The 72089-nt window shown below is 39.9% G+C and overlaps 1 protein-coding gene and 1 long non-coding RNA gene across 3 annotated transcripts; one reads left to right on the top strand and one right to left on the bottom strand.

The window, feature by feature from the left end:
- Positions 1–32492: 32492 nt before the first annotated feature.
- On the top strand, positions 32493–54713 carry LOC129784587 (uncharacterized). Of its 2 annotated transcripts, none has more exons than XR_008747477.1 (5): positions 32493–32846; positions 33350–33394; positions 35443–35504; positions 38128–38200; positions 49770–54713. It is a non-coding gene; the product is annotated as an uncharacterized LOC129784587 (long non-coding RNA). The 2 variants fall into 2 exon arrangements; XR_008747478.1 differs by lacking the exon at positions 49770–54713 and adding an exon at positions 39589–39704.
- EMP2 (epithelial membrane protein 2) lies at positions 41238–64415 on the bottom strand. Its single transcript, XM_055805999.1, has 5 exons — positions 64166–64415; positions 48368–48479; positions 46104–46197; positions 44597–44743; positions 41238–44009 (listed from the first exon to the last, which is right to left on the bottom strand). Exons 2-5 carry the CDS (start codon positions 48443–48445, stop codon positions 43825–43827), a joined length of 504 nt encoding a protein of 167 aa, XP_055661974.1. The 5' UTR covers positions 48446–48479; positions 64166–64415; the 3' UTR covers positions 41238–43824.
- Between the last annotated feature and the right edge of the window lie 7674 nt (positions 64416–72089).

Genomic DNA, 72089 nt, shown 5'->3' with positions numbered 1-72089 from the left:
TATTTTATTTTTATTTTACAGATTTGCCTTCTGGTAATTGCACTGAAATTACTACTAAACTGCTACTTACCCTTCAAGTATGCATGTTTATTGTACTAAATGCTTCTTGTTTTGCTTTTTTTGAATCTGTTAAAGTTAGAAAATGTCATGCTGGAAAAAATTTGGAGTTACTCTGGCCAATTCATTCATTCCTTCCCAATAAAAACCCATAGGAGCCATCCTCTAGGGTAAGAAGATGGATAATTTCTGGTGGACCTGCCAACGGCAACTGTGGCCTTCTGTTGTGGACACAAGCAAGCTGGTAATGCAACCTGCTCTCTCAGGAGTCATTAGGATTTCATCATTTATTCAGTTCCAACCAAGTCACTCATGTCTTTGTGAAATGTATGAACATTAAGTAAAAGAGCACCTGAAATCTCTGAGCACAGGCAATTGGAGGAGAGGAAGAGATTTCTGCCACTGAACACAGATGCGATTAAAGAGGCTGTTTCAGCTATGCAGGTCCCACAGTTGCATTGTCCAAAAGCAAAAGCCAAGAGGCAATATTCTTTCACAATGCAGAAAAAGAGCCAGCACTATCTGCCAAGAACCCTTTCTATGTTTTTTTTATTTCTTTTATTCCAACCACTTGCACCTTTTTTGCAGATCTGGATGAAATAACTCCTTCCTCTCAAGATTTGTAACTTTATAACCCATGAGTGCAGCTTCTTCAGATAGTTTCTCTCCCACTTGAACATTGACTTTTTGATATGTTTACCTTAGATGCATTTCTTTCAAACTCCCTACCATCACTTTCCTCTATTTGTTTTCATTATGAGCTAATCAAAATTCCATTCCCCTTCCAGTTTGTTTTCCTCTCCTAGGTATTCTCAGTATCTACCTACCCCTCTTACTTCATAACAGAGAGAACATATCCAAAATTTCTCAACAGGCTGCTCTTCTAGAAAATAAATGTTTCCATAGGGAGAACCAGAACCAATTAAAAACCAAGAAAACAACAAAACACCACAAATTTCCAGTCAGAACTAGAAACTGGCCCAGAAAAGAAAACGGTTTACTGGTACTGGCCTGGAATACAAAACCCCTGACTCAAAGTCTCCATTTATGTAATGCTGAAGAAGAGACTGGCTCCCAGTTTAAAAGCTTTGGAAGAAGTTGATTTATCTCTATGCAGAACAAGAAAAATTAAGTAACAAGGTTGGAAACCAACTTATGCAAAACAAGAAAAGCTTCTTGTCTTGCTATAACTGTCATTCAAAAAGAAATGAGAAAAGGAGGACCTGGGCATGGAGAATAATCAAAATCCACATTCTTCACAACCAGAATAGTCATGAAGAATGACTCACATGAATATCCCTATAATCCCACTCTTGCCTGCTTTGTTCTCCTACTGTTCTATGCACTGTGTCTATTCATTCTATGTATTTTAAGGATTTTCCCAGGTAGAAACCTATTTTCTAGCACACATCTATAACATTAATACACAAATATAAGTGTATATATTAAACACACTGCAGACTACAATTTCCATGTTTGCTTCCCAACTCTAGCATTTTGCATCAGAAGCAGCCCTCAGATAAATCTGTCACATATTGCTGTCATCACTTGAGCTGCCAGCCCAATTTCATGCAAAATTAAATTACATGCAACTAAACCCTTTAAAGACTAACTAAGTTTAAAAATAGCCAGCACACATTCATTCACACCACCAACAATGACATTAGATAAATAAACTCAGATTCACAGACTAATGCTCTTCAACAAGCTAGGAATCCTGGCCAAATCTGGATCTGAGATCAATGGTAATACCCTATATTGTAAAACACAAGCTTGATTTTTCTGTTTAATTGTTTGAAAAAAGACCAAAATATTTTACTTTCAACAGTTTCTTGTAAGAAATGAAAAAAATTACTCTTACAAAAAAAAAATCATCTTGTCTCTCCACATTAATTATTATATTGAAAATTTAAATGCTCAGATTTTCAGAACTCTAGCCATGAATGTCAAGGTTAGAAGTCAGTTCAGATAACTGTGAGTGCTTTAAACGTTCCTGATCAGGTACTGGTTCCATAGCACTGTAGAAACATTTATTTACCACTAAAACAGTTATGAATCAGCTATAGTAAACCATTTTAATTAACACTTATTCATCACTACAAGGTAGATAAAGCATTTTCAAGTGTTTATTTTCCAGCTCTGTATAAGCTCATTTTTAATTATTTCTTTAGCTTTTCTATAATTCATTTGAAAGGTAATTTCCAACCTATATTCAATATCCTGTCCTTATGGTCATAGCTGAAATAATGTTTTAAAATAAAAGATGGATAGTGACCCTCATTGAATGATGGTGATAAGCTTTAGAGTTGTGCATGATTCATATCACAGACCACACTCCAGCTGAATTTACATTGCTTCCTTGAGATGCTAGGGACACATGTAGTAAACTGCCACTGACTAATGGGCAGTTTCTCTATTTTATTTGCAGGACAAGTAATAAAGCGAAGTGAATTAATTTGCATTGCCCAAGGATTTTAGTCCCTAAGTAATTCTCCCTCTCACTTGGCTACAGTTACCTATATAGTGAGGTACCAATAAAGAAAGCTCAATGAAAAAGGTTAATGAATTTTATACAGCTTCCACAGTCAAGCTGTTCTGCACTAACCAATAAAGCAAGGCACACCTGAGCACACATCTCAGCCCCATACCCATCCAGAAAAAATTATGGTAGGAACTGTACTTAGCAGAGTTTTTATTTTTTTGTTACGTACAATTTGAGGCAGTAGAACTCAACACCTCAGATCAGAGCTTCTTCTAATTCAACATAAATTTCACTTGAAGAAGTAACGCTTGAAACATGACTCCTTTACATTTCTATACACCCTTTCTAGGAAACACAAATTGTATTTTCACTAGATCAGATTGTATGTATTTTCCAGCCCATACCTTACTTGGCTCATTATTAGATTTGTGATTGGTTTGGGGGTTTTTTTTGGCCTGGGGTGGGGGTTAGATGTGGTTTGGGTTTGAGTTTTGACCTTCACCTATTCCAATATGGGGAACAGTGAAGATATCTACCACTGTATATTCAAGACTTAACAAAGTTTGAACTCACAACCAGTTAAGAACTCTGATAGTCAAGAGACCCTGATTATATACCCATGCAAAGTCAAAGGAATTAAGTAATATTCATATTTGTGGCTAGGCTCTCAAATTTGAGGGCTGATCTAAGTTTAGTCATTTGTCTCATTCTACTGTGCATTATTTTTTCCACATGCTTCATTCTGTTGCAAGTTACAGCTTAGCTATTTTCAACATTTAAGTATTAATTATAAATCGGCATTCTTCCAAATGTTGTAACAAGACCTTGAAGAAGCATGTCAGAAATGACTGCCTTATCTAAAGCATTCATGAGATTTATACAAGACGTAAAAGGAATGGAACCCTGTATACCAGAGTTAATCAGATGCTCTATATTAGTATGAAAAGGACATAATTTAGGATGCATTAAGAAAAATATTTAATGAATTGCTCTGAAATTCAGTTGTTTTTACTAAAGGGTCAAAATTGACACTTTTCACAAACCTCTTCCTCTTGTCCCTGTGCCCACAAACGCACAGTTTCAAGGAACTGTTTAGGGTCTTGTGTAAATAACATAAAAGCAGCTCTCTTATGCGGGAAAAAAGGTGCACTGCACAGACTTTGGAGATTAGATTTCCTTTACTTGGATAGGGTAAATTTCCCTGGCACTTTGTGTCTTTTAAAAAAAGTGGAAGAATGCCTAAAAAACCCAGATGCTTCAAAGTAAGCGTCCAACAGCTGATGCTGCATAGTGCAGCCAGAGTTAGAAAGCCTCAGTGGTGTCCACATGACATGCTACAGCAACTTCAGGAATCTGGTATACCGAATCCTCAACAAAACATCACAGGTTGTGCAACAGTAAATTCTCAATGCTTATTTAATCTCAAAAGCACTTCTATTAAAATGGTTCACTCCACAACAACTGCCAATAACATTTACATCTTTATAGCAAAATCAGAACTCAGGCAAAGGACAGAGCCCGGGGGGTGGGGTGGGGCATGGGAAACAGCCAAAAGCTGAACCCTCAATGCCTTCAACAATTTACAAGTGTAAAAAAAGACACTGGAGATTGATGTCTGAATGCTTTGAACCGCTCTTCTCAGAAAAGAAGATAGATGGAAGATTTCATTGATAAATCAAATAATCCCTATTGCTCCCATGCTCTGAAGTATATCATAGCGACCAACCCCATATGAAGTACACTCAAGTCCAAGGAGCCACTGGTTCCTCTAGAACTATGGAAACATGAACTTGTGATTCCTGATACATGACAATTCTCTATTCACACCACAAAACTTTAGCCTAACCTCCCATCACTTTAAATCTGAGCAGCAAGTTAATCTATAAATGAACTGCTTTATGTTAATTCTGAGGCATTAAGATGAGTCAAGGAGGTTGGCAGGCAGCCAGTTTCTCACTGGCCCATAAGCACAACTGGAATTTTAATATATACTTCACTCAAGTGACCCAATCCTCAACAGCACATTTACTAATCACAGCTTTAAATCCTATAAAGAAGTTTATCTTTTATAATAATAGCTGATTACAAACACCAAGCTGTAGTATTGAACATTTCTGGGAGACTGCCTCACTACTAGTTTTTCAGACAGTATCTGCATTTCATCATAAACATTAAAGCATTGTTTGCCTCTTACAGCATATTAAGAAAGCATATAATCAACTTTGTATCAAAAGCACAGTCAAGATCTTCAAAAGTGGTTAGTATTTTTGTAATGAGATGTGAAAAATAAAATATTCAGGATTTTTCCCAAAACTGAGATCCCTTTTAGTGCATCTCCAAACAGGCTCTAAAGAAATGAAAGACACTGAACAATCACAATTGTTTTTCAAAAAGCTCATAGCACACCCAGATTAAGTGAGCAGAGAGATCAGAACAGAGATGTCAAGAAAACCAAAAGCATGAACAAGATCATGTAAAAATTATTTATGGACTGTGTCTTACCTGTAAAGGAAAAGGTTCTTTTATTGTCTCCTGTATTTCACGTTAGAGAACGTAACTATCCTTGCACACTCCATACTGAGTCTCAGTTCTGGGGTTTTTTTCCCTGTTATTGACATATGCACCAAAACTGAAATCAACCTTTCTTTAAATCTAGGTGCTTTCTCTTCAACCACCCCCAGTCAGGTAGAGAAAAACACTCCACCAGAGCAGTCAGCCAGAAAACAGCAGCTGGGAAGATGAAGCCTACATCTCTTACTTGCTATGGGAGCACCTCTGTACCAAGCTGTAGGCTGGTCTTATCTCAAAACAACATTCAGAAAGATTCTGTAGGCCTGTAGCAAAAACAACACACTATTGCCATTGCTAGTTATGGGTCACAGGCTTTGCATTAACTCATCCTTGCAAACCTCAGGAACTGTCAGACTTTGAACCTGTCTTGCTCTGAATGGAGATAAAACAGGAGGTGGCTATTGCTCACCTTGTCTTAATTTCAGCTTAGCCTTGTGCAATCGTATGTTGTAAGATTTACTGTTACAGTAATTGTGAGATATTTCTGCGATTAATGTAGCACAATAACAAGTAGTTATTCTGTGTAGAATAAACCATTTATGACTAGAATAAAACTGTAGTGTAGAGTAGTTCAGGCACAGGATGACAAAGGGCTTGAAAGTACAAGAACAGGAAAGTAAGAGGGATCTCAGCTATGTGCGACTTGTGAATAGTTGATTAATGGTTATTAAATGTATGCAAATTTGGAAACTGGATAAACCCAGATATAATAGAGAACAAAGAATATGCATCCAATATACATAGGTATACAGTATTATTTTACATTTGGGAAATTCAGCTGTAAGGTGGAATTCCAGACACCCGAATAAACAGTAAGTTGTAAGCATGCACTAGGAAGCAATAGCCCCAAGTGGGCTCCAGAAGAAAAAAACGTCAACATCAGGGCCTTCCTTGTGAAAATTTGCCAGGCTCTAACCCCCTCCCCATTCCCTGCTGAAGAAAGCTGCGACTGTTGACTTTAGGGCACAGAAGGGTAGGACATGGGTGGATAGAATACCAGAGGAAAAAGAGGGGTAGATACCAGAGTGAATGTGAACAAAAATTTTCACTGTATTATGACTGAGAGCTTTTCTACAACAGTACTCTTTCTTCCCCTGAAATAATTATTACTATACTAATAATAACTCTTTGATTAGACTGTTAAGACTTTAATTAGGATAACAATAAACTCCTGGCTTTGCCTCTGCATATGAAGTGTTTCTTCAGCCCACAAGCTGCAGTGCAACTATTCATGCAGAGGGAGAGTACACCAGAAAGAACAATTTCAAAAAGGGAAATCCTGAGTGCCAGGTCCTATATTAAAGCCTGCTCATAAATTTCAAAATAAGTAGTCATCAATAAAAAAAGAGATAACTTTGTTAACAGTTGTATTGCTGATAATGTTTTAATTTAAAGGTTTTTCTGCATATGAATTAGGTATCAAAAAGTGGTTGAGATTACATATAAAAAGTTGTGGTTTTATTACTTAAGAACAAGTACTAGACTGCTTATTACCACGAAAATTAAACTGACTTAACACTTAGTTATCTCTAAATGAAAAAAAGAAATCTGATCCCAGCTGTGCAGTCCAGAAGTGAAGACACTTTATAAAAAAACAAAGTTAATTTACTTCCCTAGCCTATATATGTCTATAAAGTATATATTCCCTGGCCTATACATGTCTATAAAGTACTCGCTTTGGAGATACACTTACATATTTCTTGATTTTCTTATTCACCCAAAAAGTTATCAGAAAACCAGGGACTTAATGATATCTGAAAAGTGGATGATGATTAGAAACACTATCATTGAAACAATACATGGGGCTTTTGTGGAAATACCTAGCAAAATTGTTTCGTCTTCTGTCTTTGAGTAAGCATTCCTACTGTTTGAGATATAATAGTTAAGCAATCAGTATATATATATGAGTTTGTGCTGACATGAGCATTTATACTACCAAAAATACAAGAATGATGAGCAACATTTTTGTATTTACCTTATACTGTGTAAGTATCAATAACAAACACTACCTGAATAACATAGAGATTAGTCAAAATAGTTTTCAGGTTGGTGTGTTTTTTTAGGTTTGGGGGGGGGGTTTTTGCACACTGATAAAGTTACTGGGCTTCTGTTTGCACAGGCACATCCATTTTCTCTACAAGTAAATTCTGTTCAAGCATCTCACAGTTTCTGTTTATCCAGTTACTCAGCTACTTAAATACCGCTTCAGGTCAAATAACACTGCACATAGAAAGTAGCTTCAAAATGATTGCCAGAGGTTAAGATACATGAAGATGTGCAGAGTATGGGCAGTAGGACAGTATAACACATACACAGTAAGATCAGCATTTTCATTAGCTCCGCAGCAATGCAGACATGGCTTGAAAGCAGCATACATGGGCACTACATAGTGCTTCTGTATATATTTCAATAATAGAACCATTAACAAAATAAGATATCCATGTATGTAAGGAGACCAACTTAGGAAAGGCAATTATGTTTGGAAAATTTTGAACAGTAATACTGAAAACTATATTTGCTGATATATGCCTTCCTTTATGCATGCACATCTGTGGTAGACTTCTGTTGTGGTCTTTCTCCCTCTTAAGAGTATTCCCTTTCCAGAGCAAGACCTAGTCACCCATAGAACACTGGGTCCGTAAGTTCTGGCTACCAAAAGGTTGGGACCCACTTACGAGCGTAATCCTGTGAAGACTTCAGTTTTGCTGCATTTTAAAAACCGCTTCTGAAATTAAGGTGTTTTAAAGTACAACTTTCACACACAAAAAATATGTTTTTTATTGGTTTGGATTAAAGTAGGATGAAGGCACAATTCCAGTAGTTTCACTACTACAGACATGAACCTTCAATTTACCTGATATTTGTTTCCTATGTACCCCTAGCATGCCCAAAGTTGAAGCTTCAGTGCATCTTATGCATGAGGGGCATCTTGTGTACAATGTAGTCTTTCAATTTCTGCAGAAAAACAAGGTCTCTTTTTAAAATCTCACAAGACCATATCAGAGAAAAACAGGAAAGAAAACTATACAGATTTAACTAAAACAGTAACCACTGCCAAATGCAAGAAGGATATAGTTCTTAGAAGCTGCTGGCAGAGTCAAGACACTCCCTACCCCAAAATCACCGAGATTTAAAAATTCAGATAGAAGAACTGGATGGCCATAGCAGGTATCCTAGTATTCAGGACTCTGGTTTAAATAGCGTTAAGAAAATGATTATAAAGAAAAATAATTTTCACTGAATTTGCCCCTACCAAAAAAACCAATAAAAATTTTAAAAATACCTATATATGATGCTAAATAATTGACTCTATTTTAAGTTCTCTTTTCAGCATAAAGTCATTGAATAGTCAGTAACAACTGAACTCCTGCTCTACTCATCCTCTACTCACATCACTAAAACCTCACTTCAGACCAATTCAATCACATCTACTAGTTAATACATTCTTAGCTGTGAAATGAAAGGGAGAGAAAGGACTGAAAACATACAAAACCCTAATGATTTCCTTAATTCCCTTGTCACCATATGAAGCAGTGAAATGCAGCACAAAGATACCCTCCTTACCACACTCCTTGCCCAGCTGCAGTTCTAAAATTGCTATATTACCTTTTGATCAGAGATTTCTAGAGTATCTTGGGATTCTGCAAAATCCAAAGGCATCCTGAACCTCCCCAGACACTGCAATCCACAGAACAAAACATGGTTGGATGGTCTACAGTGGGAACCCTGCAGTTCAGAATTCCTGATCAGAGACAGTAGAGAACCCTTACCCTACCTACTCTGTTTACAAACTACAAGTGTTCTGCAATGATTCTTTTTCTGGAAACCTTACTATCCAAGACTTGATCAAAACAAAGTAAGGAAGAGGGGGAAGCCACAGGAGGGTAGAAAAAAGTTATATAAAGAAAGTTCAAATTAATTTAATCTAGTTTGTTATGGGGTTTTTATTTTCAACTCTGAATTGTACTAGAATTTAAATATCACTGTTAATGAATGTCCTAAGTAGTGGAGATTCCAGTAGTCAGTGTACACGATGTTTCCTTATCTCAAAAATGAATCCTTATATTTATTTCTGTTGACTGAATTTTTTGAGCACCTGCCACAATCCTGGTTCACAACTTCACTGCCTGCAGGCAGGACGCTGTTCAAGCAAGATACAGACCCAATTATACTTCAGGAAATCTTATCCCTTATAATACTTTATTAAGTCCAGAGACAGATTCTGAATTAAAAGAACAAATGTTATTAGTACAATAAGTACAGAAGGATTTTCTTGTTACAGTGCTACTGCAGTGTAGATCATAAACACCTAAGGTACAGCAATAGTAGGCAAGCATTAATCCACTGTCATGATGCTATGAGATAATTTGACTAGAAACAGAGGGGGAAAAAAAATCACCTGAAGCCTTAAGAACATTATGACACATCCCATAGCTCTGTAACCATTCTACAGAGAAAAGCATTTTTTTGCCTAGAACAATAAGTTCTAGGCATAAGTGTATGTAACTAAGGATCTGAAAGTAGGATGAGAAGGCAATCACCTTTAATTTCCCCTGACACAGATTAATACTCAAACCTGGTGAAAGACACAGCAAACAAGTGCAAATACAGCCCAAAGATGAACGACGAACTGCACAGTGCTGTCTTACACGACACAGGAGCTGCCACACAACCTGAGGTATTGATAAAGGAAGGAGCACTCTGCCCTCTTTGCCCACAGCCATTAAACCCAAATTTAGCACAGGCTGAAATATTTTGACAGAAGAGTGCCATGCTAATCTTATATGTTGTATATTACAGAGGGATTCATAAATCTTTGCTTGAGACAACTGCATTATTCATATAAAGAACTAAATTACTCTGTGCTGTCTCGTATATTCATGGAAAGGAGGGCTGGGACAAATCCATACTAATGGAATTTTATTAACCCTTTTTATTTTAACTGTCATCATAAAGGAAGTCAACCTGTCTAGCACACCCAAAATCTTCAATGTCTGCAAATACATTTCATCTATTAAACTACTAAGATGCAGCAATAAAGAATCTGTTAAACTTTATAATTTGCAGCTAACAGAGTAACTGCTAAGTTTCACTTGAACCTCTGGAAACCACTGCACACTCTCCAAAAGCTACAGCCATTAAGCATGAGAGGCAAACTGTATTTTTAGTAACATGACAACTTACACACAATGTTCTTCTACAACCAAAGCTCTGGAAACAAGAATGATAAGTAAAAAAGGGAGAGTAATAAAAGAAAACTCTATTAATAGGAAAAAAGACCAGGAAGGACAATACTGAAAAATGATTAACAAACACAGGAAGATATGGACCAAAAAACCAACAAAACAAACAAACAAAAAACAAGAAAAAAAACCAAACCACAACCAAAACATGGCTGCTAAAACCTGGGGGGAAAGGACAGAATTAGAGGACAATATCCACGTATCAGTGCCAGAAGCTGGGGCTTCCATCTTTTTGAGGGGGCTGCTGTTTCTCACTTCCTGTTCCCCCTGAATTCCAAGCTTCACAATACAGAGGAACTGCAAGCCACCATTCCTTACAAAGAAGATGCTGCCCAGTAGCTGATCAGCAATGTAACATCCCACAGCTGGCCAAGGCAGCAGCTCTTGGCTCATATTGATTTCAGGAATAAGCAAAAACAATTAAATGCCTACTTTGAAGATAAAACTAGTTTTGCTCACTGCCTTTGAAGTTGCCAGCCTCCATACTTTTGGATTCTCACTCCAAGTAACACCACACCAATCTTGATTAAGACTTTTTTAGAAATTAGGAAAACTGTAATTAGTCAACAAAAGCAAGCCATCCAGATATTCTTTGCAACAGCAGATCATATAAGGACTCTGGAGACTGATGATTAAACTAACCTCATCAGAACCAAAAGCAAATGGTCCCAGCTCCTCTTGTTTCTGGTCCCAAGACTCTGCTGTATTGATACAACTCCCTACCCCAGGAAAAATATTTCACTTCTTGACTGTGTGGCTCATTTAGCTGAATTGGCTCAGCGAAGGGTCTGACAGCACAGTGCTGGAGAAGAGCAAGGAACTGCATACCTGGAAGAGGTGGTGAATAGAGGGGGAATATCCTTTTGTCAGAGACATTGAGATTTTAGATCAGCTGTTGTGATAACGGAATACTTTACCCTTTGAGATCTACAAGAAAATTACAAACGTGAATTATTCCACTGCTCTGTGGAGAACAGTCACAGTATAAAGGTGACATGATTAAATGAGGGAAGAAAAGAACGTTGAAAATATTATTGAGATATCTATTTCACTATTATATACTTTCAATAATTCATGATCAAGTTAATTTAAATATTTTAGAGATGTTATAATAAGCTAACTGTTCAGTGGCAAGTCACTACATCCCTGCAATCAAGTAGCTTTTATTTATCAGCAGATGATATGTAATGAACTAACACTACAAGTTTTTAAGCTACATTATCAATGCTATGACATTTCAGTAAAATTGGGACCTGGTTTTCAGTCTTTCCTATGCTGCCTCTCATGTGAAGACACATGGTAGGTTTGTGGTTTGTTTTTTTTTTTACAGTAATCTCAGTGTGGTTATGTCTCCATTGCAACTGACCAAAGACCTAGTTTCCAAAATGTCTTCAATCCTTCAAACCACATGGATCTTCTTTAGGATCTGTTTATTCTAGAGAGCAACTGTGCTTTCTAGATGAGACACAAGCCTTTCAGTTCAGGCTTTTATCTTAAAGAAGTCATCCACTGCTATTTCCCAAGCCAGAAGCTCCAAGTTTTAAATGGCTGTCAGATATCACTGCCAGAGGAAGCAAGTCAATGACTGAAAGACTAGAAAACACAGAGGAAACAACTACAGCAGTAAATCAAAGATATGAAAACTTGAGAAAATCATGAAAAGGTCAGAAGAAGTTCTTCAGCCTGGAGTATAGTCCTAGGCTTCCCCAAGGAAGTCAGCTATAAAAACCTAAGACAGACCATGAGATTCAAATTCCCACCATGACCATGTAAGCCAAAACAACTTGAAGACTCGCTAGGACCTTGAAAGCTAGTGCCTTCACCCTAGTCTGCCAACATTCTCATAAACCAACATGTTCAAGCAAGTCACTGGGCAGGTGGGTTTGACGAACAGTGTCAAGTCCTTGCCTTAATAAAGCTGCCACATCCCAGTGGTTTTTTCTTACTTCTACTGCATGAAGATAGCATACCTAGCCTCCAATTGAAGGTGGGAAAAAAACCCCAAACTTCATAATTTAAAAGATTTTTAATGATTATACGAGGACTAGATGGAAAAGGTATAGTTACTTTGAAATTTATGCACCTGAGTAGCATGTGTCTTTATCACAGCTTAATTGCAAAATGAAGGCAAACATACTCTCTCTCATTTGCTTCTATCACAACACTAACAGATGTTGCAAGAAGACAAGACAAATGAACAAAACATATGGAAAAGCTTGGAAGCTGGTCCCTAGAAGAATGACAGATCTGTAGAGACAAGTATACCTTGGAGTATGCCAGCATCCACTACTGGTGTAACAACAGCTCCCAGGGCTTCCATTTGGGAAGATGTAAGAAAAGTGAGATAAGTGCACTTACACAGATGAGGAAAATAACTTTTCATATTATAGGCTAGGAGTGCCCAAATAGAACATGAAGAAGACAAAATTGTACAGAAAGAATAAAAGTGTTTTTTTTTTTCAAATTGACATAATAGCATCATGAGGTATCTGTACCATTTTTCATTAGTATCCTCCATAATCATTCAGTCTTAGCACAGTGCAGTTCATTACTGCATTTCAAGAAAGGACACATGGCCAACAAAAACAGCACAATGAACTCTCAGTTATTTTTATACTGAGATCTCAAGTTTGTGATCCAGACAGCACTGATTTTAAGGTGCAGTTAATTCTGGCTGTGCAAAAATGCAGTTCCAAAGTCCACCTTCCATAAAGTTTTGATTCCTGACATTGAAAGCAAACATGCGTATTTGCCGGAATAGGTCAGAAAAGGTATTTTTATTTGTCTCTCATAAGTACAAGACAATGAAAATATGTTTGCAGTATCTTGTAATGCAGGAACCCAGTATAATGCCTTTTGTTCAGGAAAATGTGGCCTATTAATCTGATTTTAGATGTCACGAAGATGTTACTCACTTCACAAGAAAATACTGGGCTTTAGGGATTACACGAATTTTGTTTGTGCCATCCTATGTGCATTTAATATAAAATAGGCTGAACAGTTATAATTTGTATGAAATTTTGCCTAACTTGTTTCCTTCCTCAAGTACATATACTTGAGCTGTAACTTTTTCAAATTTGGGAGTCCCTGGATGAAGGAAATATGGGGATTTTTTCCCCTAAGATAAAGGTAATTGTCAAATACTATGCTTAATTAATGAACGGTCTCTTTTTTTTCTTTTTTTTTTTTGAATAGCAGTGGAATCCAGAGTCACTCTGCATTTAAAAGTACAGTGTAATTTTACTGTAATAACTGCTGATGTTTTAGTTAGTTCTGACTGCTATCTGCAGCTAGCATGGGGAAAAATAAGCATATTAATACAACAGTTAGAGAGTATATCCAAGTTTTCACAAGAGAACTGTTACTGCCTGAAGTACATTTCCTGTAAGAAGTTCATATTTTAGCATGGTAATGGCATACTTAATATTCATGACAAGAAGGATAACAAATATCAAGTCATTAAAGACTTTAATGTGCCAAACCAGATAACATGTACCACCGAACAACTGAAGAATATGCTGGAGAGCTCCATGAATTATTTATATTCACTTTTAAATTGTTCTTGAAAAAGCTGGGGAAGCTCCAGATTATTTCCAGAAGGAAAGTGGAGGAAAGTTTAGTGTTGTGTTTTTATGAAAGACAATAAATGGGGCTTTCTAGGAAACCATAGGTCATTTGGCCTGGAAGTGCTGCTAAAACAAGTCATGAAATTATGGAAGGTAATCAAGAAACACAAAAATAAAAGTATTAAGCAAACTTATGCCACTTAGCACATTCAAGAAAGGTGACTTAATATGACCATGACCTTTCTGATGCAATAAGTTTTCAAAAGTTTTGAAATAAATATCCATACACTACAAACCTATGTAGGCCATTTAATTATTAAAAGTAAGTATTTTCACTTTCTAATCTGGGTAATCAATATAGTTTTTTCAATTAGCTCTCCCCTAGATCTCTTTGCACTATTCCAGACCTGTATTAAGAATTTAGACAAAAAAGTTAGGAGTTGATAGGTAACAGTTAAATTGTCAGCACTGCCACCACCTCTTAACTCAGGTCCCTTTCATTTCCCATCTCTCAGCTGACTGTATGACACTTACTGCTTGTTAAAAACTGTCCTGGTTTTGGCTGGAACAGAGTTAATTTTCTTCATAGTAGCTGGTACAATGCTGGGGTTTGGATTTAGTACAAGAATAATGTTGATAACACACTGATGGTTTTAGTTGTTGCTAAGTAGTGTTGATACTAACTCAAGGACTTTTCAGCTTCTCAGGCCCTGCCAGCGAGGAGGCTGTGGGGGGGCACAAGAAGCCGGGAGGGGACACAGCCAGGACAGCTGACCCCAGCTGACCAAAGGGATATCCCGTACCGTACGATGTCGTGCCCAGCATATAAAGCTGGGGGAAGGAGAAGGGAAAGGGGGGACATTTGGAGTGATGGCACTTGTCTCCAAGTAACTGTCACATGCGATGGAGCCCCGATTTCCTGGAGCTGGCTGAACACCTGCCAGCGGATGGGAAGTGGTGAATGAATTCCTTGCTTTGCTTTGCTTGCATGCACAGCTTTTGCTCTGCCTATTAAACTGCCTTTACCTCAACCCACATGTTTTTTCACTTTTACTCTTCCAATTCTCTCCCCTACCTCAACAGGAGGGAGTAAGCAAATGGCTGTGTGGGGCTTTGCTGCTGACTGGAGTTAAGCCACAACAAGCAAAACCATTATGTAAAGATCTGTACTGGGCTACAATTCAAGTTCTACTTCTCTACTTATCATTTAAAGTTTACTTTATTTTTCCAACTTCCTCTCCACAAGAGGTAGGGAGGAAAAAACAACAACGTTTTCTTATCAAAGATTCACATTAAACTGAACTGGACTTTTGCAGTTAGTGTAATTTGTTACAGTTAAGAACTGCTGGATATTTCCTTTTTAGTAATACTTTCAAAGTCTTCTAATTTTAGAACAAGACTATATTCCCAAATAAATCTTCATATTCATATATCTGTTAGCTCTTTATCTGGAAAGTCTATTTTTACAGTTTGGGTAAATTCACAATTATTAGTCATAATCAAGCATCTACTTTTGCTCTGACATATAGATGCTGGCAGCCATATAGACTCTTCCTACCAACACTATATACTGAAGTGCTAAAAAATACAAGCCATAAGTGGAAGCGGTCAGTCTCATTTCAGTCTCATCCACACTTGTGCAGTTCATGTGGTAGTGCTCAGAATCAATGGCTGATCGACCTCTCTACTACTATACCAAACTCTTCACTTCATAACAGTTAAAAGCAGAAGTGTGTGTCATACCCTCTCTTAGAGATGTGGACTTGAGGGGAAGAAGGGTTCTCAGATTTTCTGCATGAAAGGTTTTTATTTTCCACTGGTTCTTTATTGCCCTATGCTGTTGGGAAGCAAGTTCTTTCCTAGCTCTTAGGAATAATTTACTTAGTTCTGTGGCGTTTTAAGTCTTTTGGACAATGACAAACTTTAGCATAATGTACCTCTGAGAAACTCTTAAGGATAATTTTGAAAAAAGTCTCTCATGATACTAGGCTATTTTATATATCCTTTTGAGTGTCCTTTTAAAATAAAAGCTACAAAAATTATAACTTCTGTACAAAACTATTCCTTTATCATTTTATCCCTTTCCTCCCACACAAGAAAATACCTCAATCCTTTTAATTTCAGCACAAGAATTGGGAAAAGTAAGATGCAAAGGTGCATCTGAGTTATTGTATTTCTTCCAGGATGCTGAATGCTGTCTTCAGTCCTGACACAGAGAGTACTTACTAGTACTTCCAATCTTTGGGCAATTCTGCTAGTTCATTCTTCACTGTTAAGATCACCTTTTGCTGCAAATATTGTTTCAGAACTAGCACTCCCGATAGAAGAGATTAAATTTATTTTATTTGTTGCAGGGTGGCATTTCTTTTGAGCAGTTTCTCAGTAAAATGACTGCATTTACTCCCTGCTCCCAGCCTTTGAACAAAAATCTTGTAACCAGCCCATGCAGCAATTGCACCACCTGATGGAGCTATTAGTGGAATCTCAATTATCCTGCAGATTTTTCCCAACAGCAGGTCAGAACTTACGTCCAGTTATTAGCCGAGCTAAACATGGTTTCAGATCATTTTTGAGCTAAACTCAATTTAAGAATGGAAGTGTACATACAGAATAGCATGTATTAGATATGGCTTATATTCTTCATGTCCTGCTTGTCATTACAGCTGGTAATCAATTAACATGAATTTTAAGCACAGCACATATGCTCTGCCACATGAAAAGATGCAGTATGGAAGCTCTCTGTATTAAGGCATACACAATACAAGACAAAACAAGACAATACCATGATCTGCATTTAAAAAGCAGAAATCAAGAACACACATTTAATATCCTATTTATGAATAAGTTCATGTGATTTTAAGCCAATTTTTCCAGATCTATGTTTCATCAAACTGTTCATCTGCTCTTCCCTGGTGCAAACCAAGTCTGTTTCTGATATCAAACACAAAGAACAAAAAGCCATATAACTGAAGTCACAGCAGACAAGCACTCCTGGCTAGCTGTATTGTTCTGTTAAAAAAAAAGCATTAACATTCTGAAGTACTATGGACCCAGAAGTATCTTGCTTATCTATTTCCTCAGTAAATTAAGCAAAATTAAATTAGATCCTTGGATTGTAACCTCACCACAAACTAAGAATTAAATCAACTATCCAATGTTAGCAGTATGGCGAGCGATCTCCTGAATCTGAAACAACTTATACCAAAAACCAAAATCTAGGAGGGGGCAGGATAAAAATTGCTATTTTCTGACAAAAGCAAAGAACTTAATCCAAAGGTGACTGTACCACAGCCAGCATTAGTCACACAGAATGGTCAGGAGTGCACAGGACCTCTAGAGAACATCCAGTCCAACCCCCTCCTAGAGCAGTTTCTCCTACATCAGGTTGCACGGTCACATCCAGGCAGGTTTTAAATGTTTCCAGAGGAGACTCCACAGCCTCTCTGGGCAGCCTGTGCCAGGGCTCTGTCACACCCAAAATAAAGCAGCTTTGCCTTGTATTCAGAAGGAACTTCTTGTTTCTCAGTTTGTGCCTGTCACCCCTTGTCCTGTCACTGGGGTAAAAGAGCCTGGTCCCATGCTCCTGACAATCACCCTTAAGATATTTCTAACATTGATAAGAACCCCTCTCAGTCTTCTCTTCTCCAGGCTAACACATTACAGGACAGCCACATTTGCAAGATTCAGTTAAAATAAAATGTATTTACATCAGAAACTTCAGTTATTTTACCTAAGTCATTTAGGATCCTTCCATAACTAGCTGTTATCAGTTGCCATTCAGATTCACTGCCAGACACCACAATTGTCAAAGACTGGGAGCAAGTATCCAATTCTTTCCTTCTGCCTAAATCTGTTTGTTCTGTAGGCAACCTGCAAGTGCTTTTCTGGATGAAAAATTATTGAATATGACCTTGAGTACTACATATTTTTAATACTGATTTGTAAAATGTTGAGAACTACCTGTGACTACTGTTGTAAAATTAATTTTCTTGCTTCAGGATGTTTTTTTTCCAGCATAGGTGAACTACAGTAGCATTCAGGAACCACATTCAACTTTATTTAAAATGTTCTTTCCATCAAATTCATGTACTGAGAATTGACCTTGTTATTGTTTCTATTTTTCCCTATAGAGAAGGGCAGACCACTATAAACGTGTCAGAATTCTGGAATGAACTGCTGGTGCTGGAGCCTCCGAGGACCAGCTTAACTTCATAAAAATTACTTTAAATCCTGAATTTAGGACCTAGGTTTGAAGGTCAGAGCTGGAATTTTAACTACAAAAACTCTGGGATTTGGTCCCTGAAGCTACAGAGAGTGGTAACCCTGACTCATTAATTGATAGTCCACACCTACATTTTTAATTATGCTTATTTTTTCTTAATATCATTCTTCCTCTTTCACATTTTGTGACTGGTTGAACTGGCTGGAAACTGAAAAAACATCTGCTTTCTTACTAATGAAAATTCAGAACTTACTGGCACTTTTTTAAAACCTTGCAATCACTAAACCACTTGGCTAGAAGGATCATATAAAGGAAAAAAAACTCCCATTGCTATTTTTAAAGACCTCTCTAAAAAACTGAGCAAACAAACAAATAAAAAAATAGTTTGGCTAATGAAGATCAAAAAACCACTTATAGCAGGAAAGGAGCCAAGACAATGTGCATGACTGGTAAACAAATTTCTCTATAGAAACCCTCTAAGAACATGTTCAACAGGACTTACCATTTTTAGATAAACAGAGAAGCTGAGACATTCTAAGCCTGTTAAATGTCACCTCTTCTCCAGAAGATGGAGCATCATGCTAAAATACGAAGTGAACTTCAGAAAGTATAGCATTATCCCGTAGATTTGCCTGTTCCACTTCTGCAGAAGTGAACATGGCCTAAGGGGCAAACACACCACCTCAGTGTGCTGGGAGAAAAGTCGAGGGCCTGGCAGTGCTCATGCTGGTCTGAGCCTGCTGTCACACCTTGTCCTCCCGGTCAGCTTCTGACACTGTGGAATGGCAGAGTTCTGGGCCAAACTTCCTTCTTCTCTGGGTCTTCCCTGAGCTGCCCCAGCAACTGCTGCCTAGACACAGGGATATGATCACTCTAGAGGGTAATGAAGCATCTCCAGTGAGAACTCCGACTACTCTTATCATCTCTGCAGAGCTGCTGTGGGCAGATTCAGAACCTAATGGTCTCATCAGGCTTCAAAACTCATTTGGAGCTGAGCTTCTGGTTTTCTTTACTTTGAAAGGAATCTAATTTATACATGCAAACTACCTCAAGAACTGAACCAACACGAACTAAATTGAAATAATCAGGGTATTCCCTTCAAAATTGCACTACTGCTCTGAACTTAATTGCTAATGCGGACACAAGCCAAAGCCTAAGTCAAAGAAGGTACACTGAGGAGACACAAGTACTCTCACCTCCCTCCAGAGGACAGAGAAGAGGAAATGACTGCATAACAGAGTAAGATGAGAAGGCAATGCAACTCAACTGGTATGTGCTTATAAAACTTCTAATTTAAAACAAAATCTTCAAAACAGCCACTCAAACAATGTATTCAATGTAATACAGTGAATTACACAAGTTTATCATGCATTGGGCACAACACAAATGTAATACTAGTATACAAGCTTGTATACTTAGTATACTTAGAAAGAAACAAGTTCCGAAAGCAGCAACTTGAATATTCTTCCCTGTTCTATTTAAATTTGTAAATCAAAATAGCAAGTAAGTTTTAGTTCAGTCTGGAGGGAAAAAAACAACATAGGCTGTGCCGTGCAAAACAAATTTTAGCAAGATGAAGTTTATTTTGCAAGACTAGTAGTAATATTAAAAACTGGCAGGTGTTCAAAGCCCAGACTTTGATTTCCTAGTTAGCCTATCATATACCTAAATTGAACAAGTCCCAATACTGGCTTGTCATCTTAGCAGGCAGAGTTACTCTTCCACTGCTTGCAAATCCTTTCTAAAGACATTTTCTTCTTAGGTAGAGTTAAAACAGCTCTATTTGGTCTATTCCAGTGTTCATTCCCCGTTTGCTAAAAATGCCAACCTCTCAGCTTCCCTTCACATAGAAAAGTTGTAAATCACATCAAGAATTATTAGGCTGAATTGGTTTAGGTTTCATGGATACAGCTTTTTTGTTTTTATTTGTAGATTCCAGCAATGTTAATCACATAGCAGTTTTTGAACAAAGCACATTTACTTCTAACAAAAGTTATATGCCGAAAAAAAAATCAAGTACACCTATATGGTCTTAGTCCACAGAAACACACTTTGGTATATGAGCCTGAAAAGGCTCAAGACCATATGTAAAAATGCTGATATTAACTGTTTGCTGTATAATCCTAGTAAGAAACAAGTCATTGCATGAAAAGAACAAGACTATTTAATTGTTTTACTTATTTTATATTGAGCCTGAATGTAAAACCTAGTGTCTAAATTCTAACAACTTGATGAAGAAGGAAGGGAATATAGGAACACAAAGAAACTGTGGGATGGGTACTAAATATATTCTAAGCTAAAATCCAGACAGCCTGAAAATAATTTCTCTTATTATCTGGAGATATCATGCCATCCCAGATATACGTCATTCTCTAATCATTTGCTCATCCAGCTGCCTGATAACCTATTTGTCTAAGGAACTTCTAGACCTTTACTATACCTAACAGAGGAGAAACAATGCACTTTTTTTGTAGTTATTTTTATTTTATAACTATTTTTTTATACAAGAATAGCCAAGCTAAAGTCACATGGGTTTCTCTGTATGTGGGGATTTTGTTTAATAGTCACTGAGGAAAAATATGTGATATTTTATGCTCTAAACGCAGTTCCCTGGGAAATAAGAATTGCCCTGTAATATTGTAGTTGGAACAATGACAGAGCAACTAAAGAAACTGGAAACATAATAAATCATTTTGATTAATGAAAATCATGCATGTTATAGACCTTTCAGAGAAAAATAAAAATAAACCCCAACCTCCTCTGTACTTCTAACTGTGAATTTGTGACTAAACCCAGTAAGACAAAAGATTGTAACTTAACAAAGGTCATCCATCATTCCTCTGTGCTGTTACTTTTCACCTAAGGATAAAAGAAAAAAAAAACCTGAAACACCACCTCTGAATGCAAAATATTACACTCTTAAGTGTCCAAACAGCCTTTCACCCCAGCTGTATTCGTCAACGCTACTTACAGCAGACTGCATTTGAGAATCTCAAATCATACCCAGTGCTCGGTACTGGGGCCAGCCCTGTTTAATATCTTTATCAACTATCTCAACAAGGAGATCAAGTGCCCCCTTAGTCAGTCTGCAGATGACCCCCAGCTGGGGGGTGTTGATCTGCTAGAGGCAGGAGGCTCTGCAGGGGGTCTGGGCAGGCCGGGCCGAGCGGCCGAGGCCACTGAGTGAGGTTCAACAGGGCTCAGTGCCGGGCCCTGCCCGTGGGTCACACCAGCCCCGGCAGCGCCACAGGCTGGGGCAGGGGGCTGGGAAGGTGCCCGGTGGGAAAGGGCCTGGGGGGGCTGCTCAGCAGCCGGCTGGGCGTGAGCCCCCAGTGTGCCCAGGTGGCCAAGGCGGCCGGCAGCACCCTGGCTGGTAGCCGGAACAGCGTGGCCAGCAGGGCCGGGGCAGTGCCCGTCCCCCTGCGCTGGGCACTGGTGAGGCTGCACCTCGGACCCTGGGGTCAGTGTCGGGCCCCTCACGGCAGGAGGGACGCAGAGGGGCTGGAGCGTGTCCAGAGCCGGGCAGGGGGCTGGGGAAGGGGCTGCGGCACCAGGCTGATGGGGGGCGGCTGGGGGAACTGGGGGGGTTGGCCTGGAGAGGAGGGAGCTCGGGGGGACGTTATTGCTCCCTACAGCTGCCTGGCAGGGGTTGTAGGTGGGGGGTCGGTCTCTTCTCCCAGATAAGAATGAGACCACAAAAGGAAACAGCCTCACGCTGCACCAGGGGAGGTTTAGATTGGGTATTGGGGAAAATTTCTCCATGGAAAGGGCGGTGAAGCATTGGAACAGGCTTCCCGGGGAGGTGGCAGAGTCACTATCCCTGGAGGTGTTTAAAAAACACATAGATGCGGTGCTTAGTGACATGGTTTAGAATGGACTTGGCAGTGCTGGGTTAACAGTTGGACTTGATGATCTCAAAGGTCTTTTCCAACCTAAAAGGTTCTATGAGTCTATGATTTTCCTTCCAAAAAAGCTTCACAAGTTGCTTGTGAGCTAATGAAATGCTATGAATAGTTATGAATGAAAGACAAATATGTCTCCAGGCTTACGTAGTCTCTAAATTAGCATTCATTGATAAGTTTATATACATAAATATATATATGAAAATATGCATAAAATTAATGTTGCTATTGAAAATTAATTACATCATTTTAGAAAATGAAACATTCTTCAGATTTTAAAACAGCAACAGAATCTTAACCCTTAACATTCAAAAGACAGCATCAAGTGACACGTTCTTCTGAAACTTAACCCCTTCCCCTCCTTCTCCCTGCAAAAAGATATAAGAGCAGATACTAGCTTGTAAAAGTACGTTTCTCAAAGTTCTGCTTCTCATAGAGTTCTAAGGAAAATGAGCCAGACCTCCTGAGCTTGGTTCTCCCAATTCCTCTCCAATACTGTCAACATAAAATCATTCAAACTAAAAGTGACAATACACCAACATCAAAATAGCTTGATGCTAGCAGAAACTCCTCTAAATTTAGTCATGCTTTTCCTCATCTTTGGAACCAGAATGACCAGGATGAACAACTTTAACAAACCAACACTTAGGTTTGCAACGTGAATTCCAGTGTGTTCAGTTCTTGTTTGGCTGCACAACTGAAGATTATCATGATCAAAAAGAAATCTACCATCCACCATAAAAAGATTAAGTATCAATTAGAGTGAAAATGATGTTTTTCTAGATCTTTTCTATTTCTGGGTGAGCCTCTTGTCTTTAAGCAGCATTTTAGAGGTTGGAGCTAATGCTTTTACTTACTCTCAACTCCTCACACACAGTTATACAAAGGGGCATCCTCTGAAGCCTGAACAAAATCAGGGCAGAATCTTTTCTTATACGTAGGTAAAAACAATAGTACCCTTTGTTAATGCAGGTTTGAACACGGCCATCATCCCTGTTTTTTATGAAGGCTGACTGCACAGAGGACACCATCTGAAAAACTGCCATAGGGGTAAAAAATGCACTCAAAATATTCTGCTTTCCAAATCAATTATGGGACTAACAGATTAGTTTTATGCTTTAATGCACTACCACACCATTAATAAAATATGTCAGTATTCACGGTTTTAGACTATGTTATGCAAGTAACAAATAAACTAAAACTAGGTATCTCAGGAGCCGGTTTTCTTACTCCAATATCAAATGCTTCAATGTAAGCAATAAATCATAAAATATTCACTGGGTTTAACACAGCAACAAAAATTCTTATAATAATTGCTAGATATCCTTTAGCTATTAGTCACCATTATTACCCTAATTTATTAAATTTAATACCTATTATATTGCAGAAATCAGTGATACAGTAACATTTAACCCTCATTTCATCTATTGATAATGCTAAAATTCTAACTTTAAGAGTGGAAGCTAAAATGATTGTTATAAAAAAAAGCAGCAGAGGATGATATGTGATAGCCTGATCAGATTAGTCTGGTTACTTTTAGAAAAGACAGCCCAAAGGAAAGGCTGAAGAAGCAGCCCTTGCTCCACCTCAAATGTTTGTTGTCATTGACAGGAAAACTAAAATTGAACTTCATTGTTATAAGAAAAACAAACTGATGGGGTTTATATTGAATGGACAAGGACTAATATAGGGAAGAGACCCCTGCTTTTCTATTTCTTCAGAGCTGGCCTACAATATTAATCATACTTCCTTCAGTCACTAAATTTTATCTCAGGAAAAAACTAAGAACCCTGAGCTCTAGATTCCTTTCACAGATGGTCTTTCTGTTCAGTACCAGGAGGTCCCTGATTTTTCCTGTCTTCTAAATGGGAAAAGCTTGATGCTATACCCTGAGGAACACCCAACTGGCATACAACAGCACTGCTGCTGAAAAAAACAGTTCAGTATGACCTGTTATCCATGGAAACAAACAAATACCAACAATACTAGGAGGAAACAAATGGGTTTATATATTTAAACATTGACAAAGCAACCTTCAGACTTTAAAATTCAGCTTTTATGAAAAAAAAATGTTTATATTTTCATATTTTAAAATACATTTCATAGTATTTTTCGCTTGTTGAACACATCTTCGTGTAATGAAGGTAGGAGCGCGTTGCAGAGATGTGTTCTCTTACCTTGGTATTTCACACAGCAGAATTTCCCACACCTGGAACCAGCTTAAGACAGCTGGACCTTTGCCACAGCAATTCACCTTCTCCCGAGAGAAGCACCCTGAGTCTGACATCCCAGAGTTTGCACTCACTCAAGCAGACAACAAGGGGCTACAGTCTGTGAAAACTTCCAGGAGTTTCTCTTCCCTGAAGCCAATCAGCACATTCTTTCAGCCTGCACCCGTGGGGACTTCCAAGTATCTTCCAAGACGCTGAACAAATCCTTCCCAAAACTCCCTCCTCTGCACCCCTTTTAACATGGTCTGGCTTGCAATTTCTCAAGAGGTGGAAGCAAAAATCAGAGAGGCATGAAACTACTTGAGCTGGAAGGAACCTCTGTTCAAGTAGGAACTCCCACTCAAAGTGGGTCCAGCAAAATCAGGTTTTTCAGGGCTGTGTCAAACAAACCCATTTTCCTCAGCCTCTCCTTGTACATCATATGCACCAGCCCCATAATCATCTTGGCAGCCCTTTGCAGGACTCCATTATGTCAATCTCTTTCTTGCACTGGGAAGCCCAAACTGGGCGTAGTACTCCAGATGCAGCACAAAGTGCAAAAGAGAAGACAGGAATCACTACCGTCCATCCACTGGCTATGTTCTTGCTAACACAGCCCAACATGTGATAAACCTTCTTTGCTGTATGGGCACACTGCTGACTTGTGTTCAACTTACCCAGCATGACCCCAATTTCTGCAAAATTTCTAAGCCTAGGAAGTCAGCATATCTTTGCACGACTCTGGACTCCTCCTCACTGTGATAAACATATTGAATAGTAGGTGAAGTCCAAACCTTGAAAGCTGATGTGTACTGCCACTTAAAAGAACAGCAAATACATCAAAGCTAATATGAAGTATCTCTGCATATTAAGGGAAAGGCTGAAGCAATGAGAAGATCAGGCAGTCTTAATTTACCAGGTAAGGGGTGGAGTAAGTGTCTTAAAAACAAGACTCTCCTGCATACAAGGAAAGAGGTGTATTTACCACAGTGAGCTGCACAGGACAAACGTTAGGCCTGTCTTGGTCACAGGAGTTTGTTCATGGGGTAGGATTTGCCAATTTGCTGTGCTGGAATAAAGAAATGCCCAACTTGAACTGAAAATCAGTATACAAAAATTGCATATATTCATTTCTATGGAGCAATAAACATTATTTCAGAAAGGAAGCATAGAAAGTATATAAAAAATGTATTTTGATTTGTCATAGACAGCAAGAAAAACACACTCCTTCGTGTCCACTTCACTTTCCAGTAATCTCATTTCTAGTAAGACAATGACCAGGGAAGGAAATCACTCCCACCGCTGCAGTTTGTCATGAGCGATATCCCCCAGCTCCTCCGTAGTGCCGAGTGCCTCGGAGAGCTCCCCTCACGGCGGGAGCCGGCCCGGCCGCCGCTGCCCCCCCCGGCCGGCGGAGCGCGGGCTGCCCGCTGGGGACGGGCCCCGGGGCACACGCACCCCGCCGGTCACTCGCACCCCGCCGCCCCCCCCCGCACGCACCTCGCTGGCCAGGACCGGCCGCCAACAGGTGCCAGGAGGCGCCACTTCGCTCCCGGTTTGGGACGCGGTGGAGCAGGCGTTCACCTTCCGGTGAATCATTAAAATGCACCGCCATCTCAATAATCAGTTCTTACAGGTAAGAAGTGGCGTCTGCGGCTACATGACGCCCGGATTCGTCACCAGCGGCTGCCGGGGTGCCGGGCGCACCGCCGGACCGCGGCGGGGGCGGGAGCGGCTCCTCGCGCGGCCCCTCAGGGCGGGCGCCCCTCGTGCTGCAGCGGCCGCGCGGCGCCGGTTTGGCGCCTCAGGGCTGCGCGCGGGGCGCCCCCTCCCCCCCGCAGCAGGGCAGGCGCGGGACGGGCGCGGGACGGGCGCGGGACGGGCGCGGGCGGGCGCGGGCGGGCGCGGGGCGGGCGGGCTCCTCGCCGCTTCCCCTCCTGCTGCCCGCGGACGGCGCCTGGCACCGGCCGTTCCCCCGCCGGCGGCTGCCGGGGCGGCGCGGGGCTGGGCGGCAGCTCGAGGCGGCGCCGTTTGTCCGACGGGTGAGGGGCTGCGGCGGCCCCAGCGGGCTTCATCGGGCCGCCAGGGCCGGGGTAGCGGGGCAGAGCGAGCCTGCGTTCTCCTCGCACCCCCGGGGGCCGGCGCTGTCCCCAGCACCGCGGGGCAGCGCTTGCGGGGCAGCGCTGGCAGCCGGCTCCGGGCTTGGCCCTCCCTCCCCCGACCTGCCTCTCTGCCGCCCTCCCCCCGCCTTGCCTCCCGCTCGGCCCGGGCAGGGGGAAGGGGCAGCCAGCCGCGGCGCCTGGGCCCAGGAGGGATTTTGGCAGCTGCCGGGTCCTGCCGAGACGCTGGGGCAGGGCGCCGAGGCCAGTGAGAGATGGCGAGCACAAGCAGGGCAAAGGACCATGGTTTGCCACTTGATGGTGAGCTATGACCCATGCTGTCAAAAAAGATTATGGCATGGGTTCTAATTTAGACCAGTTTTTTATACATATATTTATATATTTTTTTTTAATTTATATAAGCTTTTGTGAATACCCAGAAGTCTGTAACAAATGCCCAAAGTGGATGTGGTCACATTGGCATGAGGGCCCGTAGCTATTTCTGCATGGAAGGTGAATAATGTTCCAGTATGTAAGTGTTCTGTCATTTTCATAAACAAATACACCACCTGTAACTGAAATAGGTGTCTTTAGACGTGAATTTCAGATGCAAGTTGAGGTGACGAGTCTCTTCTCTGGCCACTGGAAACACGGTGAAATTGGTGACAGCAGCGTGGGGGAAAAGTTGTCAAAGGGAAAACCATGCAATCCACTTAGTTTGATTTTCTTTATCAGCAGCTATGGTACTTGCATCATAGGCTGAACAAGCAATCTAAGATGATTTTAGTAAAATCATTACCAATGATTTTAGTAAAATCTTGCTGGCTGTATAGCAGAAAGAAAACAAAGGAAGGAGCACAGGGGGAGCAAGACTAGGGAGTTTGCTGAAATGCTATGACCTTGGTTGCAGTTGTAGAAAAAGTGTGTTAACGTGATTGGTTTGGCTTATCTGTCTTCCATTTCCCAAACCCTGATTTACTTTGCATTGTTCGTACCATACTCATAAGGGTTTCTTCACAGGCCTGTTCTAAACAGTATCAATATAGACTGTATGGAACAGGACTTAAGCATGTAGAACAGAATCACAGAAGAATTCATATTGGAATGGCCTCAGGGGGTCATCTAGTCCAAAATCCTCCTCACAAACTCCTTGGTATGGGACATGCAAGCCTTCTGACACATTGACTCCATGTTGCCATCTCTGCAAGATCGTAAGTGAACTGATCTTCCCCAAAAAATGTACTGCATGGTGTCTGGAAAAGAGCTCAATCAACTTGTTTAGCAGTGTAGGTGTAAGATTCCTCCTTGACTGCGAAGCATTACCTCATTAAAATCCCTAGAGAATAATTGCCTCAATGTCTTTTTTCATTTTTTTAAAAAAAGGGGTAGGAGGAGAGACGTTTCATTTGCTGGTAGTAAGGAACAGTGTTTCTAAAAGAATGATGGTTCTGACATGTCTCTGAGGCCAGCTTCTCAGCTGATAAGGCTTAAAGAATCCTTAAGCCCAGGAAGGGGTTTTCTGTGATATGTCAAAAAGCTCTTAGGTAAAAGGGGAATGAGAGGCACTGGCCCAGAATCGGGTAGGATAAGCCTTCAGGCACATCTCAATGTTATTTCAGCAGAAAAAGCATTGTCTTCTTTTATTTGCTCGTCTCAAAGTAGAGAGCTTTGTTGTCTCAAGTAGACAACAAAGTGTTGTCACTGGAAAAAAAAAAAAAGTGGGTAAAATAGCTCTCAACAAGTATCTTTAATATAAAGTTTAGTAGTGAGAAAATTAATAGCAGCAATCTGATCTTGTTTCTGTCCCTCCCTTCTCTCTCCATGCTTTTGCCTGACTTTTTGGTTTCTGTTTCATTTTGCACAAAATAATGTCCTAACACTACTTGAAGATCAAACTGCTGCAGAATATTTAAGGAGGAACATCATTGATTTGAATGATACAGCTCCTTTTTCCACGGGTCTCAGCTGTAATTATTTATACTGTAATGTAGAAAGAAGTCTGAAAGATTGATGGTGGGTGTTATGACGTTTTTTTCCCTTTTTCCTCAGGGGGCACTCCGAGGAAGAGGGTAAGCTCAGCAAGGAAAGAAAACAGCCCGTGTAAATCTATTAAGATTTCTGATGAAACCAAGAAACGGAGTATTTGCACAATGTCAAAAAACGAAGACAGTCTTTTGGGAAAGGTAATGTGCAATAATTTGACTGTTCGAATTGTTGTTTTGCATGTGTTTTAAAAGAGATGGGACCACCCTGTTTATAACAAGGTATATTTGTGGGGAGGACTGATGATTTAGATTAGCAACCTTGGTAACTCTCTGAGGAGAATACAAATGGGTACTTGGAGGGGAGAAAATACTGATGTTATCTTGAATGCATTTTCTACTTATCCAAAATTTAAAATATTTTGATTGCTATGTAAGACAAAATGTACAAATGAATGCATCCATTTCTTGCATGTTTTAAGTGAAGTAACATTTGCTTTGTGAATGGGTCTGACTACAACTTTTTGAAAGTCTGTCAGCCTGCAAGTGTGCTCCTGCATTTGATAATTTGCTTTAGACAATATGGACTTACATTCCTTCCAGTAGACAGAAACAGGACAAATTACTCAGAGGGATAATGATTTCTTTCTCCATTTGTGGAGAACATCTGAAAATTCTCCTTTAATTCCTTTCCACTTTAAGCAAATATTTCTATATCAGCCGCTCTGTTTGAGACCTAGATTAAGGAGCATAGTGTCTAAAATGGATTGGAGAACTCTGAACCCTTTATGCAGATTCAGTTAAGGGAAAAACTGCCACTTATATTCAGTTGGTCCTGAACAAATTTCTAAGGCAAAGAACTAACATTTAAACACTGATCAGCTGTCTTGAAATTGCTGTAATACTCCCACTGTGTTCAGTGGAAAGCATGATTTTATTATTTTCTGGGGATCTCTGTGAACTGTATTGTCACATGGAAAAAAAAAAATGTGACTTAAAGTCCAATAGTTCAACTATGTTATACTGGTTAGAGCATTGTTATGACTGCTGTATGTCACTGAAGCGTTTGAATTCCAGCACTTTTTTCCGTGCAAATGAAATTGAACGTTCAGTCTGGTGAGTTTCAGCATGTTATCCCTGTGATTCCAGCAATCTGTCTGTGATGACACCGAGGTACTTCTGGGTAGAAAGGTGGGAGGAAAGTACTGAGGGGCTGTGGACACAGAACTTAGGTAATGTTTGGTGCTAGTAGAAAAGGGTAAGAGGCCAGATGGGTGAAAAATTAGAAGTTCTGGCAATCAGCAGGATTCGAAAGAAATATTTGTGCACACACAGACACACACATGAGAATGCAGGTGCTACAGAATTCATTGATTTCATGTCAGAAGTCTTTGGGAGAAGGGGAATTTGAGAGATACTTAGCCCATTTGACAGCTGCTTCTGCTAGTACAAAGATTCCTCCTGTCTGCATTGGAACTGGAAAGACTGACAAATGTAGGAGGATATCTGAAGGAGGGAAAAGAGGGAGAAAGAACAGCTGTATAGGAAAACTATAGTTAGTTCTCAACTTATGGCTGCAGTAAATGAGCATCAAGAGTGAAAGATCTGATCCTATGAATGTCATCAGCATAAGTATTTTTCATATTTAGCAGTATTGTAACACATCAGTATCTGTTATTCATCAATATATGTCTTTGACAGAGACATTTCTCTTTAAAACCGGGCCCCAAGACAATACTTTGTTTAAGGCAGTAAGATTGAAAGTATTTTAAAAGCCTCAACATTTTAGCAATTATTAGGTGTAATAGGAAATAAATATTTTAATTAAGAGACCTAAAGAACCTAAACACTTTCTTTGCACCTTTTTTTTTTTTTCTTTTGAAGATGGAACTATTGTATTGTTGCAGAAAAGCAGGAGCAATTCAGTAAAATCCTTGAATGAAAGGCCCGAGTTTGGCAATTTTATCACAGAGGCAGAAAATAAGTACTTCATGTAGAGAGTACTGATCAGGAATTTGTATGTTTTTAAATGGAAAGTTTTTTACTCCTAGGAAATCCATTACTTGATTATAAAATCTTAATTTTCCTGACATTAAGATGCACTCTCGGTCCTGCTTATATAGACATTTTTCCCTTGTTGTTGGTATCCAGACCTGTTCTGATGTGTAAAATCAACAAGTAATTTTAATATAAGTAATTTAAAATATTTATAATTTATTTAAAATTTAATTATTCATGTTTATATAGTCATTAAGAATAGTTTTATTTCTCCGGATAACAAGCTTCACTTGCTCATGAGTATTCTGCTTGAAAGCAGAGATCTTGCTTCTCAGCAATTTTTGATCATCAGTCCTGTAGCCAGTAAAATCCTAAATTTTGTATGTAGAGAAATCTTAAACATTTTTTAAAAGTTTAAAGCTATATCAGTGCACTGCAAGTGATTAATATAAACATATTAATTTTACCTCTTTAAATTTTAGAAGGTAGGTATGTTTTGACATGTCCTTTATGCAAAGTGAGTTAAGTCCAATGGAGAGTACCAAGGTACAATATTCAATGTTTTTTACCTGCCAGAAATGCCATATAAACAATGGAAAGGAAATGGCTCTACTCTCCTGAGACACAGATAAATTTTAAATTGAGCAGTATTTGTATAGTCATTTTTAGATTTTTTTAATTTGAAACACAGCTTTTCTTTATTATAGATCAAACTTATGATTGGTGAGCGGATGGATATTTTAAATAATTACTTCTTTAATGAAAAACTGGAAAGTTTAAATAGAAGAGTGGAACAAGTACAATGCAAAAACAAACATGAAGAAATAGCAAAAACATTCTTAGTAAGTTTCTTTGCCTGTGAATATTTTGCATGTGTATCACATCTGACTATTATGCTACATTAGAGAAAGATCCCAAAAATATGTAATCTTTTCATCTTGTGTAACATAAAGATAAGTTAATAATTCTGATTTTTAGCCTTTGTTGATTGCAATTGTTTCACTGTCTACTTTTCATATGATAATAATTTATAACTTATTTATTTCAGGTGAACTCTGTTTCTTAACCTATGCTGTGTTTCTTTTCTGTTGCAGAAGAAAGTATCAAAACTTGATAGACGTATTAATGCTCTGACAGCATTTCAGGAGAAAATGTTCTCCAAAAAGGCTGTTCATCAGGTATGATACAGATGCTTATGCTAATATAGGCACTAATGCCTAGTTGTAAAGTAATAGATAACTGTGGATGTTTATACTGAAACCTGGTGACTGTGAAAGCTATGTTGCTGTTGCTTGCATTAACAGAAAAAAAGTCTATGAAGAGCTCTTAAGTTGGCTGATCTTTTGAGAATTAGTTTATTTTCAGTTTTAGAATACAATGAAGTTCTTTTCAGTCATCATTATTGAATAAACTCACAACAGAGCTTAGACACTATATGTGTTGACAACTTTTGCTTTGATCCTATCCTACTGGAGAGCCACTGGAATTTCTCTAGTGAAGGGTCACACCTCTTCATTACAGAGTTAAAGCTTCTTACAGCATACTTACTTTTTCAAGTTATCTTTCATCAGCCATTTAGCTGTAGTCCACCAGTTGCATTAAGGGCCATGAAATGCAAGTTGAGAACCAATTCTCTCGTCAATGAAAGTTAAAATGAACATGTTAGGAACATAGCTATTAATATATGAGGATTTTTCATGTGAGGTATTGATATATTATTAATAAAACGATAAGATTGCAAAATGTCGTCTTTTTTTTTTTTTAAGGATATATGATTCTTATGAAGAACATGAATATTTCATGTCCTTAGCATGATTGTATTTTTTGTGCTGAAATTCTTTTAGCTAATTTTATGAGAGAAGTTCCGTGAACTGTCAGCCTCCTGTTTCATGTGGACAGTATATTTAATTAAAAAAAACCTCACTTACTTTTACAGAAATAAGCTTGTTTAAAATAAGTCTTTGGAATCTAAGTCTTTTTCACATCTAAAAATATAAAAGAATTGCATGTAACAAACATAAAATCTTGTCTTTTTGTTAAAGGCTATCATATGTTTTACAGCATTAGTTTCATATCTTCATCTTTTCTCAAAAATTTTTCCCAAAAACAAAGCAAAAAAAGGATAAGGTCAAGTAAGATGCTTATAAGCCTCAAAATTTAAGTAAGTGTTTGGGGTTTTTAAAAACAAGTTGAGCTTCAAGGAAAAAAAAATGCTTTGGTGTTACTGTGTATTTAACGTGATTTTTCTTCTGTTGTGTTTAAGTACACCTTGATTACTTTAGCACTTTTTGCAAATATGACTAGGCTTTTACTGTAGGTTTTATGACAATGTAATATTTGTTTCCTCCTTTGTCAGACAGTGCTTCCAAGTGCAGACCATCAAAATACAGTAGTAAACCAGTTTGGACCCTCTGCTTTCTGTCCTGATATCATAAATATACCAAGCTCCTCAAATACACTTCTGCTATCACCTTACTCTGGTTTCACTTTAGCACATGTCTTAGACTATACAGGGTATGTATCTATAGAGTTGAATAGCAGAATCTAGTTAATGTCCTTATATTGCTTTAAAGCATTTATGAGAAAATTTACTTTTCCTCTCAACTTTTTTATTGGCTGTTAAATTTTAATAGTTGGATTTAAACAATGTTATCATTAGGTGTCCACTGCGGTTGCAGTATCTCCAGCTTACCCATTGCGGTCGAAGCCAGGTGATCAGCCCAAAGTGCTTCGTGGGCTGTTTGGGCACTGATTTCTTACTGAATGACAGGAAATGCAGTGGAAAGGTTGGAGATCAGGTGTCCACCTTTTCTTCTTCCTCTCTGTTATCCAATGGGATTTTTCTGCACCAGCTAGTAAGAAGATAATAACTTACTTTGGCCTCTTTATAGACAAAACCAAAATAACTGGGTTTATAACAAAAATGTTATTTCTTGTGCATAGGCTCATTTTTATTTCCTTAAACAGATACTTCATGTACTGCCTTCTTTTCCTTATATTTTCCACTTATTCTCTAGTGCCAGGAGAGATCTGATCAGACCCTTGGTTACTGCTGTGATCTCGTAAGTAAACAGCTGCAAGATGATGTAAAACAAAGACATCATTAATACTGTAAAAAAATGAAAGACAGGTTACCACAGAACTTCTTTCCTGAGGAAATTTTGTAAGCAAGCAGGAATCAGTTCTACTCTGATTTTTCTGTGTCTGAATTTTACTACCATTTATCAAATATTTTTTGTCCCAAATCAGAAATGCAAAAAAAGAATTTAAAGTGCACAGTCAAGGTCAGTACTGAAAAAAATACTGTGCAAGCTGCAGGAATCCTTGTTTAGGTGGAATCTGGCCTTCAAGCTTGTGAAGAAGCCACTTATCTGCTACCTGATCTTGTTTTGTTGCTTTATTTAATCTGGCAATTAATCCACTGTATGCTGTGTTACTGGAATAATATGAAATCTTATTTCTGATTACAGTCCACCTGCCATTTTTAATTTAATGCTCCCTTCTCATGGTATTTTCAAGATTTTCTGAGTGTTTACAGTCCCTTCCATCCCTGACCACTCTGTGATTCTGTATGTATTACTGCATATAATCTGCCAATTATTTGTCTGCTGTTTGCAAAAAGCAATGATTTATGAATGTGCAACTGTGTGATATGGGACTGGAAAAATATGACAGGATGGTCTATATGTCTGTATGGGTAAAATTTCTTTTAGCATAGGATCCTGCATGGCTGATACTTGCACGGCTGACACCAGGTTTATGTCTTCAGCCTTTGGGTTTCATTGTGAAGTCAAATTTACATTGCTCAAAGCATGCATGAGGTTTCTTACCTTGCTTTGGAAGGTAGTAGTCAGCATTATTTTTCAGTACATTCACTTCAAGTTGCATTTTTAAACTTTATTTTACAGAAAAAAATATTAATGTGGTTTTTGGCTTCTGAATATCCAAATTAATCTTTGCTTATGGCAAAAATGAAATCAGTAAAGAAGATTTGTTGGTTTATAATTGCATAGGAATAAGATCCAAAACATTAACTTGACACAGCTGGAGTAGTTTGGTTATATTGTTACCAGCAGTTAAAACCAGGGTATCCAGAGGAAAGAAGGTAAAAGCTGGCATTTATGTGGTTGCAACAATCACAAAGTGTGCCTAGGATTCCCTTGTTTCTTACGGAGAAATCTGCAGGGAATCGACTGTGTTAAATGGCTGTTCTTTTGATCAAAACCCGATGCAGTAGATCTACTGCTTCTGGGTACTTAGCATTTCCTCCACTTACACGATGTCCTGATGGCTGGCACCAGGCAAGCCCAGACAAGTGTCCCACGATACAAGTAGTGCTAATGGCAAACAAATACCCCCTTAGTCGATTTTATCTTTTTCTCAGAGTAAATTGCACTTCATATGTTTCTAGACCCACTAATCTTAGACAGATGTTTTACACCCTCAGATCAACTGGATTATTTTAGACATATACAAAGTCTGCAGGAAGTAATTTACCATCTACACTGTAAAATGAACCTCTCAGCAGGTATACATTTCAGCATGCCTAACGGCATCTACTGATATTTTTGAGTTTTAAGTGACCCCAGGTCTGAGACAACAGAATGTACCCCAGTAGATTTCACAACGTACCGCACTAATGCCATTTGCTATGCAGTCTGAGATGATGAAATTGCCAGGTTTTGGGTAATGTGAGTAATTGGTGGTTTAGAGAGCACAGAAATGTAGTACAATTAATGTGTGCCCTGTTTTCATAAAGCAAACAGAATAACTTGTTTTACTAAGATGAAAGCAAATATGGTTTATTTCTATAAAAGATGTCTAGAATATGAACATTCCTGATGCATAGCAGATTCTGCTGTTAATAAATTGTAGCAATGCACAAGTTAGTAAGTTAAATGCATTTAATTTTTTTTTTCTGTGCCATCATTTATTAAGTGGTTTAGTAACATTTTTTTACTGTGCCATTATTTTGTTGTTTTAATTGTGTCTTGGTAAATGAATGCAACTTTTAATGGTTGATATATTTGTGTAGCTATTTTCCATGCTCTTTTTAGAAAAGAATTCATTCTTGTATATTTCCAAACAAATTTTTCCTATTTTTTATCAGTTCTTACGAAGTCATGCTGGTCTCCACGGAAAATGAAAATCCAGCAACTGCAAATAGTTCAGGTATTGAAATTTAATGTTGAATGCATGCTAGTGAATTTACTACAGAATATAAAAAGTACATCTAGAATATTGCCCTCTACTCGTGTCTTTTCATTTAAAAAATGTCATTAAAATCCAATTGTGATTCTGAAACGCTTTCACATGTGCCAGATCTTTGTGTGTGTGATTTTTTAATTGAAACATTAACATGCTTTCACTTTATTAAGATGTCTGCCTGTAGACTGACATTATTTTTATAATGTTTAAATTAAAACTATTAGAAGTCTAGTATGAGGTGCACTAATGAAAACTTTTTTACACCCAAGCCTCTGTTTTATTATTACAACATTCTTTTCAGGGGATAGCATACAAAGACAAGGATTAATTTAAGTTTTTAAAAATCAAATTATTGTAACTTAAGATAGTTTAAAATAATAGAAACACTACATTTTTTCTGTTAAGCTTGACTCATGTAAATATGTAGTGAGCATTCTGAGCAGCACTTTCCTCACTGTGATAGCAGTTGCTGCTTAAAGGAAGTATCACCCTTTAATCAAGAGTAATACACAGCAGGCTGTTTGTCCTCTCTACACTTCTTTCTTCATTGCAATTGGACTAATTTACTGGGAAAAAAACTTCCAGAGAAACCCTAGCCCACAAAATCTTGAATAGCATCTCAGAATGCATGCTTTCCAACAGTGCTGCCTTCCAGAGATGTCTTTGATATTTAGAGCCCCTCTAAGCCAGTTCTGGGCAGGCTGAGCTGACATGCTAGATAGCTGCTTCTTAGAGGCAATACTGAGCATTCTTGGTGCGTCTGTCATTTGTGTAAGACTATTGTCCCATGTGTTTTGGGAGTGGGGGTCTTTAATATTCTGCTGCTCTGATAAGGGTTAAAAAGTGTGATTGCAACAGTGTAAATTAAGACTTTTAGATAAAACATGTTTACATATTTTAACCTTCTGTGAAAACTGTGTTACAGCTGTTCCAAATATTCCTAAAATGCTAACGGTACGTAGGTGCTTAGATTTGGGGTAAATATATGAACACATAATGTAGGTATGCGGACTGTCATACCTCTTGCTTTTGTTATTGTTCTATTACCTTTTTAAAGATAAACTTATAAGGAAAAGAATGATGTGAATAGTGATGATGGAATGTCATACTGCTTTTCCCCTTGGAAACTGAGACCTTTACTCTGGATGATTTTCTGTGTTGACACATAATACCTATTTTATGTATTGACAATTTTTGTCAGGGACAATTTTAAGAAACAGGTAAGTAATGATGAAATCAGATGATAATTGTAAGAATTCCCTTGGTATTTCACGTGTTCTTCACTTCATTTACAGGGTGGTTTTGATGATCAATCTAAATTGGAAAACACTTAGAAGGACAAGCACAAACCAGGGTGGGGAGATCCTAACCCATTTTAGGAATAGCAGATGTGTGGTTTGTGATGTCTGCACCCCTAATAGTTACACAGATTAAGAATGGCTTTAGAATTAAGAAGAAATACTTGTAGTCTCTATAACTACCCTTCTTTGCAAGCATGTTTGAAGATCTTCTGTTATATGCTAGTAGTCTGACTTATAAAAATAGTTTACAAACTCCTTGGCTCCTATATTTTAAGTACCTAAATGCAAGGGAAAAAGAGAAAATTTGGCATCTTCCCCTACACTGTTTGCAGGTACTCAGGTAGATTCTTATTCTTGATATGAACACGTATCAAATAAATACTTCTGGTGAAACTAGGCCTAATTTTTGGTGGGTTTGTGTTTTGTGCTAATAAAATTGACTCCTGATTCTTTGTAGTCACTACTGGTCACACTTCTTATCAGAATAATTTTAAAATCAAATTACTTGAAAAATGTAATTTGAACAAATGTTTTACTAAATCATCAAATCACAGACTGGTTTGGGTTGGAAGGGACCTTCAAGATCACCCAGTCCCAGCCCCCTGCCACGGGCAGGGACACCTCCCACCCGCCCAGGTGGCTCCCAGCCCCGTCCAGCCTGGCCTTGGACATGCCGGGGATGGGGCACCCACAGCTGCTCTGGGCAGCCTGTGCCGGCGCCTCAGCACCCTCACAGGAAGAATTTCTTCCCAATATCTCATCTAAGCAGATTTACATTAGATGCCAAGCTGTACACTGCAACTCTTTGATAATTACTGTATTGAAATTGATTATCATTTTTTGTAAGCTGCCCCATTGGTATAATGCCATTCAGCTTGTTTCACAGTTTTGGTAACAGGCACATAGCTTGGAGAGAAATTTGAAAGCTGTTTTGTCAGTGGAATAAATTTCCTGCTGTTCTGTGTGGGATGAATTATTATCCTTCTACTGTCTATATGATTGAAAGATGAAAATCAGTAGTTACAAGGATTGATGATGGCCTCATTCTGTTCAGGTTTCACTTAATGATAATCTAGCTGGACTAAACTGAAGCAATCTTACAGTTTCAAGAAATTTTCACTTGGTGGATTGTTTTGTAAAAGAGTCTTAGCCTGAAATTAACATCTCACAACAGGGAAAAAACCTCAGCATGCAGAGAAAAATCAATCATATATGAAGTAAGGATTTTAACAACTCTGTCTTTTGATATAGAAAAATAATATTTAAAGCTTGCATCTTGTTTGCAGGAGAACAGAAACAGAGCAGAAATACTTATGGAATGCACAGTTCCTAAAGTTGAGAGAAGAAACATCAAATGAGGTACTCATTTATTCAACTTTTGTAGGACAGTAATTTTTAAAGTGTGGACTTGCATATTGCAGGGTGGTTTGCAAGTTGATGGGTAGCTCGACCTTTTTAAAGACCTTTTCAAATGGGAAAGGAGCAGTGTTTAAGTTGGGTTTTGAAGGAGTAGGTTTCTGCTTTGCCACGAGGAGGCTCTATTGTAACAGTGCTGGAGCAGTGAAAGTTTCTGTAGGAGATACCTTGTTAGAAATGAACACACAAAACCCCCTAACGCCAAAATCTGTTCCAGTCCTCCTTCCCCCTTTGTATTCATTTTCCTCTGCTTTGTCTCTTCCTTCCCCAGCCTCCCCCTCCAAATCTGTCATGCCTAAAAATGTGTGAAAACAGGATTTAAACTACCCTTGCTCTGTGAGCTTTTAGGTTCCAAAACAGTTTTAATTCTTCAATACAGATAATTTAAGAATGAGAATTTCCTGCTGAAAATATTTTACTACAAATAAAAAATATAAAGTAATATTAAGAAAATCCTCTCAAGAATAAGAGAATATGTCACCTTTTTTACTTCTGGCTGATAATATATTAAGAAGGTTGAGTCTGTGAAGCAGTGCACACGTGTTATTTTCCTACCTTTTCCTTTGTAGCAATGTGTACATACTTGGTTTAAATGAAGTTTTCTGACCTTCAGCATTTATGACAGTAACACTTTTTTATTACTTTTTTAGAAAGAGAATTTAACTTTTTGGAGGTTTTTTGAAGGGGAAAAAGAACACCAGCTTTCTTCTCCAAGAAGAAGCAGTAAAGTAGATCAAAATCTGCACCACATGATATAGTTCAGATATTATCAGGATTGTTTCATATCTGTTGAAATTTATTATAGCAGTTGAATTTCATGAAGGCACCTGCAGTTTTACTCATCTGTGCAATGTACACCTGTTTAAAGCTAAGTAACCAAGTACATGCACAGGTTTGTGGCTTTTTGGCTAAATTTATTAAGGAGGAAAAAAACCCAGAACACAAAAAACCCCCACATCTAGAAATTCAGTTAGGTTAGTGCAGTAATGATCCAAAGTAAACAAACATCACTCTAGATGTAATGGTAACCTCTTCAGAACTCCTTTTGGTAACACACAAGATGTTGTTCTAAATTGTTATTACGAGCCTGCATCTTCTACTTTGGGGAAAATTTTACTGGACAGGTAGAAACCAATTGTCTGCAACATGCTGAGTATTAATACATGAACATCAGGTCACCTGTGACACTTCTGTTAGTTTGGAAACTCTACAGACGGTAACAATTCAGAAGTTTATATATTTATACAAAGCGAAGTTCATATGAATAAGTAGTGTAACTGGCTTACTTGTAATCGCTGTTTAAATAACACTGGTTTTGTCTTGGTGCCTAGATTTTAAAGCAATTCCCTCACTGCCAAGGAGCCCTCCCTGCCCAGAGCTTGCTGCAGAATCCAAAGACCCTCCCCAGGGTCCTGAAATGAGAAGTGGCTTATGTGCAAAATCCCTAAGGGGCTGCACTGTCCCAGACCCTCACAGAAGTTGACCCAAGTGTGCTTCCCGGCACAGTTATCACTTACATCTGTCCTGGGAAAACCTCAATAACGCTTCTGCATCCCACTGGAAGAAAATAGGCAAAATAAAGGCTTTGCCACTTTCAGTGGCTTGCTGGTTATCACAGGTTATCATCTCAAAGCTCTGCTTTGTCATTCAATGAAAAGATGTGTGTGGATGTTACAGACCATTTTATGATATAGAATCTATAACTGTTTTTAAAACTCTTTAGGAGACCCAGACTACCTTAAGTGGTCACTGTTGTTCCACTATTAAGTACAATAACAATATAGTTGTTACTTGCAGCGAGTTCCTTGTCAGAGCATTGTTTATACAGCAGACAGTGTTCATTTCCTTGTGTTTCCTACTTGTTAGTCTGTTACGAACTTCACTCCATTAAATTCTGTAAGCTTGTTTCTACAGCCTTGAAAATGGAAGTCTTGTTTTGACAACCAATTTACTTCCACATTTCACTTTCTTTCATCTGATTAATCCAGAAAGGATTATTGCACATACAAAGAAATGAAAAATATAATAAAATTTTAAGCTTCATTACGGTCTTTATTTCAGTGGCATTGATGAACCGTTTTAGGGATCTTAGCTCTCTTCAGTGTTTGGAAAGGTAGTGGCTCGTCTTACTCTTTTTTAGAAATCACAGGAAGAATTCTTTTGTTTTGTGTCTAGCTAAATGGCACAAGCTTCCACAACACTCAAGATAAGACACTACTGCTGTAGTCCCTCCCTTATTTTGAAGCCATTAAGAGCTCTTTAAAATTAATAGTTGGTATAACTCGGGTAAAAACATAGTTAATGCCTAAACAGCACAGTTTCTATCACCTACAATGTTGGTTCTTTGGGGTTTTTTTCACAAGATATCTCATAGCAAGGTAGTGCAGAACTTCATTTTCTCTTGTCCTGGATGGAATACATTTAAAAAAATACATGTTTTTTGAAAAAGAAAAACTAATTGACATAAATATTCTAGATTTTTTTTCCATCATTGTTTCCTGTACTTCCTTTCAGATGCTTACTTGCTGGGTAAAAAATGTCAGGTAGATTCACAGCTGCTAGTGAATATTTTAATAGTTTGGACTTTTCCCTTTTGTTCACTATAAATAGAAGGCAGAAGTTTTATGGGGCTTGGGTAACTGTTCCTGAGGAGTTGGGGGTGTTGTTTCGGATCAATCTGTACAAACCCATCTGTGTTGTTATCATCTCAGTGCAAACCTGAAGGCTGGACCAGAGCAGATACAGAACTGGCCTATTTTCTCACATGGTCAAGGCACTCTGCCTAATCTTAAATACACAGCTCATTCTGCAAATGATGAAAAAATCCACCAACTTACAAGTAAACTACTTCTCAGAGCATCTGTGGATCTTGCATTACTCAGTAGCTATTCTTCTGACACCATACACTTAGATGCTCAATACACTGATACTTACTCTGCTTACCCTGGGAAGTCTTCAACAAAGGACAAAAATAACCAGCTTGTGGTTCTAGTACAGGCAAGAAGAATTTAATTTTACCTGTTCATACAAATACTCAACTATTTCTCATCCAACATTGTGTAAGTATAGCCCAAGCTTAAAGACAAGGTCAGATTGCTAAATGTATTGAGCTTGCTATTACAGTACAAGAATTGCTTTTAACTTTATTTTCATGTACAGTTTCAGAATATAGAGAGCATAAAAAAATGGTATATTTTAAAGGCATATCAGGTAGAAAGAATATCCTAAAATATGTTTGTCCTGTTAAAACTCTAGTTCACACTGGTTTGGCATTTGTTTTCTTGGTAGACAGAACATTCCCATCTGTTCTATGTGGTACCATGTGCATGCCGCTGTTTGTACACGGTGGTGTGCGTGCTTTCCACTTCTAATTAAAGGAACAGAGCTTGTACTGTGGAATTAAGCTGTGTGTTCATGTATATATACATCTTTATTTTAAATATTTGCTCTATAAATGACCCGAACATTATCCAGGCAAAAAACTGAAGAAGCATTTCTTTAAGTCAGTGGCACAACAGCTTAACTTAGAATTTTACAGGACTGTCTTCTAGATATAAGATACTATTAATCTCTATTTGCTTAAGAATTTCCCTTACTACTTCATGTTTGAATAGAACTAGCAAAATGCCTAGCTAATACTCTTATCTACTTTCAACCTTAAATCTGCATCTGCTTGTTTAAGACAAATTCTGCTTGCTAGCAAAATCCAGGTTTTAAATCTGGAATGTATTCAGCAAACTGTAGAAACACTTTTTTAAAAAGTAGGGTAATAATTCTTGAAATGCAGAGCATTCCCACTAAGAGAAAAAACCTGGCAAAATATTAGCATCATGCTGGACTGGTGAGAATGCATTTTGCTCAGACTGATTTGGGGGTTTACTATGATTACAACTTCTAACATGCTGTCCTGCTTACTCGTCTAATTTCTTAACAGTTGTGTTGGGCTTTCTTCACTCCCAAAAGACAAGTAGTACATGCCAAAGCATTTTAAGATGTTCAATGCATGGAGGGGGAACTATATGACCTATTACTCATGTTGGAGGCATTTCCTATACAGCGGTGCACCTGAACTTGTACTGTGTGAGAAATCAAGGATAAATTATCTGAAGGAATGGGTCAGACCATCAGCAGATGTATAACGCAGTATCGACTTTAGTAAAGCTAAACTACTTTGTAATAACAAATTTGTTCTACATGAAGTGTAAGACCTCGTTTAAAACTATTCACTCTTTTATTGCCTGTGTATTGGGCCAGCTGTAGTGAATATACAGAAATAAATAAATGGTTAGTGCGTTTAAGAAGTCAAATCTGTATCTAAGCATCAAAGCTGCGACTAACCAGAAAAAGCCATTTCATTCGTTCTCCACACTGACCTCCCAGCTCCGACACCAGCATCAGGCAAAGCCAGTAGTGGCTGAGCAGTTAAGCCTGGTATTACAGTACAGTCTTATCTCACAAAATTATTGAAAAATAAAAATCACCAAGTCATTTTGTCCCAAAAAAAAAATCCCGGAATTCGTAAGCACAGCGACTGCACTCTGATTTATTTAGTAGGAGTGTTTAGTTCAAGTGAAATCCACAAAGGAATTTAGAATGAATTTTTTAAAGGGCAATTTCCTAGTGGGCAGTCTCGGGGAATGCTTTTGTAAATGATGTATTAACCATGAAATCACGGTATAATAAAAGCCCTGTGTAATAAGCATGTTGAGTTTGGCTGTAAAAACCAAAATTTGGCATTACTTGATCACTAATTTGCTTAGGAATTTGCAGATGTAGGCAAAGTAATGCTTTCCACCACCACCCCTTTTCTTCCTTCCAGAAAGTCTATGCACAATGCAAAAGTAAAGGGATATAGGACTTGCGTGGGATATTTCTTACTGCTCAGACTGTTCTGGTCCCACGTTGTGCAGTGGATTTACTGGTAAATTCTCCTGCCAAAGGCTCTGTATGCTTAAATTAAATGTGAAAGGAATCAAGAGAATCACTTGCTGGAGTACAAAAAGGAGTTGTTTACTCTTGCAAAGCAAGTGGCTTTAATAAAAGCTTGATGACATGTACTGCACATTATGAAGAGCAGGACATCAGCCCTCTGCCAAAACAGGCACACCAAGTGCAGCTTTGGCTTTTACAATTGTTTGCTTTTTCACTGTGATCTGGGCCTCATTTTTCACTCCCCCATATTTAAACCCGTTCCAAAGGGATACATCTGGTCCAGGAATATAGTTAGCATACTGCTTACAAACTGATTTGCATGGGCTTTATTTGTAATCTGCTAGAGGCCAGGAACAAACTGTTAATGTCTAGTAAAGGGAAAACCATTTATGATGATGAAATATGTAAAAGAAACATCTTGGCTCTGTCCTGCTCAGACCCCTGACCTGTAGGTGCCAGGCATTCCATTAAACCTGCCGGATTTATTTTTTTTTTATTCTGTTTCATATCAAGAACACAGTACATTTTTAGAGAAACAATACCTTTACTACAAAACCATGTAAATGATTATGTACAAAATGGTTACTGGAATTTGGTTTTGTACTGTAGGGAAAGAAATAACTAGCTGCTGACATTTATTTACGCTTCCTTAATACTAGGTACATAACACCACTGATCAGAGTAAAGGCAAATGCAATCCAGGCTAAGACGAAGGAATAGCCATACTGGCCTTTAGAAACTTCAGTGCTATATTGATTGTTCTTGTGCAGTTCTTCATGCCTATCTGTGTAAATGGAAGCTGCAATCATAACACACAGACCTGGAGGAGGAAGAAAATAGTAAAGTTTAGCATCTCAAAATATTATCAATGTACATTGCAACTATTCACTGTCTCTCTTGTGTCAGCTGCTTCCACCAATGTCCTTTTTCTGCAGACACTCATTTTCCATCCTCAGAGTAACCTGGCAGCATTTCAGGACACATTTTCACTTTCTTTGGAATGGACTAAATCTGAAGTGCTGCTGTTTATTTATGTCATTTGCAGCAAACACAAAATAATTCTGCACACCTGGATAGTTTTAAAGACTAACAAAAAGTTAAGGGAATACTGTTACTGCCTGTAACGATTACAGAGTTATTTAATCTGTTCAAGTTCAGAATCTCAGAATCTTTCCCTTTAAAGTTTAAATGACTTTACTCTGAGCAGTGATGTCATCCATGGTTTAACTGCCTAAATAGTACAGAATAGAGAAGTTCACTGTTTAAACAAATACGAAGGATAAGCTCTGGCCTCAAGAGCCCTACAAATTTCTCATGCAGCTCATTCTTTTGGAAACGTTTTTCCCCTTCCCTTTCATACTTTAATGTAAACAACATTAAAGTCACAAGTGTTGAAAAATCACTCACATGACAGAAGCTGGATAATAGAGGTTAGCACAAATCTTTCTCCTTGCTTTAGACGGAAGAGTTGAAGAATGAAAACCAGAAATGCCACACAACAGAAAATAGTAGATAGGATCATGGTGGCCTGAACAGCCTGAATTGATTGATATTCTGCAAAAACAAAAACAGCCTTGATTAAAAATATGGTTTCTCTCTTTGCCTACTCCTGCAGAGGGGCAGAGCTATGTTATGTAAAGCAGGAGTTCAGCGGATACAGCAAACCAGCTGTGCGTGCATTGCCTAGGGTGGTTCTCCTGTGCTTCCTTGGCGTTAATACCGCCCATGGTTTAAGGATTTTTACAAGCTTTTCATAAAACTGAATAAAAATACTGAAGAAACTATTTCTCCCACACCACATCCTCTGCTACCATGAACGTACTAAGAGCACAGTGAAACTGCCAGGTGTCCCAAACGGCTTACAAAGCAGACCCGAGCCTCTCACCAGACCTGAGACAGCTCTGTCCAGGAAGATGTAACCAGACAGGATATCCACACTCGGCACAGAAGATTCCTTTGATTCAGGTTTTGCACCCTGTCAAATACTTCCCTATAACTAGGAGCTAAAGTTTCCAATTAAATTTGTAACTACATCTAGTTGCTCTGTGTAACTTTGCTGCAATGACACAGACAAGCTAAGCCACACAGGTAAGCTCCTTAGGGCACCTCTCCTCTAGCGTAGCTACACTGCAGATAGTCGGTCTGTGAACAGCAGACACACCTGAGCTACTTATAATCTAGCTCGTTTGGGTACCTAATTTCAAGGAATGCATAGTAATACAGACATCAAATGCAAATTCATTAAACTCATGTTAGCTTAGATATGCCTGTGCGTAATGGATCATCTCACTGCAGCACTGAAATGCCCTAAAACAACCTGATGCTTGGAAAGCAAAGTCACTTTGTGGGTACGTGGCTCTTCAAGTCATCTACCTCTTTAATATACACAAAGATAGAAAGTGTAGAAATAAAGTAAATGTAACATTTTGGATTTTTTTTATTTTTTGTAAAGCAGGAGTTTGGGCTGTGCTTTATATTAAGTCCTCTTGTATTCTGACTTTCTTCCACTTTCCCCCCTATTCTACACAGCCAGTATTTTTAGGTTCTTCTTTGAAAGTTAAAGTTAAATTCTGAGGCAAATCCTATCACTTTAGCCACACTTTTGGATAACTTCACTGGTTTTACCAGATCTGGTTTTTTAAGAATTCTTTATCACTCATTATTAGTTTGTGTTTAGTCTCTTGCACTGGGTTTTCAAGTGCACTTGACAGTTTCCTCTGTCTTTCTCTAACAGAAACTGTTGGAAGAGTTTGCTTTTCCAAATGAAAAGCCAGTATTAAAGTTGCCAGAAGTCCTGAGCAGTTGCAGCATGCAGATTTTTGAACAAATGTATTATTGCCCCTGCAAATTTCATAGCGATTTCACCAGATCTCCTGCTAAAGGAACCAAGACATGGGCACAGAGAGACACTCACCCTGGAATTGGTCAGTAATAGCCACACAGGTGCTAGTATTCATGTCACAGATTCTCCAGACATCTGTAGAAAAATTATCTCCTACCCACCAGGCCTGTGAAATAAAAGTAAAGGGCTCTTACAGGGAGAAAAAACCCAAACCACAACAAAAAACACCCACAAAGCTCCTTTGTACCAGTGTATCCTGATCAGACGCATCAGCTGGAACAAATTTCTGTTCATTTTTGATACTTAACTCTGAAACTAAATGTGAGATCTAATGGAATTTTGGAATGAAGGGTGTATCATTCATTATTCACCTATCACTTTCATTTTAGACCTGTGTAAAGTAGAAAAGGGAATAGATGGCAATCTTAAACACCCCAAAGCACAAGGGATTTTCCACTGTTTGGGCAGAAATTTTGGATAGTCAGTGATTACTCACTCCTTAAGATACCTAGATGAGATCTGCTTTGTTCATCCAGACCCTGCTTAGGATGCACAACTCTTTAAAGGCACAGCATTTTTAAATTTGCTGGAAATAGCAGGGTATACATCTATGAAACAGAAACCCTCTATAAATTTTCTGGTTCCTGACACTGAATTGAATCAGTCCCAACTTAATGTAGCTGTGCTGTCAATGTGCAAATGCAGTATGTACTCTGTGGCATCTGACTGGAAGTGGCTAGCGACAACTTAAGATCCTTCTGTGGTAGTTCTATTTTGATGTTTTAACATGTAACACAAAATGGAACTAAATGTTTGAACAGATTTTTACAGTAGCCTGGGAAATGCCAAGCACTCCACACAAGTGGCATTTCCTCAGGAAACCTATTCCCATTCTGATAGCTACCCAGGCCCTTGTTTTGACTAGAGTTGGAAAAATAAGACTTTTAAATATGATTCCTAATAGTATCTGCTGTTTAAATAGGCATTTCAGAAACCTCACAGTTTACCGCGCAGCTCTGAAAACAATACTGCAGTAAAAACTATAAAATATTTTAATAGACGTAAGTGTATTAGTAAGTGTTCTAAGAAAAAGCATTACTTTCTTTGCATGCCACTCATTTGCATTTTGCAGTCCAAGTTCAGTATACTATTTTTCAGCTCTGAGCACTATTTATTTTCATGACTATAAAAAGCCTCTGAAGAGGATAAAATCTAATAGAAAGTGCTTACACAGTTTAAGTTCATAATTGTTTAAAGGTAACTAATGACACAAAGCAGAATGCATGGGGTTTTATTTCTATAACAATTTTTTTTGTATGTATCAGAACTGAACTAAGAATAAGTTGCTTTGTCCACTGACCTAGCTTTCTAACTATTCAAAAGAAAGGGTAAGACAACCTGCTTCAGTGCTCAATTAATAACCTCCTTCAACAGAACAAATCAACCAGCTGACTGAAAGATAACATCTGCGTTTGTACAATTTTGCAACAAAAAGTTATGGGTAATATATCATTTCAGTTGGAACACAGTCTTGGAAAAGATTATGGGATTCACACCAGCTTCACTGAGTACAGTAAAGTATTTTCAGCAGAAAATTCTTTTAACCCTAAAAGCCTGCACATACACTGAAACTCTTAAGAGACAGAAAGACTCCCAGTGCACCGGTAAGAGTACCAATCATGACAGTGGACTTTTTGGAAAGAGGAAAAATCATTTAAGGGCTAGGTGTAAATCTGGGAGGTAAATTCTTTCTGGTCACAAAAACGAAAAGGAAATTTGAAAAGAGTGTAACATAAATTATTTTAAAACTTTGTGCTGAAACCGCTTCACCCAAATGGAAACTAAAAAATTCATGGTGTCTCTTTCATGATTTAAGTGAGCATCTTGGACAACCATTCCTGAGGCAAAGCATACCTTGACTGAAATTACCCCCATGCATCAGTCACAAGCTATTTGGCTTCATACATTCACCACAAAGAGACGACAGATCCCCCCCACCCTTTCCCTCATATCTAGCTGAACCAAGTATACCTCTACATACTCCCTGGCCGAGTACCTCACAGGGGAGATTAGCTGCACAACATGGGCTTATAACATGATGTCATACAAATGCATGGCATGTACTTGTATAGTCTTAATCCATGTGTACCAGCAGCATACCTATTCAAGCAAGGCATTTGTGATACAAAAAGGTATAAGGAGACCAGGGTGCCTAACAAAGTTCAGTGTTTTTAATGAGCAAGTTGAAGACAACTAGGAGAAGAATACTTCCATTTTTATGAAGCAAAGAAAAAAAAATGTGTGTTTGAGAGAGAAAGAGAAGAAATTATACTTACATTGTCAATAGTTGAGATGAACAGCAGTGCTGCCGAGGTTATGTGAAACACAATAATGAAAGCCAGAAGAATCAACATCCTTGATCTGTGGAGGCTTTAGTTTGAGATAAATCTGTTAAAAATAAGAGCATATATGAACTGTCTTTAAAAGCTGTCAACAGATCAACCTGTCATTACTCTATTTCACTGTGGCTGTGAGTAGTCAAGGTCAGCGTGAGTGCGTTTCAGAGCGCGGTGCTGTGAGTTAGGAACACTATACGCAGTTTGAGTCCACAGCAGGCATTCTTTCTCCAGAGATAAAAGATTTCACCTAATCAGACTTCACATCACCATAATAGCTTTCTGTTTGTTGTATGTGATACGTAACTAGCATCACTGCTTTTAAAATGAATCACAGCTTGAAATGCAGCCAAGAGGCATATTTTGCAACCTGCCAGTAGGATGGTTGCAGTGAGTAAACACACAGGAAAGTTTCTTTCTGTGTGCCTCTCCAGCAAGGATATAAAACTCCTTCTTGTTTACTTTTAGAGAAGTAGTTTTCAAATTACAGCCTCATTTGCATGTGATGCTGGAATTTCCACTGGCTATAGCAAAGTCTTGTTTCAACCATGCTTTCAAAGTAGGAAGAAATGCAGATTCCAAAACGGAGCTTGTAGAACAAAATGAAGTGCACCAAGAACTACCTCTGAGATTCAGTAACAGCTATGTTGTACCTTAGGTTTCATATAGGTTGTCCTTTGTTCATTGAGTTACAAGTTTTATCCATTGATGAATGACTTTGGGCTACCATTTTCTCCAATATATTGCTCTGACTGGTAGGGCTGAATAAACCCATTAGTCATGTAAGAATCCAGTTAGTTACTTCATGTCACTTAATACTCTCTCTAGTCTACCTATCATCTTCATACCCTACCTAACCTATTTATTACCATTTCACATCTCAAATGAAAAAGAAAAAAATCTTATTTACAAAGGAAACACAAAGTTTATTTGAACTGAAATCCCCAGGAAATCTGTGGGCATATAACAAATAGGTTAGGGAAAACTACTGTTACTAATACACAGAAATGCACAGTTGTTGGGTATATCTATTACCTTTTTCTTCTTGTTGTGTAAAAGGGCTTGCCAATTAATATGCTATATTCTATACGGAATCTGCAGTCTTGCAGGTATTTTCTTTGCATATCACGTCCACCATTCTGTAGCATTATCTGCATGTTATCACTTATCAGTACATTAATGCATGTTTCTCCACTTCTGCTTTGAACACAATCTCTTATGCCAAATGATCCCATTCACATAACAGAGCAAACATCCAGAGAAAAAAGCAGTTAGGATTTTCTTTAAGACTTCTGTGATTTTTTTCATGTCTAACCCTCTCTCCCCTGGTGCCATTTACCAGAACTACAAGCCACATGGAGAACTGAAACAGATAAAAGGACTACTTTAACAGCATTTTAAAGCAGCTCCACTGGCACTCTCATCAAGCCAAAATACAACTGCTCTGCACAACTGGGACAAAATGGTAACAGAAAGCATATAAACACACTGAATAGAGACCAGAAGTTCCAGACTGATCCTTTGCATCTACACCACAGTATAGTGTTTCACTGCGGTACAGCGCTACAACAAACACGAAGCCAAACAGTATTACAGTGTTTTTGAGAAATAAAAATTAATTGGATAACCTTATATCTGTATCTAATTGGGATGACTGTATGGGAAAGCTAAGTCAAATCCTGAAAGAAGGTCAGCAGCTAGTCAAGTTTTCACTCCTTCCCATCTTCTCAGTTAAACTTTGCCTTCTCAGCCACAACAAAGAAGTGGTAATTTCCTCCAAAGAGACGATTCTGCTGTATGACTCAAGATCCTCTGCATCTACTTCTGCTTCTAGAAATGTCATTCATGGCTCTGTATCGAGCCTTCTTGAATGAAAGGAAGGAAGAAGGAAAAGAAGATATTTTGTGGTTTTGTATAATGCCACATCAAAATATTTTCATTGTGAAATGTACCAGTCTTCACACAGCACTCTTGTCTTGTGGTTGGGTTTTTTTCTGAGTTTCATGTGTTGCACCGATGGTATCTAAGCAGACAATAATGCAACAGTCATCTGCCATATAAGGAGAATCAAATTGTACTCAGTATTATTTTAAAAATAACAATGCAATTTCATCTTATTACATGAAGCATCATACAATAAGAGACAGAAAAATGTAGCCTAATTAAAACCAGTCTTGCAAAATCATGCCATTGCCAGCACAGAAAAATCCACTTAATCTTCAGTCACGTGAATGTTTTTGTTTTACTGCTTTCAGCCATAAACAGAAGCATTTCAAACAGGATGGAGAAACATGTATTGGTGGTGAGAAGACTTCTTATGTTTTACCCAAATAAAGCCAAGATCGAATGAAAGAGTTGGGGTTTTTTTGTCTTTACAAAAAAAAAAAAAAAAAAAAAAAAAGGACAGTAAGAACAGTCTGATGTTTCTGTTCTGAAGAACCTTCGTAACAGCCATTTTTAGATACTCCTCCTGACTCGCTGGCAATGGCTCCCTTCGTGAGCTGCTACAACTTCTGTGCACGCAGTGCTACAACTATACGCAGACCGGGGAATTAAATACGCTGGGGGGAAAGGAAGGAGACAGACCAGTTCCAAGTAATAATACCAGATAAAGACAACAAGAGCTTGTTACTCAATCTGTCATGCCTGAGCGGGAATCCCAGAAGCGCACAGAAAGATTTGTGGGCTTCAGTCAGTCCTAGCAACTTTCTCTTTCCATGGAGTCCAGGCAGGAGTGTCTCTGGTTCGTCACAGCCTGTGCCAGGAGCAACAAGGGGAGGAGAGGCTCCCAGCTAAACTGTGCCCAGGAGGAACAGCGCAGCTCCCTTCTTCTAAGATGCAGCCAGCAATGAAGCAGCAGCTCCTACAGCATCTGCATCCCTCTCAAGGCAGAACTTCTGGACTTCATCTCTCAGGGGGGACTATTAGCAATCAGTCCTCCTCCACTCCAGACAATGCTGTAATCTAAGGGTCTATTTTGGAGACTCAAGATCCTTCCACTCTCTCAGCTGGAAGCTCTTCCTTCCCCAATCCGCTGAGAACAGCCTGCCTGGGTACCTCTCCTAGCAGCAGGCAGCACCTTTCCTCTCTCTATAAGCAAGGGAAGGACACAGTTACGTTTTCACACAGAGAATTTCTGAGAACACTGCATTAACATTCAGAATTCTTACTTTAATAATTCATGACTAACCAAACACTTTGGTAACATCCTATTCTGCACACTAGCTGCAGTCTTCTTTGTTTCTTATTCACCACTAACTGTTTCTCAGGGCTCTCTTCAGGTTCTTTTAGCAACAGCTGAAACCCTTGCAGAAACATGTCAAACCAAGACTGCCACCTGGCAGTGGCTTTTGCCTCGCTCTTTTGAAATGGAGGGTACCTGCAAGAACAAATAAGGTAGCACTACTGTTTAACCAGGCTGAACTAATTCTGCTCCCCAGAACAGCCAGCAATTTGGCTTAGATTACAATTTTACCACCTCTTACATTCAATTTTTGCAGCCATAAGAAAATATTGCTTAAAAGGGGATTTTAATAAAAACAGAAAATAGACTTTTACCTCTCATAAATTTGGGAATCTAGTATTTTGTACTGTTGCATAGAACAAGAATCTGCAAACAACTACATTAAGAAGATGCAGAGGAATGATCAGACTCTTCCAAGTACAACTTTGGTATCAGTGTGTGATGTGATAGGGGATTCTGTAGTATTTTTTCCCATAGCTGTTTTGCAGCTTTGGAAGCACTGCCCTATTATCAGTGCTAATATGCGCTGCTATGAAAAGGTTTCGTGCTCTTACAGGAGTCTTGCTCTTTAAGTGAAGCATTACTCAACTCTTCTGTTTTAGTTTCTTGATTATAGGCAAGAATATTTGTACGGATCAAAAAAAGCTTCCTGGGCAGAGTAATTTTTTACTTTCTATCATTTGCAGTAGTATGTACTAAGCTCTTAAGTCAAGGTGTTTCTGATGTTTAAGTACACTGCCTTTAGGCATGGAGGAAGACTGGGATGATGCAACAGATACTGTTCATCATTTCCCGAAGTGGTTTGAATTCTTTTAATAAGTTTTTTGCGCACACACGAAAAGCTTTTTGGACACACTATAGTTGTCTTTTAATAGAGATGATGGAGCCACTCTTCTCAGAAGTACAAGATGAAAAGACTAGAGGCAACAGTCACAAGTTGCAACAAGGAATATTCCAATTGTGAAAAATGTATTAATTATACTCAATGAGCATTATTAAGTACTGGAGCAGGGCCCAAGAGGCTGTGGGATCTCCATTCTTGGATATCTTCATAACTTGACTGGAACAAGGTCCAGAGCATCTTGAGCTAGCTCCCTGCTTGGAGCAGGGGTCTGGACTACAGACCTCCAGAGGCCCCTTCCAGCTCTGCTCTCTTGTCAATCTGTAGCTACTTCAGGAGCTCCCTGTACTGATCTCCAGCAAAGCTCTGACAAAGGAGAACACAAAATCTGACCTTGCTCATCACAGGTGACAGTAAAAACAGATTTTGGAGTTATAGTCTTCAGTTGAAAGCCTCAGCATTTAATACCACTTTACAAAGTAAGTCATAAGGCAGAAATGTACAGGTACAGCCGAGTTAGAAGCGCAGACTGCCACTGAATCCAGAAAGAGTAGGTTATGAGAATCCTGCTGAACACATCCAGATTTGCTCTGGTAATAAGGTTTCCCACAAATGCTGTTAAGTTGCAGGATAGTTACACAAAACACATTGAAAACAGAAGGAAAGTTATATTAACAACAAAGGTTTTTTCAATTAGTGCAGAAGAACTCTTTCTCAGTAATACTCCAATGCTACCTTACTTTGCCCAGGGATGATAAATGCAGCAGTCATGCCTATCTTTAAACTTTTCAGTAATGCAGACTATTGGAAGCAGTTTTGTTATGAGAGCCTGATGTGCTTTACAAGAGGTGGCTAAGACGGGCCTCTGCTATAATCTAGACATGCAAAGGCAAGTATATTTTTACAAGTTAAAACAGTACGACAATCACAGAACTGCACAGCAAAAAACGTATCCAGTGCAGGGTTCCCAGAATCTCTGTATTGTAGTAAGCAAACACATTACAAAACTGTATTGCCTCCCAATGTCAAATTCCGCACACACATCCCCCCATCCCCACACAAAAAGAAAAAAAAAAGCCTCAGTTTATCTTTAAGATAAAGTTTATCTTTAATGTCCAACAGTACAAACATGCCTATTTGATTTTTTTCTGTTTAGTACACCGAGCAAGCAAAAAGGAAAACTTTGTCTTTGACAGGTCTTAGCAGAAGGGTTATCACTCTTTCCAGTCCAGATCTCATTCCCGCAACCCGTGCTTCCATTTCTTTCCATGCAGTTAAACGCTGCTGCCAGGCTATTTTTCATGTTTGTGCATACTTGACTTTTGCAACCAGAGAAACGATGTACATAGTACAGCATGTTTACCCTGTGCTTATTTGCATTGAGAAGGCTAAAGTTTATCCTACAACATTGTCTGCTGCCCTCACTTCCTAAAATCAAGTCAGTTTTTTCTATCATCTTCATCTGAGTACCTGTACAAAGAAAATCTCAACACAGAAAATTCTGGTTTATACTCCTAGAAACATGGCCAAAACACTGCAGAACAGCTCCTGCTCTGTACAGACCAAGGCTGGAGATGTGCAGGCTGCTCAACACCCACACTCAGTGTCCTGTAAAGACACACCCAAAGGAAGGGGTAGAGGATCTTGCTAAACAAGTTACCATACCTGCAGCTTTCTGCACCAAGATTTTTTCATTGCGACTAGAACAGCAGGTCTTTGGGCCATCAACAAGCACTCGATTCAGCTGGACTTTCTTGAAGTCACTGGTGTAAAACCGAATCAAAGCAAGCCTTCTTAATTATCAATTCTTCTGCCCTTTGGTGCTATAATTAAGTCAGTGTATGTAAAATTAGAAGAGAAAGCTTGTATACTGGTGGCATGAGAAGTCTGTCATCTTGTGATGCATCATCTGATGTTTGGATTTACATGATAATAACTTCATTTTGCTCAGTGTTCTTGTGTCACATCCCGTGGTGTCTCATGACAGAGAACTCAGCAGTTGGCTCATGTTTTGCCTGTACCATTGTCTCTAACTTGCATAAAATCCCCTGGTTTATAAGAACCTGAGTGATACTGTTCACTTTTTTTTTCCCCCTTTTTTTTTTTTGTTTTTTAACCTCCTCTGTTTCTCTTGTGTGATTCTCAGAACTGGAACCAAAAGTGAATTAAGTTCAGACAGCAGAGTTTCTCCCAAACTAGCAAAAGCTTTGAGGGTTTCAACAATCCTCTAATACCTAAATATCAACCAACATAAAGGACAAGAAAATCAGGAAATTTAACACCAAGAGAATAATTATACCAGTTGAAACAACTTACTCCAATTTCATTATTTCTTCTGCCTGATTTAATTTAACAGTTGGGAACACCAACATTACAAGATATAATTTACTGAGTGATATTCCTTAAAATGAGGCAGATAATATCCAAACTCTCATACTTTCTTTCTACACTTTGTCCTTTCAGCGTTCTCCAAGCTGACTTGTGTCTGTCGTATCTGCACGTTAATCTATCATTTGAGTAATTTCCATTGGATCATCTGTCTGTCATTTTTTGTTGCTGCAGGGTTAACCTGGCCACATGCCCGAGCTGCCGGGCTGGCCTCATGCACATGCCCAGCACAGCAGCCCATCCTCACTGTCCTCAGTGTTTCTGCGCACCCCTGTGTGTTGCTGTGCACATTCCCCAGCTGGGACACATTTGGATCGTTTCCATGTCAGGTACAGAAGAATCCTTCTATCATGCAAGAAGTCTGGAAAAGATAAATACATCCTTGTACCTTTCTTTCTTATTTTTTCCTGTGTCATCAATGCGTATCGAAAAAGAAAAGAAAATACAACTAAAGCAATCTAGTTCTATTTTAGATGATGACTTGGGAGCCTTACTTTCCTAAACTAGCCTTTAAACATTTCATAGGACAGGAGAGCTAATCTTGAAGCTAACACTGCATGTAGGTTTATAAACAACACACAAAGGTTTTGCTGCCAGTAATTCCTGAAAAACCTACTGAAAGTTCTCTGGTGCATGAAGTGAGGTACTCACAGGTGTACAAACTACACAGATAATGGGTTTTCTCTTTTATTAAAGTCTTATTGATAAGTGTAATTCAGTAATTAAAACTACAGGTCTACCAACAGATGTGGAAGTCCATATTTGTGCTCACATACTCTGTTTTCAGGGGATCAAATACACTGTAGAACTGGACCCCACCTGACATATTCTTCACGGTCAGGCATAGATTCAAATGCTGACCTCGTTCCATGCTCAGATACTACAGAGCTAACAGTGAATACAGAAATGATATGTCCCCTTTCAGTCAGTGATCTCTTTAGCCAGCTAGCAAACCTCCAAGAAGTGCTGGCTGGCTCTGACTAGACCTCTATAATATTGAGTGGGAACCCAGGAGGGAAGGGCAAAATAAGAGTTGCAGCAGGTGGGCGCCCACCCAGTTTTTTCCTGGTATGAAGCTAAGCATGAAGAACAATGTACGCTCGTCAAGAAATAAGATTTCAGGCTCATGCTTGACACCGGACTTGGAATCAAGAGGGCTAAGTGTTTAAGTGTCCTGTCAGACACCATCAGCTCTTTGGCTTACGAGCAACTGGTTAATTGAGAACACATACAAGCTCATAGCTTTTTGTGCTACCTATTTTACGTGGAAGGAAAAGAGCTTGTCACTTACACTTACAGCTGCTTTTCAAAGTCCTTCACCACAAACCAAGGAAATCAGAAGGAAATGAAACAATGTTCCCTGCACACAATTACTGTAAAGAATGGGGGGGGGAGGGGGGGGGATCAATACAGCAAAAAAGTAATTCCCAGTATTTTCTAGAGCTCTATTCAAATTACGTTTATGCTTTCTTAACTCAACGGCAGAAAATGAAAGTAGGCTCATTCTGCCAGATCTCTGTTGGTGCCCTTGCAGCAGGCTGTTAAGGCCCAGCAACCTCCAGCACAATTAAAGCGGTCAGCTTGTTGTATGTTGACAGTGAAATACAGGGGCTTGGAGACAAACTGGCAAGCTATGGTATGACCTAGCTTTTACCCAACTTCTTCCAGAAAACCTTGCCTTGCATCCAAAGCCCTGAGGTCTGCTTGTTGTGTGCACCAAGATTAATATAAGTATGTACCCATAGCTTAATAAAGCCTTTTGTTACTATGGCAGCTAGGTGTTTGTCCATCCCATTGCTACTCTGTGGGCCTGCCCGAACAACAGTAAACTTACAGTGAATAAGCTCATGTTCTTGGCCTACCTACCACTTTTGTGTGAGGGGATCCTAAAGCACCCTTTCAGCTTTTTCTGAATCTATTTCATAAACACTAAATCTTAGCTCCTCCTCAGAAACCCTGTTTATCAAAAGCAGAACAGACCCTGCTTACAGGTTAGGCTGGCAGATCTTCCCTAGACTTCCTCCGTTCCTTCTCACTGTCCTCCTCACCAGATCTATGCTATTAAACCACAACTCCAAAGTCAGGGAAATTATAACCCTGCTATCCCATACATATGTTTCCAAACAGAAACAAGAAAAAAAAAACTGCAGCAAAAATGCAAAGTGCTAGCTTTGAGTACTGAAACCCAAAGAAGCTGATGTTTGTAATTTCTTAGGAATGCTTTTAATAAAGTTTTGACCTAAGGATGCCAGCATTGCTGCCACTTTTGTAACTCTGTCAGTCATTTATTTGCAAACAAGCTCTGACTGGGTTTAGACTTGCCCTACCACTCCTTTCACTATGGCCCTACTGTGTGCCCTGCAGAGGGAAGTCACTCTGACACGGAGCCCTTGTGGGCAGGCTGAGCAGAAGAAAGCAGGCAGGACCTTTGGGAAAACACAAGCTAAATGCCCTGTCACAGGCTGGGGAAGTGGCACTTACAGGGAAATGAGCCTTGTGACATCTTACCTGAAAATCTTAAAAAAGTCTCAAGCTTGAAAGATTCAAGACAGACATATTCAAATACTCTAGCAAAACCTGGAAGAGAAATGTTAACACCCACTATATGCTGAGAAGACAATTTAGCAGGTACAGAAGCCAGCGACATACACCAACAGACCCTTGACTACAGGCATATTTGAGTAATAGTCTTTAAGCCTTCAACTTTTCAAAACTGCTCTTCAGAGGGTTTTGGGTGCTCAACAGAAAGACATTTCGCTAGCAGCACAAACCAGCATCTTCCTCAGAAGTGTATCCTTTATATATTCTTCTTAATCTCAAAAGCACTTTTTCTTGTAACTGCGCTTTTACATTAGGTAATCGTCATCTCAGATTTAACCTGTTTATGTCTGCTTCTAAATCCCAGCACAACCCACAGAAGTGTAAGGTAGGCTGCCTTATTACTAAGTAATACCTGAAATGGTTACAGTTCACCTCTAATTTCCATCATAGTCCTTGCTTGTCCCCTCCACCATCTGCTTGCCCACCTTCAGTTTTATGCTGAGAGTCACTTGCCTTTGAAAAAATGCTGTCAAAAACTGGTCTTTAATGAAAGATACCCCATGCAGCAATCTGTTCAAGGCATCAGCTCTCAAAGGGCACATAATTGTTTGAGAACACCCAGCAGTAATTTGAAAGAAGGAACTACTTGTATGCTGTATTTTCTGGTTTCTTGCAACATATTCTCTCAGCTTTCACGTTACAAAATGTTTGTAACTTGAAGTATGTATGGGTAGAGCTTAATCATATGCTTAGAAGTTGAAAAAAGCACAGATCATTTCAGGCCTTCAATGCATCCTCTGTGCACCAGGTACCACTTCACTATAAACAAAGCTGTGGTACACATTAAAACCTTAACAATCAAGCTGGTCTAAAAGTATTAAAAGCTTGTTTTCCTAAGCTAAACAAGACCAGAACTTCTTGTTCTGACTTTTTCATTTTCAACGACAAACTTGGGATATACTTGCTTGCAGGTCAAGGCAAACACATGGAAGGAAAAAGAAACTGTTTAACCTAAAGATGAAAATAAATGGCTATAAATCGGGTGTGAGCACATTTAGGATGGAGATTATAATTCTTAGAGCTGTCAGGTTCTGGAACAACCTTAAAATCACCACGCCACAGGAAAAAAAAGACCCACCTCCACAAAAAGGGATTATGTGACCCAGCAATTGTGCTAGCAGGGCAGACTTGGTGACTTGAGAGGTTCCTCCAGTTCTGCACTCCTGCGAAAGCTATCCCAGCAGTTTCTCTGAGGTCTCTGTACGTTTTGTAACATGCCTCTGCATAACACCCATGCCCTTGGCATTCTGCTGAATTCTCTCCTGTCTTTCAGAGACTTGAGGCAATGCTGGGAGCCATGCCGACTGTTAATCTGTACAGTGCAGTATTACAAGCGGCAACCATGGGACTGGCGACACACATCCAGCTTCAAGGGAGGACTCATTTCTCAGATGGGCAGTAAAGCTACAAAGAGTGAGCAAGGCCTGTCCCTCTTCTCTGAGGGTGACCCAAGGACCATTGCCTCCCAACACTTGAGCAGTGCTGGGGAACCACAGAGCTCTCTGCAGCCTGCTGGCACAGCCCTGCCTCTGGCTTGGGCTATCAGACAGCAGTTCATGGAGCCGGGACAATGGCATGGGGGTGTACTGATCAGCTATTCAAGCTATGAGAAGCCTCCTGGGAACCTGCTTCTGAAGCAAATAACTGAACTGAGGTGTGGCCTGGCCTCACCCCTGCTCACTCATTGTGTGGCCACATCTCGGTGTCAAGGTTGTCCCCGTTCAATACCTTGGCAGGGCAGGGAGGGACAGACAAGTATAACACCAGACCCTTTCATCAGGTTGACAGATTAAATGTGTTCTCGGTCTGATCCAATGAAAAGAAGGAGAGAAAAAAAAAAAGAAAAAAAAAAGTAGACCTGCAGCATTAAAACAGTTCTGAGAGCAAATCTCAGACCCTGAGCTCTACTGACTACAGATTGCTGCTTAACCAGAGATTATTCGAGATACAACTAAACAGCTTGAGTGATTTATGTTGTTCTACCTAATTAACCAACAAACAAAGGCAGAAAAAGTCTGTCTTTCCAGATTCAAAGCAATGCATTTAATTCAGTAGAAATGAAAGCTGATATTGTTTTAACTTTGGCAGATGCTTTATGGAAATTGCTAGCAGTTAAATGTGTTACATTCACTGCTGTAAAATTTTCAAACTGCTTCTTTTGATTTGGCTTTGACTAGCTCTGTATTGAAAATTTTTGGGTTTAGTTATTTCAGAGTTTACACATCATCTATCACGAGCTTGAAAATACATCTCTTTTGACAGTACAACAGTTGGCTATAAAATAAAGAGTGAACTCTTCCATGACTACTACTATTTTGTTTCACAGCAATACTGTAGCATGTGATTGGATTTAATACTCCGCCTACCTTCAGAATGTAATATTTACATTCTAATTTGTAATTGGTGCAATTAAAGTATAATTAAAGGTTGCCATGTGAACTCTACTGGTTCAGGTAGAAGGATTTCTAACACTCGTTTCATTGCACAGTTGAGCACACTAGTTGCACTGCTCTTCTACGCTCTGGCCGCTCTACGGAAACAGAGCCCAGTCACCTCCTGCTACTACCTGCGTCAACTTTGCTCTACCCTGCGGCTCCACCTCAAGCAGGCTGGCCGCCCATATAGCGCTTGGGTCACTGCAGAGCCCCATCTCTCTGTGCAAGCCACAATGACAGGTAAAGGCCCTGTCAAGCACGCTGGCACGTGACAAATGGGCAGGCTCAGCCAGTTCTCTTCAATATGCATTAGACTCTCCTTGAAGACTCTAGACTTTGGGTTGTTTCTGCGTTTGAATTAAGCAGCTGGTTCGTTGCCTCTATGGATTGAGAACTGTCAGCCTTAGAGATCTGATGAGTCTGCAGCCTGACTGCAGAGACCACCATCAGCACACACATCTCAGCACAGATGCCTGGGTGCTCTGGAAGGTCACTTTCTCCCTGGAAGAAGGCCATAACTTTGATGTATTTCAGGACACTTAACACCTGCATTAAACACCTGAGGGAGTGTTCCTACTGCCCACCTCGGCTCTTTGTGGCCTGTGCAATTCCAAACACAGTGTAGTGTTTAACATCAGTGAAGTAAACCATAAACATATATCCTATAGCCATCTCTAAGGGGTGTTTGAGTCAGTCCACTTTCTGCTCCACCTACAGACTCCTGTGAACACCTCTACACAGCCAGAGGGTTGTATTTTAAGGTCACACCCAAATTATGAGGCTTCACCTGGCATGCACATATCACCATTAAACCTGCCCATGAAACTTCATAGGAAAAATAAAAAGGCATAATTACATTTTCCCCATTCAGTGAAGAAATAATAATTCCTTTGATGGATGAATTCAGGCCATCAGGCTTTCTCTTCAATCCCACCCAGTAAGATCTATTTTCTAAAAATTGAGATGCTTATCTTCCTAGTGAAGTCATGAGCATCACCTGACATATTGAGTTACATTTTACAAAATTATCTTCTTTCTAAAACAGTAAAGCTTTCAACAAAAATAGTGAAGAACTGAGACCCCACCGCAAAGATCACTGGTTTGCTTTGAGCATCCAAAAAAACCCAAAACTAAACCCTAATAAATGCTGAACAGTGCCATGAATGGAATTCCTCAGTGCTGTGCTTGTTTCCCCTGCTTTCCCTCTGAGACCAATCTGATTTCAATAAAAGCTGTGCATTCCTTTCTACTTTCAAATTTGGCTGTGCTGAAGCATCTCATGGATTTTAGTTCCTGTATAACAGAGTGCCTCATTCTGCCGGGTTTTCTTCCAACAGGAACATGGCAGTAGGACCTGTACGTCTTCTGCCAGAAAGCAGTACAGAAGATCTTGTCCCCAGCGACCTACTTATCTCTTTAATTAAACACATTCTTGTACTGATTTAGGTGGTGGTGTCATGTCTTATACGATGCTCAAGACACAAATAGAACATGAAGTTTAAGTGGAAAACCAAACTATACACAAACCACTGAGGTGAAAAGGGCAGAGTCTCTTTGTGCATCCATCGATCTCATTTTTAAATGGACAGGCAAACAGCATTATGAAAGGAGACAGAATACAACTAATAAATATGTTTAGCGGAAGTGAAGGAAGGTCTTGCTTCTCTAAATATCCGTATGGGACTCATCACTACAACATCCTTCTAATCATTGTAGGAACACCAAACCCAAGATGGGAAACAACCTTGAGACAAGACAAAAAAGAAAAGCCATGACAATGGAAGTAAGATACAAGGCAACTGTGAAGCGTAAATCAAGGGGTGAAGAGTGCATTAACTGAAAGCAGGCATAAGATGAAGGTAGAGATGTTAATATCTTCTCAGCAATGTTGGCCAGAAACAATATAGCATCTAAGAATTGAGACAGAACCTTTGTCTAAGAGAATGACGCTGCAGCAGCCTTAAGCCTTGACCTGCTCAGTCAGTTGAACAACTTCCTTTATTAACAAGGTTTTAAATCTCTGTAAGCAAACAGAATATGCTGTCTTTCCTCACTGGCAGACCCACAGCATAATCAACACTGTTTGGGTGCTTATGACAGAATTCTTTCCAGAGACCACAAATAAAGAATACAACACCAGCAGTGTCTTGTCTACTGATTGTAAGTTGTTTTTATTTTAAATTGTATTAATAGACCATTTTTCTTCCCAAATGAGCATACTAATAAGAAGCTGATCATGCCCTAAGAGTTTTCATGGAATTACTGCATTTCACGTTAAGTTACTGTTCATGGCTATGAGCAGAATAATTCCTGGTTTCCTGGCTGGGCAGACAGCTGACCTGGTAACATCTATGTCAGCCATGCAGCTGACAATAAAATCTGTACAGATCTTTATTCAGCATGGAGAATTATCTTCCCCCAGGTATCCCAACAGTCTCTTCTCCAACTTGATTCTACAAGTTCACAAAGGGATGCAGAGGATAGCAAAAGTTCTTTCTTTCAAAAACCTTGAAGCAAAGGTCAAGTCCTTACATCTTACACTGAAAAACCTCACATCAGGTTCTGGTGAATGTTTTCTATATACCTTTGTTTCCACTCCCACTTTGACTTTATAAGCTGCGGTAAGTACCTATATTGCAGCTGCATTCCTTAGCATGGCATTTAATTTGTCACACACTCTTACTAAAAAGTAGCCCAACTCTCCAGTAAACTGCTATTCACGTTTCTCCCCTCACTGAAACTGATGTCCAGTACTCCCCCACCACCATCTGCATGAGCTCCTGCTGGTCTGTGTCTGCAGCCACCTGCCATCTCAGCCCTGGCAGTCCAGCCTCACAGCTCTTTTCCTGAACTACCCTACCCTGCCTGGATGGCAAAGCCTAAATCAACCTCAGAGAGTAGGTCTGGATGGAATAGTCATTAAGATCTATTTTATCTGACACAAAAAAACATCTGCTCAGGCAGGCAAGAAGCCTTATTTTACATAGTTAACATACCAGCACTGTACGTACGGAGTCTGAAAGTAACTAAAGAGAAAGTGCTAGTTCTTTTTTTCATAGAAATTAGCTAACCGTAGCTGTTTACTTCCAAAGTTTCTCAAGAAAACTCCAAGAAAATCTAGTGTGTATTTTACACCTATTCAGTGGCTTTCTTCACAGCCCCATACCAAGTCAGTAGATACTTCTAAGATGCTCAACTGCAATAGTTACTGATCATTTACATATTATTCCCATGTGTTGGGGGGGGGGGGGGTACAGGGGCGGGGAAGACCTTTCTGCACTATGTGAACAAGGCATTTCTGCCAAGAAATCAAAGGAGAGGCCAAACTGCAGGCTTCTTGGTGGCAGTGTTCTGTGAGCAGGAGCAAGCCCCGGGTATGCCTGCTGAGGAGTGCAGTGCACTATTCTTCCTAGAGATGTCCAAACAAGGAGCTGACCTCAAAAATTCAACACTCCGTATTACAGACAACCCATGGTACTGAAAGCTGCTTGTCTGGTAGCTGGCACATAACCTCCCATGTATAAGTTGGTCATTACAGATAGAGAAAACCCCCAAAAAACAGCAGTGAGAAAGACAGACTGGCTTATTAAAACTGTAGTTTGACTCAAGTGGAAAAACGTTTAACGCTGGCAAAAACTTCGTAATGCAAAATCTGCACTGAATTATACATGAGTGTATTTTCCTTCCACTGGAGGGGGTAGTTGCCAAAATCAACCAAACGTTATTGTAGTACACCAAACTCCACTTAGTGTACATAAAAAAAAAAAAAAAAAAAAAAAAAGGGAAAACAGAGCTGTCCTGCGGAGACAGCGAACTTTCTGCCGGCTTGGCCCAGCCCTTCGGTCACTTGCGAGAGCCCGGTTTTCCCGCCCTGTCCCGGCGCCCGGCGCTCTGCGCGGGTCGCGCCGCCGGGGAGCGGGGCCGCGAACCGGGAGCGGGGCCGGTGAGCGGGGAGCAGGGCCGGGGCCGGGGCTGGGGCAGCAGCCCACCCGGCTGGCGTCAGAGCGAGCCCGCCTCCCCCGACAGGCTGCCCGGCGCAGCGGCCGCCGACGTGCCGAAATAAAACTTGTTTCCTAGTAAACAAATACCTTGATTTTTACTGACACACACACGCGCACACACACACTTCTGGCGGCCTCTCCCCCCCCGCCTGGCTCAGCCACCCGCGCCGCCGGCGGCGCCCCCGCCCCGCGCAGCCCCGCGCCCCCCGCCCGGCCCAGGCTACTCACGGGCGCGGCGCGGGGCCGGCGGGCAGCACTCCGCGCGGGCTGCGACCGTCTGGCGGCGGCGGCGGCGGGTGCCTCCCGCCCGCCCTCCTGCAGCAGTGATGTCAGAAGCGAACTGGGTGTGGAAAGAAAATAATTTTCAAGAGTGCCCCTCCGCCGCCTGCGCGGGCAGAGGTGTGCGTGCGAGCCTGTGTGTGTGTGCGGGGCGAGAGGGAGGGACGGGGCGAGCACGGCAGAAACTTTTCCCCGCCCGTTTCCACTCCGTGGCGGGCGGGCATCCAGCCGCGCCGCCGCCCGGGCCGGCCCTCCCCCGAGGCGCCCGGCCGCCGCCCCCCGCGGCCGGGGCCGCTCCCGTGAACGCTGCCCCGACGGCGGCCCCGGGGCGCAGCCCGCACGGGGGTACCACATGGCGAGCGCCCGTCCCGCTCCCCAGGCCGCCCTCGCCCTCCGTCTTGGCGGCGACTGAGGCGGGAGCGGGCCGGGCGCCGGCCCTTTCAGAGCAGGGACCGCTCCGTGCTGGCAGCGCAGCGTGTGAGGCGGCGCGGGGGCTCGTCCCGCCTCAGCGCGGCCGTCCCGAAGAGCCGCGCACGACGAGGCGCGGCGGTGCCCGGCCGCCCGCCCGGCCGCCTCCCGTCAGCGAGGGCAGCGACGGGGCGGGAGGGACGGCGCCCGGCCGACGGCAGGGCGAGGGCTTTCCTCGGGGAGGATGGCGGCGAGGCGCAGGGCGGAGCCCCCGCGGGAGCCGTCTGTGAGGAAGGGAGCCCCGCTTCCCAACGCGGCCGGGTGCGCCCTCCCCGGGCCGGCGGCGGAGCGCCGCGGGGACCCAGTCCGGCCCGGTGAGGCCGGGTGGTAGGGCAGCGGCAGGAATGGGCGCCATTTCGAGGCGCCGGCCCCGTCAGGGCGTTGCGTAACCCGGCCCGGCCGCCTCCCGCCCCTCAGCGCCAGCGCGGCGGGGGCCTGCGCGCGCTCGGGCGGCAGCGAGCGCCGTGCGGGGGCAGAGCCTCCTTGGCGTGGCCGCCGAGACTCGGCTCCAGGGGCCCTTTTCTCAGGGGGGAGATCTTGTGTGCGGAGAGATGAGGAAATCTGTGCTCCTCAAGTCATCTCCAGACAGCCCAGGTGAGCCCTAGGGTAGCTGCACCCACTTCACGAACCTCCTCCCCTCAGGAGCATTGCAAACCACCACCGCTAGCAAGGGTCAGTAGTAAGCTGTGGCCATTTTCAGCTTAGTTTTCACAAAATACATGACAAAGGAGGTAAAATAGTGACCGTTGGACGATGCTGTTTACTCTAACTCGCAAGCAGAATGGGGGCTAATTCAGCTTTTTGGCTGCCTGGTAGGTTTTCGTTTTGGTAGAGCCTCTTTGCTCACTGAGAAGGCCAAAGGTCTCGCCTGCTGTCCAGGTTTAGGTCTTACACCACGCAAAACTGGTGAGAAAAACTGGCCATGCTGCTGCGACTGTCAAGCTGCATGTTTTACATTTGTTTTCTTTTGTGTCTTACCTTCTGTTATACTTACACACAAGTTGCTGTTAACATTTGTTGTGGATGTTACCTAAAAATCAACTAGACCGTGACTCTGGATTCAGACCACACATGCAAGTTCATGGGCAGTGTTTCCCAATCCCAGAGATTACCGAGCTCCAGCACCATCCCTATTCTTAAAGTCTTCAGACAAACAGCAACTATTATGTTGAGCAAAAACACTGTTGGTTACTACTCAAAAACTAGTAGCATGACCTTCTGAAGGACAGCATTACTGGCCACGTACAGCTCTTAGGAATCTCACAGGCTGCTAAAAAGCAAAATTGTAGAAACACTGTGAAAGAGTTGCTTCACCAGTCTAAGTGCGACCAACTCCATCAAACACTACAGGCAATTCAACTGGAGAAAATGGCCTTTGGTGGCATGATAGTCCTTCTTACAGTGTCATTTTCACTCTGATATTAGCTTAAGCTCTGTTACAACTACCAAACGTCAAAAAACATCTTGTGTTCATGAATCATTTTGAAATCATACACAAGAATATCCAGTGCCATAAACAGTCCCCACTGTTCACTAAAACCTTAGGTTTCTGTATGCTCATTCCAAGTTTATGGCTAGGAGGGACTGGCAAAGACCTCTCCTAGCTGCTTCCTTTGTGCATCACCTATTTTATGGTAATTGCCTTGTGGTGAGACTAGAATAGGAAATCCAAGTAGCTCTAAGGGGAGATGCCCATCGTTTTGAGGCTGAAGGAGCAGAAATGAGAAGCTTGGGAATATCAGTGGAGGAGGCAGGTGTGCTTGTCAACTCCCAGGGATTTCGGGAAAGAGAGTAGTACCTCTGGCTGAGCCAACCACTGTAAGCATAAGCAGCCTGACTTCCACTGGACTGAAGCATAAGAGCTGAAGTCACTTAAAATATTCCCCTCATAGAGAGCTAAGTTTGCCAGTGGAATTGTGGTGTGAAAGGCAACACCTGATTTTTAAACAAAAGATGTTGTTGCTTACAATTGAAGTGACTAGAAAGAGAAAAATTGACTGTTCTACTTCATCATGTACTGCATTAAAGGCTCTGCTTGCTAGTAAGTGTATAATATTGTCCCTGTAAAAAACATTTACTGGCAAAAATAGTCTCTTTTCTTCTCCATCAATTTCTCCTACTTGTGGTTTTAATTGTTGCATAGTTGTCATCCATCTTTTATGTTAGCTAGAAGCTAAGAATAAATATTTTTAAAGTAGTATCAACACACTGCCAGATGACTTCAGGCTTTTCCTGGAAATAAATTATCCAGGTTCTGCTTTTCAGACTTGTGTTGGACTGATGTGCTTTGAGGTTTTTTTTTTTTTAATGCAGTGCCAAGTATCTGAAAGTGGTGTTGACCTTTTTCCTGCCTCCTGCTCTCCTCATTTGCATGAAGGATAATGGTATGAAGGAAAAGGTGGCATATCTAAGTATCTTGAGAGATAAGCTATTTGAAAGCAAAGTTACTGACAGTGGAATTCATAGTAGGCAAACACAAGACAACTGTTCCATGACAGTTCATCCTAGACTGTATCATTGAAACCAGATGGAATGCATAAATGAACAGATGTATCTCTCCCACTTCCCACTATCAGCTGTTATACAGTGGACACAATTTTCCTGTATGTTTAAGGCATACAAACAAAATTATAACTACTTTTTTCCAGTAGTTAGAATTCCTTTTTATATATGAGGAGCTTTCAGAACAAGGTCTGAAAATGCAGGCTGAGCAGCCATCATGACCAAGAGAGACTGTACAATGGAAATCCAAGCTCAAATATTGATCTTACTGGCATGTGTGTGCATTGAATATTGAAAGTTCAATATAAAACAGCTTACAGACAATTTGCAGATATGTAAAATGGGACAGTGGTGTAAGTGTTGGTCTCATTAATTTGTAATTTAAGGAGTGCAATAATAAAATTGTTGGCATTTTTTTTACATTTACTGATTACATAGCTACAGTTTATGCCTTATCATGCAACCTGTCAAAATTAGCAAAGAAGTCAAATATTTACATAGCTAGAAGAGGCCAGGGCATGCTTTCTGCTGTGCAATAAAAGGTTGTAAATAAAAACACAGGCTAACAAAATCTTCGGATTTATCTGAACAGGGATAGGAGGGAACCTGCAAGAAAGGGACCTCATGATTGCCAGTGACTGCGAGAACCCTTCAGACCAAGGGAGCTGCTGATCAGTAGGGTAATTGTGTAATTATTGTCCAAATCTTAAATGACTTGTGATGGAAGTATCCCTGCCTAGGCAGGCTGTGATATAACCTCTCTCAAACTGGAAATACTATGTCAAAACTCCTCGTGAGAGGAACATAAGGCAACACCTTGTATAGGCATCCTTGTAACACCAATCTATTAGTTTGTCACAATGAAAACCAATATACCAATGAAAGACTTTTAGCACAACATCAGAACTGACACTTTTCTTCAAGAATCTGAGTAGAAATCCTTCAGATAATTGATTCAGAGTATACAATGCTACCAAACCCTTTTCACACTTGCTTTTTTTAAAAAAAGTTACATTTACTGCCAATAGTCAGCTATGTAGACGTAAGTAATACTGATGAGCTGTTGCTGAATGGTAGGAAGTTTCATCAATGAACGTGACTTCAAATGTAGACTTGTATGGCTGTGCTGTCATTTCTATTATTGAATAAACTGTTCTTACTCTGCTAGGAAGAGAGATAGGGATGGATGTATACTGTAAGCAAGACTGAAAGTTGGAGCCTTAATTTTGCTCACTGCCACAGATCAGGAAATGAGGCTTACAAGCTGAAAGCCCCAAAACTATGTATTTATGAAAACAAACTAACTAACTAACTAACAAAAAAACCTCAACAAAACCCCCAACCAAAATAACAGGACTCCTTGCAGGCACAACCGATTTTGATCTAGGGATCTGAACAAGGGTTTAGAAGCTTTAATTTAGCATTCAGGTAGGACGTTGAATACTGGACTTCCATGAGCCTTTCAGACATTAGAAGTTTAACTTGCTCAGTTTGCCAATATAATATTAATTGTGATGTTTGCCACTGTAAAGTTCATTTTTACCCATTAGGTTTTGTTTTTTTTTTTAAGTGTCTGCACATACAGAATGATAGAAAAATCTAGGCTACCAGAGGATACCTCTGGAGATCACCTGGGCCAGTCTTCTATTGAAAGCAGAATTAGGTTATTCAAGAGCCTGTCTAGCTGAATCTTGAGTATTACCAGTAACATAGATTCCATCATTTCTTTGGGCAACCACAAGCTGTTTATCACAGTGAATATTTTTTATTATTATTTTTTTTATATCCAGAAGAATTTCCTGTGCAGGAATTTGTGTCTGTCACTTATCGTCCTGCCACCATGCATCCTTGTGAAGGGAGTACCTCTGTCTTCTCTGCAACTGTATTTTCAGTATTGGAAGACCGTGATTAGATCCTCCCTGAAACATCTTTTCCCCAGGCTAAGCAAACCCAATTCTTTCAAGCTTTCTTCAGGTCAGGTTCTCCAGCCCTCTAATCATAAGTAGTCCTCTGCTTGACCCACTCCAATTTTTCAATGTTTCTTTTGAACTTGGAGGACCAAAACTGGACACAGTATTCCCCAGGTGGGCTAAAAAGTGCCAAGTAGAGTGAAATAATCATATCCTTTAGTCTACTGACAACTCTTGCTAACACAGGCCATCATGTAGTAAACTTTCTTTGCTGCATGGGCACACTGCTGGCTCATGTTCAGTTTGCTCATCACCAGAAAAAAACTGATTCCTCTGAGATGCTCATTTCAGCAATTCAGGAAAACACTGAAGAAGCAAAAACCCTAGCATAAATTTACCAGAACATCTTAAACTCAAAGAAGATAACTTCTTTCACCTTCCAGAATGCAAAATAGTGAACAACCACTGGGCAAAACCATGCTGCTTTTACTTTGCTCTGTGTTTTTCCTTCTTTGTCATGAAGCTCCCTTGTCAAGGACCCCCAGGTCCTTTCCTGCAAAGCTGCTTTCTAGTCAGTTGATGCCCAGCTGATACCATTTCTTGTGATTATTCAGTCCACATTGCACTTTTTGAACTTCATTTAACTTTATTCAGTTGCTGTAAGTCCATTTTTGCATTCTGTCAGGGTCTTTCTGATTAGCAGCCCTGCCACTTTGCTTATCAACCATGCCTTCCAGTTTGCTGTAGTCCATGAACTCATGGAGTGTGCAATCCATGTTATTATCCAGGTCATTAATAAAGACAGTAAACAGTATTGGTCTCAATATTATACCCTGAAAGATGCCACAGGTCACCAGCTGCCAGATGGACATTGCAGCACAGGTCACAAACTTTTGAGCCTGGCAATTCAGCCAATTTTCCAACCACTGTATTGTCTACTTCTCCACTCTCTATCTCACCATTGTGGTAATAATATCATTAACAATATCATTAAACCATTTGGACAAGGCATTTGGAGGCTCTGGAGATGAAGGACTGTTTCTCTTCCAATAGTTGTTTCTTTCATTCCTGGTTAGTTTTATTTTACTTCCTATTTACTCCATTTCTTGTGTTGGAATACAGGATGTTTACCACTATTAGACTTGGTGACTTATGCATTACACCTGTAAACGGTAGCTCATGGGTTTGTATAAGGGGTTTCTATTACAAAGTTTTTCATAAGACACTTCTAGTTTTGCATTTGAATTAGAAGAATGAAAGTCTGAATATAATGGCTTTATTTAGCAAGCTTAGACCTGTTGTTTCAGTGCCAGCAGATGGCTTATAAATTCTTCAACATATGAGGTGAGTTAAAGTCCAATAAGGCAGTGAATTCTCACTTATCTATTCTTCTCTAATGTAAAAAATTAGACCTCTTTGAAACACCTGATATTTTCCTTTGGGTATTTTTCCCAGTGATTGCTGTGTTTAGACAAGTGAGAGAATAACCCTTTCATTGCAATTTGCTCATTTATTTTTTTAACTTGGTTAACTAAAAAGTAGATTGTATATTGTTAGATTTCTCTTAGTTTCTCTCTTCTAGCAGGATGGATGCTGAATTACCCCAGTCATTGCTTCCTCTGGCTGCAAAAAAAAAACCACTGTCTGAGTGAACATACTCCTTTTTGAGCTACGTTTTTTCCACATTAGTTTTTCTCATGAAGAGGCAGTAGCTGCCAAATACTTAGGGAGGAGTAGAATGGACTTAATAATATTCTTAAAAGAGCACTGATGGAAGAAACTGCGTATGTTTCTCCCATCAGTACCTACCAGGTACAGTAGTATGGGGAAAATTAGCATGCAGCTTTAGGTAATTGAAAGGTCAAGTTATAAATGTGTCTGTTTTTAAAAGCCAGTCATTTGTAATACTTTTTCTAGCGGTTCCTGTCAACAGCAAAATGTTGCCCACAATTTGTAGAGCTGTCATCCACAGAGCCTCCCATGCTGCAGCTTTTATCCTTCCATTGTTTGTCCCCTTTTCTTAACATAAGGTCTGACAAGCAAAAAAGCTTTGCAGAAATGCTAAAGTTAGACTTTGTTTATTTAGAATTCAGAATTCTTACAGGAATTTTTATAAGATGGAGTCTGGAGAGTTCAAAGGTAATGTGAAACTTAACACTAAATGCTCAGCATTGGAAATTATGGAAATCTGGAGCTGAGATTCCTAAACTGCTTCCTTGGGAAGCATCCATGCCTTATGATGTGATGCACATAGTCTTAGAGATAGAGAGACAGGGATGCCATTCAATTTACCATAAATATGTATTAAGTCTTTCAGAGCAAAATCACACTCCACTAATGCTCAAAATCCGGATGAATACAACTTCTTTCCCACGATGGACCTTAGGAAGTATGCTGTAGAACAATTCCACTGTTGGACAGCTCTGTGAGGGGAGGAATGTAGAAAACAATGGGAAAATAGCGAAATGGACTTTTCCTCTCTCATGGTTCTTCAAAAGTCCATACAAAGGCAGCTGCCATGCCCAACGTAGGACATCATTTTGTTAGTCACCTTAAAAGCCACTGAGACACATCAAGGTTCTTACAGTTTTTTCCCCCTTCTTCTTTCCCTCTTTGCTTTCATCCCTGAGAGTCCTGGTATACTCGTAAAAAGGGTCTCATATCTTTACAAACCTTAGTGTGTCCTTGGTAAACAACCTCACTCACATACCCTTTCCCACTCCAACCTTGGGAACATTTCCTCCTTCCCCTCAAAGGAACATGATGTGATTAAGTAAGAGCAGCAGCTTCCCAACAGTCCTTAACTTCTTGAGAACTGAAGTCCTTGTTTAGGCTTGCTAAGCCTAGCACAATGAGATTATAAAGTGTTCTGACAAACTTGTGAAATCTTGAGGGATCTGAAGACATTTTGTTTTTCTCATTCACCGCTTCCATCTGTTAGCATTCTTCTCCACTGCCTCTTGTCCCACTGTCATCTTCCAAACCAAAAGATG

Source organism: Falco peregrinus, chromosome 5, assembly GCF_023634155.1.
Source record: "Falco peregrinus isolate bFalPer1 chromosome 5, bFalPer1.pri, whole genome shotgun sequence".
NCBI classification, from domain to species: domain Eukaryota; kingdom Metazoa; phylum Chordata; class Aves; order Falconiformes; family Falconidae; genus Falco; species Falco peregrinus.
This window is presented reverse-complemented; position numbering and strand designations above follow the sequence as displayed.

Excerpts from the sequence above, each read along its gene's own strand:
- EMP2 (XM_055805999.1), bottom strand. The coding sequence starts at position 48,445 with ATGTTGATTCTTCTGGCTTTCATTATTGTGTTTCACATAACCTCGGCA. Across the intron at positions 46,198-48,367 it reads TCATCTCAACTATTGACAAT|GCCTGGTGGGTAGGAGATAA; the intron begins GTAAGTATAATT and ends TTTATTTCACAG. Across the intron at positions 44,010-44,596 it reads TATTATCCAGCTTCTGTCAT|GTCTGTGTGTTATGATTGCA; the intron begins GTGAGTGATTTT and ends TTCCTCCTCCAG.